This window comes from Mustela nivalis (assembly GCF_964662115.1).
Source record: "Mustela nivalis genome assembly, chromosome: 6".
NCBI lineage: Eukaryota > Metazoa > Chordata > Mammalia > Carnivora > Mustelidae > Mustela > Mustela nivalis.
In genome coordinates this window covers 95,488,195-95,553,736 of record NC_139025.1, presented here as the reverse complement: position 1 = coordinate 95,553,736, position 65,542 = coordinate 95,488,195, and the positions used below count along the sequence as shown (strand labels likewise).

The 65,542-nt window shown below is 37.7% G+C and overlaps 2 protein-coding genes and 2 pseudogenes across 4 annotated transcripts; 1 reads left to right on the top strand and 3 right to left on the bottom strand.

Moving 5' to 3' along the window:
• Window positions 1-28,768: 28,768 nt before the first annotated feature.
• Window positions 28,769-29,738, top strand: LOC309866640 (olfactory receptor 11H6-like; annotated as a pseudogene). The gene has a single exon. The product of its transcript is annotated as an olfactory receptor 11H6-like (transcript).
• A 3,535-nt stretch (window positions 29,739-33,273) lies between these two features.
• On the bottom strand, window positions 33,274-33,827 carry LOC309867778 (large ribosomal subunit protein uL22 pseudogene; annotated as a pseudogene). Its single transcript has one exon. The product of its transcript is annotated as a large ribosomal subunit protein uL22 pseudogene (transcript).
• A 16,037-nt stretch (window positions 33,828-49,864) lies between these two features.
• Window positions 49,865-50,809, bottom strand: LOC309866639 (olfactory receptor 11H7; the record flags this gene model as incomplete). The annotated part of the gene is made up of 1 exon (XM_082734440.1): window positions 49,865-50,809. One exon carries the CDS (start codon window positions 50,807-50,809, stop codon window positions 49,865-49,867), a length of 945 nt encoding a protein of 314 aa, XP_082590566.1.
• A 4,383-nt stretch (window positions 50,810-55,192) lies between these two features.
• LOC309867705 (olfactory receptor 11H6-like) lies at window positions 55,193-56,180 on the bottom strand (the record flags this gene model as incomplete). Its single annotated transcript, XM_082736773.1, is given in 2 exon segments — window positions 55,193-56,159; window positions 56,161-56,180. Coding segments are annotated over 2 exon segments (987 nt in total).
• Window positions 56,181-65,542: the final 9,362 nt, after the last annotated feature.

Below are 65,542 nucleotides of genomic sequence, written 5' to 3'. Positions count from 1 at the left end.
TAAGATCATGACCTGAGCTGATGGCAGATGCTTAACCAATAGAGCCATGCAGGTGCCCCTCTTACCTTATTTTGAATTGATTGTGGTTCTAAATCTTAGTGTTCTTTTGCTGGGATCCAATGCAGCCAAGAATTTCCTACATCAGTGGTACAACTGGACAAGTTTCTTTCTTTTTAGATTTCTTTGATCCTTAAGAAGACATTTTATGATTCTGGTTTGTTTTCCTAATGTTGATTATGGGTCTTCAATGCACAAAGTCATCCACTTTCTCTTACTCAGCTTACCTTGTTTAAAAGAATAAAGACTGAGTGAAATAAGTCAAGCAGAGAGAGTCAATTATCATATGGTTTCACTTATTTGTGGAGCATAACAAATATCATGGAGGACAAGGGGTGTTAGAGAGGAGAAGGGAGTTGGGGTAAATTGGAAGGGGAGGTGAATCATGAGAGACTATGGATTCTGAAAAACAATCTGAGGTGTTTGAAGTGGCGGGTGGGGTGGGAGGTCGGGGTACCAGGTGGTGGGTATTGTAGAGGGCACAGGTTGCATGGAGCACTGGGTGTGGTGAAACAATAATGATACTGTTATGCTGAAAATAAATAAATGAAAAAAAAAAAAGAAAGCTTTCTAAGATACCAGATGTGAATTAAACTCTCCAAGGGGGAAAAAAAAGTTCCAATTTATGTGTTTAAACAACAGAGTAATCTTTAATGAATAATGGAAAGCACTAAGAGTCTTAGAAATGGTAGTTTCAATATTGAGTTTTCTTTCTTTCTTTCTTTTTTTTCCAATATTGAGTTTTCTTATTAAATTCAGACCTCTTGCCTTATCTATTAAAAGTCACCAGTTATAATCATCAGGAATGGAAGATAAAGAAATTTGAAAGGCAAATAAGGACGAGATTTGGACTTCAAAGTTACTAGTCCCTTGTTGGTGGTTTTGAAGAAAGCATAAAAAGGAGGTTTGAGCATCCATATTCTAAATTTGCCCAGTTTTCCAATCAATGTTGAACTTTCCACTTTCACTGAATTAGGTGCTTACTTGGTAATTTCCAGACTGTTATTTATGAAGTATAAATGAACTTGTTTCTCTGCTGGTCAGGAATGGAGTCCAGGTTCACAGAGTCAAACTAGAAACCAGGGTCCTGAAATCTATGCTTCCTGTCCTTCTTTATGAAAAATGGACCATGACTGCTTAGGGCAAATAGCTGTTATTTGCCCTAAGCAGTCATGGTCCATTAAACACCAACAACTTCACACTTACCTTCATTTTTTCTAACACCATACGTTGTAAAACCGATTAGCAGAAACATTATTTTTCCTGTAATCTTTGGTCAAAGTGTTGGTAAGTAATGGGATAATCAAAGGGTGGGGAGCTTAATGGAAAAGCCAGAGTAATCAATTTTTATTTTAACCACTGATGGGCTAAATTGACTCCATAAAATTTTGCATAACTCCACCCTTGAAAGCCTCCAAAGCACTTGAGCAGAATAGGTGGGATATTAGAATGGAAAATCCACCATTTTATACCATAAAAAATGCTATTTTCATGTTTTTGTCATTAATAAATCACTGTATGAGCTACAATCCAAGGGACTAGCTTTTTCATACCCTCCTTCTTAGTACAAGAAATCAACCAACAAACCAACCAACCAACCAGCCAACCAATCAACTCACCATTCTTGGGTGGCCACCCCAAGAATAGTAGTTTGATTAAATCGTCTCCTTCCACATGTTCCTCACTTGATATACTGTCTTCTCAGGTAGTCTGAGAGAAGAATATAACACCTGATTATTCCTGGAAAGAGATTATTTTCAGAAAGATGGTCCTTAGTAATTAAAATGAATGATAGAATTGGGGAAAAATGATTCAGATAACTTACTCTGTTCATTTTACAGATAAGCTTCCCAGAGGGTACATGACTTTTTTACCCAATGAATGCAAATGTCCTGTATTCACATATGGAATGTTCACACTATACTACTACAGAGGAACAATGTCTAATTAGTAAAAGGCAGTCTGTAGTATATCACAGCAGTGGTTACAATATGGACAATTAGTCCCTTTCTCTTACATACAATGATGGGGTTCCTGGCTCAGCTAGGAAAGAGAAATGGACACATAAAGTTGAACATAAAGGCATCATCTCCTCATTGGCATCATCTCCTCACCTGACTGAAAACTCCAGGTGAGGGCATTATATGTGGTTCACTGGAATTCCTTAATTTCTGGAGGCTTCAGAAGCTTGTTTTCTAGGAGTTTACTGAGACATTTTAACATGCAAAGCAGTGTTTAATTGCAAGGATTAATCCCTCTCAGGGATTCCTCTGAAACTCAATGTCTCGCCCCAAGTGGTTTCAGTAGCTTCCTCACGTTTCCCTTGGAGTGCATCCTCTTTCAGTCTTTGGGGTTCATCCAGGTTTTAGAAGATTAGCTCCTAGTAGATTAGTTCTGTTTCATAGCTAAACAGAGAATTCAGGGCAAATACTGAATAAATTTCAGGAGGTTTCCTTTTTTAAAAAAATTATTTAATTAAAAATTTTTGGCATTTTTTTATTATGTTCAGGTAGCCAGCATATAGTACATCATAAGTTTTTGATGTAGTGTTCAGTGATTCATTAGTTAGTATAACGCCCAGTGTCATCACAGCATGTGCCCTCCTCAGTACCCACCACTCTGTTACACCCTCCCCACACCCTCCTCCCCTCTGAAACACTCAGATTGTTTCCTGGTGTCCATAGTCTCTCATGGTTCATCTCCCTCTCTGATTTCTCGCTCTTCGGATTTCCCTCCCTTCCCCTATGGTCCTCTGTGCTATTGTTTATGTTCCAAATATAAGTGAAACCATATAATAATTGTCTTTCTCTGCTTGACTTACTTCACTTAGCATAATACCTCAGGAGACTTTCTATTGCAGAGATTACATTCCATAAAAGAATCATCCTCTGTGGAGAGTAGTGCAGTAAATGGAAGTTTTGCCCATGACTCAAATTCTGAAACTGAGTATGTTTGTGAATAAATTCTTAAGTGATGTTGCATCAGAGAAATCTGAAACTATATTCTGTTGGTCACTTTAAAGTTAAATCTACTGCATTTTTCTGGAGTCTTCCATTGTAATGACAAGATGGTTGGTAACAGGTAAGGAACTGTCTTGCGAGACTGAAATCCAAGATGGCAGGAGCCATTTAATAGACTGAATTAATCAAATTGTCAGTTTCTATTATGATTTCCCTTTCTAAGAGTGGGGAATTTGAAATCAGTGCAAACAGAAGAGATTTTTAAAATCATTGGTCTTATGATTTTCTTCTTTTTTTTTTTCAAAGCTTTTTTTTCTTTTATTTATTTTCAGCATAACAGTATTCATTATTTTTGCACCACACCCAGTGCTCCATGCAATTCGTGCCCTCTATAATACCCACCACCTGGTTCCCCAACCTCCCACCCCCTGCCTCTTCAAACACCTCAGATTGATTTTCAGAGTCCATAGTCTCTCATGGTTCACCTTCCCTTCCAATTTCCCCCAACTCCCTTCTCCTCTCTAACTCCCCATGTCCTCCATGATATATGTTATGCTCCACAAATAAGTGAAACCATATGATAATTGACTCTCTCTGCTTGACTTATTTCACTCAGCATAATCTCTTCCAGTCCCGTCCATTTTGCTACAAAGGTTGGGTATTCATCCTTTCTGATGGAGGCATAATACTCCATAGTGAATATGGACCACATCTTCCTTATCCATTCATCCATTGAAGGGCATCTTGGTTCTTTCCACAGTTTGACTACCGTGGCCATTGCTGCTATAAACATTGGGGTACAGATGGCCCTTCTTTTCACTACATCTGTATCATTGGGATAAATCCCCAGTAGTGCAATTGCAGGGTCATAGGGAAGTTCTATTTTTAATTTCTTGAGGAATCTCCACACTGTTCTCCAAAGGGGCTGCACCAACTTGCATTCCCACTAACAGTGTAAGAGGGTTCCCCTTTCTCCACATCCCCTCCAACACATGTTGTTTCCTGTCTTGCTAATTTTGGCCATTCTAACTGGTGTAAGGTGATATCTCAATGTAGTTTTAATTTGAATCTCCCTGACGGGTAGTGATGATGAACATTTTTTCATGTGTCTGATAGCCATTTGTATGTCTTCATTGGAGAAGTGTCTGTTCATATCTTCTGCCCATTTTTTGATATGATTATCTGTTTTGTGTGTGTTGCAATAATAATCCAAAAATTTGTATGGAATCAGAAGAGACCCCGAATAGCTAAGGAAATTTCGAAAAACAAAAATAAAACTGGCAGCATTACGTTACCTGATTTCAAGCTTTACTCCAAAGCTGTGATCACAAAGACAGCATGGGACTGGCATAAAAACAGACACATAGACCATTGGAACAGAGTACAGAGCCCAGATATGGACCCTCAACTCTATGGGCAAATAATCTTCGACAAAACAGGAAAAAATATACAGTGGAAAAAAGACAGTCTCTTCAATAAATGGTGCTGGGAAAACTGGACAGCTATATGTAGAAGAATGAAACTCAACCATTCTCTTACACCGTACACAAAGATAAACTCAAAATGGATGAAAGATCTCAACACGAGACAGGAATCCATCAGGATCCTAGGAGAACATAGGCAGTAATCTCTTCGACATCAGCCACAGCAACTTCTTTCAAGATATGTCTTCAAAGGCAAAGGAAACAAAAGCGAAAATAAACTTTTGGGACTTCATCAAAATCAAAAACTTCTGCACAGCAAAGGAAATAGTCACGAAAACAAAGAGGCATCCCATGGAATGGGAGAAGATATTTTGTTTTTCTTAAAAAATTGAGGTTTCTTCTGAGGATCTTCAAAATGTGACTCTTAGGCAAAGGTGACAGTGATGATCAATGAGAAAATCTGCATTGCTGGTTACTGAGGTAGCTTGGAGGCAAACTTGATATTCAAGGACATTCTACACTATTTCTCCATTGAGTATTTTTGGTCTTTGTTAAATATTAGTTGACCATATTTGTAAGGGTTTATTTCTTGGCTCTTGATTCTGTTCTGTTGGTTTATGTGTCTGTCTTTGTGCAAATACTGTACTGTTTTGATTACTATAGCTTTGTAGTGTAGCTTGTAATCAGGAAATGTGATGCTTCCAGTTTTGTTCTTCCTTAGAATTGCTTTGCATATTCAGGATCTTTGGGGTTCCATTCAGATTTTAGGCTTCCCCCCACTCCTATTTCTGTAAAAAGACACCATTGGAATTTTGATAGGAATTGCATTGAATCTTTTGATGACTTTGGACAGTCATTCGAACATTTTTACAATGGTAGCTCTTTCTGTCTGTGATTAGGGAATACCTTTCAATTTATCAGTAGCCTTTTTTCAGTTCCTTTCATCAAAGTCTTATAGTTTCCAGTGTACAGATTTTTCACCTCCTTGGTTAAATTTATTCTTAAGTATTTTATTGTTTTCGATGTTATTGTAAATGGGAGTATTTTCTTTATTTATTTTTCAGATATTTCATAGTGTATATAAATACAATTGATCTCTGTATCTTGATTTTGTATCCTACAACTTCACTCAACTTGTTGAGAGTTCTAATAGCTTTTTGGTGCGGTCTTTAGGACTTCCTCTATATAAGATCATGTCATCTGCAAAAGCAATTTACCTTTTTTTCTGATTTGGTGCCTTTTATTTCTTTTTCTTGTCTGATTGCTCTGGCTAAGACTTCCAGTACTATATTGAATAGAAATGGCAAGCGTGGATACCTGACATTGTTTTTGACCTTAGCAGAAAAGTTTTGACCTTTTACCATTGAGTACGATGTTTTTTGTGGGCTTATCATATATGACTTTTATTAAGTTGAGGTGTGTTTTTTCTCCACTTACATTTTTAAGAGTTTTTTAAAAAATTTTTTTTGAGTTCTTTTTTTAATCATGAAAGGATGCCATATTTTGTCAAATGCTTTTTCTACATCTATTGAAATGATCATGTGGTTTTTTATCCCCCATTTAGTTAATGTAGTATATCACATATATTGATTTACTTATGTTAAACTATTTTTGTATCCCAGGGGTGATTCCCACTTGATCATGGTGTATGATCCTTTTATTTTTATTTTTTTAAAGATTTTATTTATTTTTTTGTCAGAGTGAGCACAGGCAGACAGAGTGGCAGGCAGAGGCAGATGGAGAAGCAGGCTCCTGCTGAGCAAGGAGCCTGATGTGGGACTCGATCTCAGGATGCTGGGATCATGACCTGAGCCAAAGGCAGTGGCTTAGCCAACTGAGCCACCCAGGTTTCCCTGTATGATTTTTTAAAAGTGTTGTTGAATTTGGTTTTCTAATATTTTGGTGAAAATGTTTGCCTGTATATTCATCAGGGATATTGGCAGTAGTCTTCTTTTTGAATCGTCTCTCCTTTTAAAAGGTTTTATTTATTTTAGAGGGTGGGGAGGAGCAGAGAGGGAGGAACAGAGGGGGAAGGAAAGGGACAAGCAGATTCCACACTGAACACAGAGCCTGACATAAAGCTCGATTCCATGACCCTGAGATGATGCCTGAGCAAAAACCAAGAGTTGCAGACTCAACTGCCTGAGCCACCCAGGCTCCCCTTGTAGTGTGGTTTTCTTTGCTTTTGGTAAAGCTGGCCTCGTATTCCCCCTCAGAACCAATAATTTGGCAGCCATCCATGGACAAAAGTGCCTTTGTGGGAGCTTTGGGATCTAGAAAAGAGATTGTGAAACCCCAGTGTATCTCATGATCAACTAGGGCCACTTTGTATAGGCAGACCCATGCCCAGGTGGCAAACTCACTGATCTAATCTCTGGGTACAGATTTCGAAACAGCCCCATCTCCCTGTGGACTTTGCTAAACCATATTTGGTCTTGGTCTCCCCACCAACACCAGCCATCCACCAAAGGACCTGGTAGAAGCCACATTCGCCTGTGCAACAGGTAGCAGTCCTGCCAAACTCAGTCTGGCTATGGACCTTGAAGTTGCCTGTGACCCAGTTCTAGTCCCTTTTAGCCACTAGTTGTATATGCCAAGTCCATGTCCCTGAGGTAGGCCCTTTGATCTTGGTCCAACTGTAGATCCTGAAATGGCCTTTTAATTGAGTCATGGGCCAGGAGCACTCCTGCTGTCAACCATCAAAAAGTAAAAATACTTAGGAATAAATTTAATCAAGGAGGAGAAAAGATCTGTACACTGAAAAGTTTAAGACATTGATGAAAGAAATTGAAGAAGACATAAATAAATGGAAAGATATCCTGGATTAGAAGAATTAATATTATTATAATGTCCATACTACCAAAAGTCATCTATAGACCTAAAGCAATCCTTATCAAAATTTCAATGGCATTTTTTCACAGAAGTAGAAAAAACAACCTTAAACTTTGTATGAAAAGTCTGAAACCACAAAAGACCCAAAGGGCCAAAACTATGGAATATTGTTCAGCCATAAAAAAGAATGAAATTCTGCTATTTGTGACAACATGAGTGAAACGGGAGGATGTAATGCTAAGTGAAATAAGCCAAACAAAGAAAGATAAATATTGGGTGATTTCACTTATACGGGGAATCTAAAAAAGTTGAACTCATGAAACCAGAGAGCAGAATGGTGACTGTCAGGGGCTGGTGGCCAAGGATGGAGGTGGTAGTGGAATGGGGAGATGTTGGTCAAAGGGTACAAACTTTCAGTTATAAGGTGATTAAGTTCTGGGACATTAATATACACTGTGGTGACTATAATGAATAGTATTGCATTGCATACTGGAAATATACCAAGAGAATAGATCCTAAGTGTTCTCATCACACAAAAGTGTAATTGTGAAAGGCAATAAATGTGTTAATCAACTTGAGGTGGTACTCATTTCCTCACAATGCATACATATATTAAATCATCATCTTGTATACCTTCAAAAAATTCTCTGTACAACTTAAATATATATACTTTTTATTTGACAATCACACCAAGAAGAAAAATGAAGGAGAAATATAATACTTTCTTATAAAAACAAGACTGAGGGAATTCACTGCCAAGTAGACTTGCACTATGAATAATGTTTAATTTTTTCAGGCAGAAGTAATGTGACACCAGACAGACACAGTCCACCAAAGATATGAAAAGCATTGGGAATTGAATAAAAAAAATATATGGCAGCAATATTTTTTGTTTATAGCATAAGTAAAAGCAGAATTTATGACAAAAAAAATATCGCCGAAAGGATGAGAATGAAGAATTGGGGATATACTTGTGTAAATCTCACTCACAACACTTTAAGTAGTGGTATTATTTGAAGTTAGACTTTGATTCATTATTTTTAATCCTAGAACAAAAATGTAAAATATTTTAAAAAGATATAAATAATAAAGAAATGATGGAGTTAAAGTGGATTCATAAAAAATAACACAATAGGAGGCAGAAAAAGAACTGAATAGATAGAATAAATGGAATGCAATTAGCAAGAAGGTAACTTTAATCCAACCATATCCAAAATTAGATTAGACATAAATGATCTAAAGAAATGAAGAGTCTGGGATTATAAATTAGAAAAAAAAAAGAAGACCCAACAATATGCTATCTACAAGAAATCTACTTTCAAATAAAAATGATAAATAAAATAAAATAAAATCTAATAATAGTAAGGAATATACTAGAAAAGCACACTATACAAACATTAAGCAAAAGAAAGTTGGAGTAGCTACATTAATATTAGACAAAGTAGACCTCATAATGAGGAACATTACCAGAGAAAAGGACATTATATGATTCAAAAGGGGTCATTTCTTGCAGAAGATAGAACATTTCCAAAGGTAGGAGGTACCCAACAACAGAGCTTCAAAATACATAAGCAAAATCTGATCAAGGAGAAGTTAATTCAACAGTGAATTAGGCTGTATATAAAGTAAAAAGAAATACATTTTACGATTTTTATTTATTTATTTGATAGAGATCACAAGTAGGCAGAGAGGTAGGCAGAGAGAGAGATTGGAGGAAGCAGGCTCCCTGCTGAGCAGACAGCCCGATGTGGGACTCCATCCAAGGACCCTGAGATCATGACCTGAGCCAAAGGCAGAGGCTTTAACACACTGAGCCACCCAAGTGCCCCAAGAAATACATTTTAAAAATAGAATATATTAAGTATTCCACTTATATAAAGTTTTAACCAGGTAAATCTATTTTTTAGTGGATGGAAAAAAAAAGGATAAAGCAAAGAAGTTTACAAGAGAAGTTGGGGGAGAATTAGGTGTGATAAAAAACAACTTCCAGAGTTCTTGAGAAGTCCTACCTGTCTTTGGTAGTGGCTATTGGATGTTTACTTTATATTTATTATACTTTACACATATGTTTTGTGCATTTTATGCTGCATATTGTATTTTATAGGAAAGTTGTAAAAATAAATTTTTTTTTAAATTTTTTTATTTTTTATAAACATATATTTTTATCCCCAGGGGTACAGGTCCGTGAATCACCAGGTTTACACACTTCACAGCACTCACCAAAGCACATACCCTCCCCAATGTCCCATAACCCCACCCCCCTTCTCCCAAACCCCCTCCCCCAGCAACCCTCAGTTTGTTTTGTGAGATTAAGAGTCACTTATGGTTTGTCTACCTCCAAATCCCATCTTGTTTCATTGATTCTTCTCCTACCCACTTAAGCCCCCATGTTGCATCACCACTTCCTCATATCAGGGAGATCATATGATAGTTGTCTTTCTCTGCTTGACTTATTTCTCTAAGCACGATACGCTCTAGTTCCATCCATGTTGTCGCAAATGGCAAGATTTCATTTCTTTTGATGGCTGCATAGTATTCCATTGTGTATATATACCACATCTTCTTGATCCATTCATCTGTTGATGGACATCTAGGTTTTTTCCATAGTTTGGCTATTGTGGACATTGCTGCTATAAACATTCGGGTGCACGTGCCCCTTTGGATCACTACGTTTGTATCTTTAGGGTAAATACCCAGTAGTGCAATTGCTGGGTCATAGGGCAGTTCTATTTTCAACATTTTGAGGAACCTCCATGCTGTTTTCCAGAGTGGTTGCACCAGCTTGCATTCCCACCAACAGTGTAGGAGGGTTCCCCTTTCTCCGCATCCTCGCCAGCATCTGTCATTTCCTGACTTGTTGATTTTAGCCATTCTGACTGGTGTGAGGTGATATCTCATTGTGGTTTTGATTTGTATTTCCCTGATGCCAAGTGATATGGAGCACTTTTTCATGTGTCTGTTGGCCATCTGGATGTCTTCTTTGCAGAAATGTCTGTTCATGTCCTCTGCCCATTTCTTGATTGGATTATTTGTTCTTTGGGTGTTCAGTTTGCTAAGTTCTTTATAGATTCTGGACACTAGTCCTTTATCTGATATGTCGTTTGCAAATATCTTCTCCCATTCTGTCAGTTGTCTTTTGATTTTGTTAACTGTTTCCTTTGCTGTGCAAAAGCTTTTGATCTTGATGAAATCCCAATAGTTCATTTTTGCCCTTGCTTCCCTTGCCTTTGGCAATGTTCCTATGAAGATGTTGCTGCGGCAGAGGTCGAAGAGGTTGCCGCCTGTGTTCTCCTCAAGGATTTTGATGGATTCCTTTCGCACATTGAGGTCCTTCATCCATTTTGAGTTTATTTTTGTGTGTGGTGTAAGGAAGTGGTCCAATTTCATTTTTCTGCATGTGGCTGTCCAATTTTCCCAGCACCATTTATTGAAGAGGCTGTCTTTTTTCCATTGGACATTCTTTCCTGCTTTGTCAAAGATTAGTTGACCATAGAGTTGAGGGTCTATTTCTGGGCTCTCTATTCTGTTCCATTGATCTATGTGTCTGTTTTTGTGCCAGTACCATGCTGTCTTGATGATGACAGCTTTGTAATAGAGCTTGAAGTCCGGAATTGTGATGCCACCAACGTTGGCTTTCTTTTTCAATATTCCTTTGGCTATTCGAGGTCTTTTCTGCTTCCATATAAATTTTAGAATTATTTGTTCCATTTCTTTGAAAAAATGGATGGTACTTTGATAGGAATTGCATTAAATGTGTAGATTGCTTTAGGTAGCATAGACATTTTCACAATATTTATTCTTCCAATCCAGGAGCATGGAACATTTTTCCATTTCTTTGTGTCTTCCTCAATTTCTTTCATGAGTACTTTATAGTTTTCTGAGTAGAGATTCTGTGTCTCTTTGGTTAGGTTTATTCCTAGGTATCTTATAGTTTTGGATGCAATTGTAAATGGGATTGACTCCTTAATTTCTCTTTCTTCTGTCTTGATGTTGGTGTAGACAAATGCAACTGATTTCTGTGCATTGATTTTATATCCTGACACTTTAATGAATTCCTGTATAAGTTATGGCAGTTTTGGAGTGGAGTCTTTTGGGTTTTCCACATATAGTATCATATCATCTGCGAAGAGTGATAATTTGACTTCTTCTTTGCCGATTTGGATGCCTTTAATTTCCTTTTGTTGTCTGATTGCTGAGGCTAGGACCTCTAGTACTCTGTTGAATAGCAGTGGTGATAATGGACATCTCTGCCGTGTTCCTGACCTTAGCGGAAAAGCTTTCAGTTTTTCTCCATTGAGAATGATATTTGCGGTGGGTTTTTCATAGATGGCTTTGATGATATTGAGGTATGTGCCCTCTATCCTTACACTTTGAAGAGTTTTGATCAGGAAGGGATGCTGTACTTTGTCAAATGCTTTTTCAGCATCTATTGAGAGTATCATATGGTTCTTGTTCTTTCTTTTATTGATGTGTTGTATCACATTGACTGATTTGCGGATGTTGAACCAACCTTGCAGCCCTGGAATAAATCCCACTTGGTCGTGGTGAATAATCCTTTTAATGTACCGTTGAATCCTATTGGCTAGTATTTTGTTGAGTATTTTCGCATCTGTGTTCATTAAGGATATTGGTCTATAGCTCTCTTTTTTGGTGGGATCCTTGTCTGGTTTTGGGATCAAGGTGATGCTGGACTCATAAAATGAGCTTGGAAGTTTCCCTTCCATTTCTATTTTTTGGAACAGTTTCAGGAGAATAGGAATTAGTTCTTCTTTAAATGTTTGGTAGAATTCCCCCGGGAAGCCGTCTGGCCCTGGGCTTTTTTTAGTTTGGAGATTTTTTATGACTGTTTCAATCTCCTTACTAGTTATAGGTCTGTTCAGGCTTTCTACTTCTTCCTGGTTTAGTTGTGGTAGTTTATATGTTTCTAGGATTGCATTCATTTCTTCCAGATTGTCAAATTTATTGGCGTAGAGTTGCTCATAGTATGTTCTTATAATAGTTTGTATTTCTTTGGTGTTAGTTGTGATCTCTCCTCTTTCATTCATGATTTTATTTATTTGGGTCCTATCTCTTTTCTTTTTGATAAGTCTGGCCAGGGGTTTATCAATTTTATTAATTCTTTCAAAGAACCAGCTCCTAGTTTCGTTGATTTGTTCTATTGTTTTTTTTGGTTTCTATTTCATTGATTTCTGCTCTGATCTTTATGATTTCTCTTCTCCTGCTGGACTTAGGGTTTCTTTCTTGTTCTTTCTCCAGCTCCTTTAGGTGTAGGGTTAGGTTGTGTACCTGAGACCTTTCTTGTTTCTTGAAAAAGGCTTGTACTGCTATATATTTTCCTCTCAGGACTGCCTTTGTTGTGTCCCACAGATTTTGAACCATTGTATTTTCATTATCATTTGTTTCCATGATTTTTTTCAATTCTTCTTTAATTTCCCGGTTGACCCATTCATTCTTTAGAAGGATGCTGTTTAGTCTCCTTGTATTTGGGTTCTTTCCAAACTTCCTTTTGTGGTTGAGTTCTAGCTTTAGAGCATTGTGGTCTGAAAATATGCAGGGAATGATCCCAATCTTTTGATACCGGTTGAGTCCTGATTTAGGACCGAGGATGTGATCTATTCTGGAGAATGTTCCATGTGCACTAGAGAAGAATGTGTATTCTGTTGCTTTGGGATGGAATGTTCTGAATATATCTGTGATGTCCATCTGGTCCAGTGTGTCATTTAAGGCCTTTATTTCCTTGCTGATCTTTTGCTTGGATGATCTGTCCATTTCAGTGAGGGGAGTGTTAAAGTCCCCTACTATTATTGTATTATTGTTGATGTGTTTCTTTGATTTTGTTATTAATTGGTTTATTTAGTTGGCTGCTCCCACGTTGGGGGCATAGATATTTAAAATTGTTAGATCTTCTTGTTGGACAGACCCTTTGAGTATGATATAGTGTCCTTCCTCAGCTCTTATTATAGTCTTTGGCTTAAAATCTAATTGATCTGATATAAGGATTGCCACTCCTGCTTTCTTTTGATGTTCGTTAACATGGTAAATTCTTTTCCACCCACTCACTTTAAATCTGGAGTTGTCTTTGGGCTTAAAATGAGTTTCTTGGAGGCAACATATTGATTGGTTTTGTTTTTTTATCCATTCTGATACCCTGTGTCTTTTGATTGGGGCATTTAGCCCATTAACATTCAGGGTAACTATTGAGAGATATGAATTTAGTGCCATTGTGTTGCCTATAAGGTGACTGTTACTGTATATGGTCTCTTCCTTTCTGATCTACCACTTGTAGGCTCTCTCTTTGCTTAGAGGACCCCTTTCAATATTTCCTGTAGAGCTGGTTTGGTGTTTGCAAATTCTTTCAGTTTTTGTTTGTCCTGGAAGCTTTTAATCTCTCCTTCTATTTTCAATGAGAGCCTAGCTGGATATAGTATTCTTGGCTGCATGTTTTTCTCATTTAGTGCTCTGAAAATATCATGCCAGCTCTTTCTGGCCTGCCAGGTCTCTGTGGATAAGTCAGCTGCCAATCTAATGTTTTTACCATTGTATGTTACAGACTTCTTTTCCCGGGCTGCTTTCAGGATTTTCTCTTTGTCACTGAGACTTGTAAATTTTACTATTAGGTGATGGGGTGTGGGCCTATTCTTATTGATTTTGAGGGGCATTCTCTGAACCTCCTGAATTTTGATGCTCGTTCCCTTTGCCATATTGGGGAAATTCTTCTCAATAATTCTCTCCAGTATACCTTCTGCTCCCCTCTCTCTTTCTTCTTCTTCTGGAATCCCAATTATTCTAATGTTGTTTCGTCTTATGGTGTCACTTTTCTCTTGAATTCTCCCCTTGTGGTCCAGTAGCTGTTTGTCCCTCTTTTGCTCAGCTTCTTTATTCTCTGTCATTTGGTCTTCTATATCACTAATTCTTTCTTTTGCCTCATTTATCCTAGCAGTGAGAGCCTCCATATTTGATTGCACCTCATTAATAGTTTTTTTGATTTCAACTTGGTTAGATTTTAGTTCTTTTATTTCTCCAGAAAGGGCTTTTATATCTCCCAAGAGGGTTTCTCTAATATCTTCCATGCCTTTTCCGAGCCCGGCTAGAACCTTGAGAATTGTCATTCTGAACTCTAGATCTGACATATTACCAATGTCTGTATTGATTAGGTCCCTATCCTTCGGTACTGCCTCTTGTTCTTTTTTTTGTGTTGAATTTTTCCGTCTTGTCATTTTGTCCAGATAAGAGTATATGAAGGCACAAGTAAAATACTAAAAGGGTGGCAACAACCCCAGGACAATATGCTTTAACCAAATTAGAAGAGATCCCAAATCATGAGGGGGGAGAAAGGGGATATAGGAGGTTCAAAAAGGAAGAAAGAAAAAAAAAGAAAAAAGAAAAAAAAAGAAAAGAAAAGAATAAAAAAAAGAAAACAAATATGAAAAATATAAAAAAGAAAATATATATATATTAGAGAAACTAGTTATAAAACGTTAAAAAAGAAAAAGGTAAAAGTTAAAAAAAAATTTTACCAGAAGGCGAGAAAAAAAACAAAAAATGAAAAAGAAAAAAATTAAATTAACTGCAAGACTAAAAAAAAAAAATCACAGGGAAAAAGCCATGAGTTACGTTCTTTGCTTTCTCCTCCTCTGGAATTCTGCTGCTCTCCTTGGTATTGAAACTGCACTCCTTGGTAGGTGAACTTGGTCTGGGCTGGATTTCTTGTTGATCTTCTGGGGGAGGGGCCTGGTGTAGTGATTCTCAAGTGTCTTTGCCCAGGCGGAATTGCACCGCCCTTACCAGGGGGCGGGATGAGTAATCCGCTAGGGTTTGCTTTCAGGAGCTTTTGTTTCCTGAGCGCTTTCCGTAGAGTTCCGGGCCAGGAATACTAATGGCGGCCTCCTGGTCTCCCGCCCAGAGGAGCCAAGAGCCCAGGGCACCACTCCTCAGTGTGCCCTCAGAGAACAGAGCCAGTTACTTCCGTCTGCCTGACCTCCGGCCACGCTCCGAGCTCACCGAGCTTGCGACCGGTTCAAGGTAACACCGAGCTGTGAGCTTACTGTCGGCTCTGTCTCTGTAGCTGGCTTTCCCGTTCCAGTACCCGCAAGCTCTGCGACACTCAGACACCCCCGATCCTTCTGTGACCCTGCGGGCCCTGAGGCCACGCTGATCCCGCGTGGGCTTCACCCCAGTTTAGCCTCTGGAGCGATGTCCCTCAGCAGAACAGACTTTTAAAAGTCCTGATTTTGTGCGCCGTTGCTCTGCCGCTTGCCAGGAGCCGGCCCCTCTCCCGGGGGTCTATCTTCCCTTCGCTTTGGATTCACTTCTCTGTCAGTCCTACCTTTCAGAAAGTGGTTGTTTTTCTGTTTCCAGAATTGCTGTTCTTCTTCTCTTCGATCTGCGGATGGATTTTCAGGTGTTTGCAATCTTTAGATAAGCTATCTAGCTGATCTCCGGCTAGCTGAAGTAGTCTCAGCCTAGTACTTCTCCGCCATCTTGACTCCTCCCCCGTAAAAATAATTTTTTAAATAAAACTACGGGGAGCCCAATTGAATAAATTCTTTTTGAAGTATCATGCTACGTAAAATTTTTCTTCTCTGATTCATATTGTCTCATATAAGTAGAACAATATAATTTATCTAGCCTTCTATTTCACTTTAGATTTGAGGGTGCTCAAAGGTATTTATTCTGAAATTGAAATTTTATTTACTATCTGTTGTCTCTCATAATATTATGTTTCTTTTTTTATTGTATTTTTTTATTTTCATGTATTTTTTTCCCATTTTAAAATTTATTTTAAGCATAACAGTATTCATTATTTTTGCACCACACCCAGTGCTCCATGCAATCCGTGCCCTCTATAATACCCACCACCTGTTACCCCAACCTATGTTTCTTATGTGTCATGGTATTGTTAGGTCCATTATTAAACGAAATGAGACTGAGACAAAGTGAAAGTTATTTAAAGTTTTATTTTAGGATAAGTATTAGAAGTTGGATTGATAGGCCAGGGGAACGAGACTGAGACAAGGTGAAAGTTATGCAAAGCTCTATTCTATGCTAAGCATTAGAAGTCAGACTGACCTGTCAGGGCCACCTCTGAAGAGAGTGACCACCCTCAGTGTACAGGCTTAAGAATTGACTGAGCGGTCAGGGCCGCCTCTGAACAGGGTGACCCCTCCCCATCTTACAGACTACCTTTTATAGATCAAAAGCCTGGCCACACATAGGTGGCCAATGAGATTGGAACACAGAGAGAAAGTTGCATAGTCATGTTAGGTCACACGTAGGGCCAACTGAATTACAGTTTACCCTTTAGTAGCTGTTTGAACTAACCTATTACTCTGGTCAGAATTGGCACTCAAGTTTGGCACCCAAAAGGTGGGGTTTACATTCTTTGATGGTTAGGGAGACAGTATATGTGTTTTACTGATTGGATGTCTCCACCTGGCCTGACTCATCCTTGTAATCTGGGCTCTGTTATCAGGAACTGGCCAACCTGGCCTTGTATTCTGGGCTCTGTTATTAGGAACCAGCTGACTGTATTTAGTGGTTTCCCAGGCTTGCTTCTAAGTAAGTTTCTCTGGGGTGGGGGCAGGGTCAATTTAAGTTTTACTGCACAAACAACAAAATGGCTATTTACCCAAGATGGAGTTCTTCTGGCTAAATAGGTCCTTACGGTAAGTCACATGTTTTATTAAGCTTTTGTGTTTTTTATTTGGGTGTTTGTTTATACCTACTATATCTTCTGACAGAAGTCTGACAGCATTTTTTTTTTTAAGACATCCATTTTTTTTTTTAGAGCAGTTTTAGGTTTACAACAAAATTGAGAGGAAGGCACAGACATTTCCCATATATCCCCTGCATGGATGGACAGACACACACACACACACACACACACACCTGCCCCTCCTCCCCCCTTCCATTGCCTCTCCCATTATTGACATCGCTCACCATAATGGTACATTTTAGCAAGGATGAATGGACATTGACATCATAAACACCTCAAATCCATAGTTTACCCTAGAGTTCAGTCTTGGTATTATACATTTTGTGGTTTTGGACTAACATATAATGACCTATTCATCCTTATGATAGCATACAGGGTATTCTCACTGCTCTAAAATTCCTCTGTCTTCTGTTTTTCTTTCCTCTGCCTCCACCCTTGGCAAGTATTAATTTTTTTCCCCCCTGGGTCTCCATAATACAATTTATTTCTGCAGGGGAAAAAAGGAGGGGGAAAAAGTATACTCTTCAGGGTTGTAAATCACAGTGACTTATAACAAACGAGGAAGCAGCGCAACAGCCTGTGGGCCTCCATAGTGCCAAGAGCAGGTGTGCCCACAGCAGAAGCTAACTGGCTGCAGATGGGGACCAGTGCTTCCAAAACGTGCTCCAGGCAGGCGCCAAGAGGGCCCACGCTCAGGCACAGACATCACGGCTCTCCGCCAGGCTCCGGAGTTGGCTTTGAGGCAGGGAATTGCCTGTGGTGCAGGAGGACTGAGCTGGCTTTGCAGCCCAAGGTAGGAGGCATGGGCAGCTACATCGACTCACTGTTTGAATTTTTACCCGTGTTGTCTGAATGCTTTTAAGGTTTCCTTCTCTGTCCCTGACATTCTCCTGCTGAATGTACGTAGCAAACCTAAGTAGTAGAGTTTGAATCTTGGGAAGTGCAGTGGAAATGCCTCTGTGTGGGTGATTTTTCACCTCTTACCCTGTATAAATCTTTTTATTGTTCTGTAGTTTTGCTCTTTCCAGAATGTCATAGTTGGAGTCACAATTTGTAGCCCTTTCAGACTGGTTTATTTCATTTACTAATATGCATTTAAGGTTTCCCCCATGTTTTTTGTTGATACCTGATTTCTTTCTTTTCTTAAGTTTTTTTTCTTTTTTTTTTTAAGATTTTATTTATTTATTTAGTTGACAGAGAACACAAGTAGACAGAGGCGGGCAGATAGAGAGGAAGGGAAGCAGGCCCCCCCCCCCCCCCCCCCGCTAAGCAGAGAGCCCGATGTGGGACTCGATCCCAGGACCCTGAGATCATGACCTGAGCTGAAGGCAGCAGCTTAACCCACTGAGCCACCCAGGCACCCCTTTTCTTAAGTTTTTATTCAAATTTCAGTTAGTTAACATATAGTGTAATATTAGTTTCAGGTGTAGAATTTAGTGATTCAACACCTATTCAACACCTGGCCCCAACACATATTCAACACCCAACATCACAAGGGCCCTCCCTAGTCCCCATCACCTGTTTAACACATCCCTCTACCCACCTCCCTTCCACTTTCACTTACTATAGTTAAGAGTCTGTTTCTTAGTTTGCCTGTTTTTTTCTTCCCTATGTTTATTTCTGTTGTTTCTTAAATTCCACCTATGAGTGAAATCATACGGTATTTGTTTTTCTCTGACTTATTTTGTTTAGTATAATACTCTCTAGCTCCATCCATGTTGTTGCAAATGGTAAGATTTCATTCTTTTTTATGGCTGAGTAATAGTCCATGGTATATATGTATACACCACTTTTTCTTTATCCATTCATCAGTCAATGGACATTTGGGCTGTTTCCATAATTTGGCTATTGTTGATAATGCTGCTATAAATATTGGGGTACATGTATCTTTTCAAATTAGTATTTTTGTGTCCTTTGGATAAATACCTAGTAGAACAATTGATGTATTGTAAGGTAGTTCTATTTTTAACTGTCTGTTCTATTTTTAACTGTCCATACTGTTTTCCAGAGTGGCTGTAACAGCTTACCTTCCCACCAACAGTAAAAGGGGGTTCCTCTTTCTTGACAACACCTGTTTCTTGTGTTAATTTTAGCCATGCTGATAAGTGTGAGGTGGTATCTCATTGAAGTTTTGATTTGTATTTCCCTGATGTCAAGTGATGTGGAGCATCTTTTCATGTGTCTATTGGCCATCTGTTTGTCTTCTTTGGAAAAATGTTTGTTCATGTCTTCTGCCCATTTTAAATTGGATTATTTAGTTTTTTTGGGTGTTAAGTTTTATAAATTCTTTGGTTTTTGGATGCTAACCCTCTATTGGATATGTCATTTGCAAATATCTTCTCCCATTCCACAGGTTACCTTTCAGTTTTTTTTTATTATTTCTCTCACTGTGCAGAAGCTTTTATTTTGAAGAAGTCCCAATAGCCTTTGTTTCCCTTTCCTTAGGAGGCATATCTAGCAAGAAGTTCCTATAGTTATTGTCAAAGCAGTTTCTGCTCATGTTCTCCTCTAGGATTTTGATGGATTCTTGTCTTACATTTAATTCTTTAATCCATTTTGAGTTTATTTTTGCATATGGTGTAAGAAAGCAGTCCAATTTCACTCTTTTGAATGTTCCTGTCCATTTTTCCCAACACCATTTGTTGAAGAGACTGTCTTTTTTCCATTGGATAGTCTGTATAATGCTTAGTTTTATAAGAAATCACTGATTGTTTTCTGAAGTGGCTGTATCATTTTTGTTTCCCACCAACAGTGTGTGAGAATTCCTATTGCCCCATATCCTCGTCAGCATTTGGTCTTACCAGTGATCTGGATTTTGGCCATTCTAATAGGTGTGTAGTAATATCTTGATTTTTCTTTTCAATTTTTTTTTTATTGAAATTCTAGTTAACATATAGTGCAATATTGGTTTCAGGAGTAGAATTCAGTGATTCATCACTTACATACCATGACCAGTGCTCATTGTAACAAGTGTCTTCTTTAATACCCATTCCCCATTTAGCCCATGCCCCACCTACCTCCCTCCATCAACCCTGTTTGTTCCCTATTGTTAAGAGTCTCTTATGGTTTGTTTCCCTTTCTCCTTTTTCTTTTTCAGTTTCCATATGTTCATCTGTTTTGATTTTTAAATTCCACATATGAGTGAAATCATATAGTATTTATCCTTCTCTAACTTGCTTAGCATAATATATTCTAGTCCACATCCATGTTATTGCAAGTGGCAAGATTTCATTCTTTTTTTATGGCTGAGTAATATTCCACTGTATTTGTGTGTGTGTGTGTATGTGCATGAGTGAGTGTGTGTATTCCATTGTATGGAATGAAATATATACATACACACATTCATATATACATACCACATCTTCTTTATCCATTCATCAGTTGGTGGACATTTGGGCTCTGTCCATAGTTTAGCTCTTGATGATAATGCTTCCATAAACATCAGGGTGCATGTTCCCTTCAAATCTGTATTTTTGAGTTTAGGCAAATACCTAGTAGTACAATTGCTGGGTTGTAAGATAGTACAGAGTTTCCTCAAAAGTTAAAAATAGAACTATTTTTCAGAGTGGTTACACCAGTTTACATTCTACCAATAGTGCAAGAGTGTTCCCCTTTCTCTGCATCCTTGCCTAACCTCTTGTTTCTTGTTTTGTTAATTTTAGCCATTCTGACAGGTGTGAGGTGGTAGATTCTTGTAGTTTTGATTTGTATTTCCCTGATGTCAAACATCTTTTCTTGTGTCTGTTAGGCACCTGGACGTCTTAGGTGTGTAGTGACATCTAATTATTGTTTTTTTAAAAAATTTTTATTTATTTATTTGACAGAGAGAGAAAGAGCACAAGTAGGCAGAGAGGCAGGCAGAGAGAGGGGGGAAGCAGGCTCCCTGCGGAGCTAAGAGCCCGATGAGGGGCTTGATCCCAGGACCCTGAGATCATGACCTGAGTCGAAGGCAGAGGCTTAACCCACTGAGCCACCCACGTGCCCCTAATTATTGTTTTAATATGCATTTCCCTGATTACATGTGATGTGAAACATCTTTTCACATACTTACTTCCCATCTTGATGTCTTCTTTGAAGTGTCTGTTAAAATCTTTGGCCCAATTTTTATTTGGATTGTTTTCTTATTATTGCAACTTTTAAAAAGATTTTGTTTATTTATTTATTTATTTATTTAACAGACAGAGATTACAAGTAGGCATAGAGAGACAGGCATAGAGAGGCATAGAGAGAAAGGGGGAAGCAGGCTTTCCCCCACTGAGCAGAGAGCCAGATATGGGGCTCAATCCCAGGACCCTGAGATCATGACCTAAGCTGAAAGCAGAGGCTTAACCCACCGAGCCACCCAGGTGCCCCCTTATTGTTGCATTTTTACGAGTTCTTTGTATATTTTGGATAACAGTTCTTTGTCAGATATATCTTTTGCAAATATTTTCTCCTATTCTTTGGGTTGTCTTCTAATTCTCTTGACATTGTCTTTCACAGAGCAAAAGTTAAAGATCTTTTTTTAAATTTATTTTTTATTTTCAGCATAACAGTATTCATTATTTTTGCACCACACCCAGTGCTCCATGCAATCCATGCCCTCTATAATACCCACCACCTGGTACCCCGACCTCCCACCCTCTGCCCCTTCAAAACCCTCAGATTGTTTTTCAGAGTCCATAGTCTCTCATGGTTCACCTCCCCTTCCAATTTCCCCCAACTCCCTTCTCCTCTCTATCTCCCCATGTCCTCCATGCTATTTGTTATGCTCCACAAAGTTTAAGTTTTAATGAAGCCCAGCTTATACAGATTATGTCTTAGGTATTATATTTAAAAAGTATGACCATATCCAGGGTCATCTAGGTTTTTCCTATTTATCTTCTAAGAGATTGATAGTTTTGTATTTTACACTTAGGTCTGTGATCCATTCTGAGTTCGTTTTGGTGAAAGTTTAAAAGTTCAAATATAGCTGAATTTTTCTCTTTTTTGCATGTGAATGTCTAGTTGTTCCAGTACTATTTGCTGAAGAGACTGTCTTTGCTCCATTATACTGCCTTTGCTCCTTTGTCAAAGATCAGTTCACTGTATTTCTGGGAATCTATTTCTGGGATCTCTATTTTGTTACACTGAACAATTGGTCTATTCTTTTGCCTGTATCACATTATCTTAGTTACTGTAGCTTTATAATAAGTCTTAAAGTCAGTTTGGGTTAGTCTTCCCACTTTGTTCTTCTCCTTCAATATTGTGTCAACTTTTCTGAGTCTTTTTCCTCTAATATAAACTTTAGAATCAGTTTGATGTTCATAAAATACTGGAATTTTAATTGGGATTGCATTGAATCTGTAAATCAAGTTGGGCCATCTAGACAATATTGGATCTTCCTGTTAATGAATATTGAGTATCTTGCCATTCATTTAGTACTTTGATTTTTGTTCATCAGAGTTTTGTACTTCTCTTTATAGTTCTAACACATATTTTGTTAGATATGTAAATATTTACATTTTTGAGGTATTAATGTAAATGTTATCATGTTTTTAATTTTAAATTCCCCTTTTTCATTGATCAAGCAATTGATTTTGCATATTGAACTTGTATGCTGCACCCTAATACCACTTATTAGTTCCAGAATTTTTTTTTTTTATTGATTCTGTTGCTGGGTGAAATGGGGAGACCATGGGCTCTGGGGCATTGACCCAGCCCATCCCCAGAGATGTCACCAAAGGTTCTTGGTCTTGTCTTGAGAAAGAATTCAAGGACATGCACACAAAACAGTGGATAAGCAACACAAGAGGCAAGGTTTATTAGAGCAAAAAAGTACTCTCTTGAGATATGAGAATGGGCAAATGAGGGGTGGAATATGTATACTCGGGAGGTTTGGTTTCTATTTTTTATTGACAGTTGTTAAGTAGCGGGTGGAATAGTCATTACCTGGGGCAGGGATGCAGGGTTTTGTGGTTTTTCTCCTTAATTTGGTCAGGGGTTTCCTTTTATGGCACTTGGCATCTTGGCCCTGCCTGGTTTGATCTGGCTTTTTGTGGGGTGCTGCCAGGACAGGTCCCTGACTCTCCTGAGAGCTAGCCATAACTTCCTTGTGGCTGGCCTCTAGGTATCCTGCTAGAACCTAGCTTTTTTCTACATAGATAATTTTCTACCTAGATAATCATGTCATTTGTGAAAAACAATAGTTTTATGTCTTCCTTCCCAATCTGTATACACTTTCTTTTCTTGTCTTATTGCATTGACAAGGACTTCCAGTACAACGCTGAAAAGAAGTGGTGAGAGGGGATGTCTTTGGGGCATTGAATATTAATGAATTTAGCATTCTCTTTCAATAGTAATTAGGACCATTTAGTCCCCAATAAATAAGATTTCATTTACTATTTACCTTTCTTATTACTATTATATCACTATTCATTAAAATAAAATGGGGGAATATTTTTTAATGAGTGTGTATTTAACAAGTCTATTTCTCATGAAGAAAATGATCTTAGTAGAAAACTAAGTTTCTAATGATTAAGTATGATGTTAGCTATTATAGCTTTCTTTCTTGTGTAAGCGTTCTTTCTTTCTTTTTTTTTTTTTTTGAAGATTTTATTTATTTATTTGACAGAGAGAGATATCACAAATGGGCAGAGAGGCAGGTAGAGAGAGGGGGGGAAGCAGGCTCCCTGCTAAGCAGAGAGCCCGATGTGGGGGTCAATCCCAGGACCCTGAGATCATGACCTGAGCTGAAGGCAGAGGCTTTAACCCACTGAGCCACCCAGGCGCCCTTGTGTAAGCTTTCTTAAACATAGGTTTTCTGATACAATTATATCTAAATCTAAATATTCATTTAGATTTAAAGCTTTTGTTTGCATATTTTGTTTGTTTAGCGGAAAAGGCAGAGTATAAATATACATATATATATGCATGAATTTTTTCTTTCATATATGTAAGAAATTACAAAACAGAATAACAAATATTTCTTCCAGAGAAAATTTTGCATGAAGTTTAATGTAAAAGAAAGGAAAAGGGGAAAACTATCATCTGTTGAATATTTACACATAGTAAGTATTTTACATACATTTTAAAAAAGAGTTTATTTTTTTAATTGGCAGAGGGAGACACAGTGAGAGAGGGAATGCAAGCAGGGGGAGTGGGAGAGGGAGAAGCAGGCTTTCCGCCGAGCAGGGAGCCTGATGCAGGGCTCCATCCCAGGACTCTGGGATCAGGACCCCAGCCAAAGGCAGATGCTTAACAACTGAGCCACCCAGGCACCCCTTTATATACATTATTATTTTTAGTTTTCACAACTGTATCAGGATAGAACTAGTATATTTATAGTTAAATATCTGGGGCTTAATGAGGTTAAATAATATACAAAGGATCATATAGTTGAGTATATGACAGAGCTATAATACAAAGAGAGGTCAATCTGAGATATGATCCAATGCTCTTTATATACGGTACTCATATTAATGAATTTAGCATTCTCTTTCAATAGTAATTAGGACCATTTAGTCCCCAATAAATAAGATTTCATTTACTATTTACCTTTCTTATTACTATTATATCACTATTCATTAAAATAAAATGGGGGAATATTTTTTAATGAGTGTGTATTTAACAAGTCTATTTCTCATGAAGAAAATGCAAATCAAAACCACAGAGATGAATAGTCTCATACTTGTTAGAATGGCTAGCAAAAAGACAAGAAATAACAAATGCTGGTGAGAATGTGAAGAAAGAGAAACTTTGTACACTGTTGTGGGAATGTAAATTAGTACAGCCACCATGGACAACAGTATGGAGTTTCCTCAAACAAAAAAATTAATAAGAGAACTACCATATAATCCAGCAATTCCACTTCTGGGTACATATCTAATGGAAATGAAATCAGTATCTATAAGAGATATCTGCACCCCCATGTAAGTGCATCATAATTTACAAGGGCCAGGAAGTGGAAACAACCTAAATGTCCATCAGTGTCTGACAGGATAAAGAAAACACTGTGTGTATGTAGTAGTGGAATATTATTCAGCCATAACAAGATGGAAATCTTGTCATTTGCAACAACATGGATGAACCTTGAGGGCATTATTCTAAGCAAAACAAATCAGACTGAAAGATAAATATCCTATAACCTCACTTCTATGTGGGACCCCAAATAAAATCAAAACAAAAAAAAATCCTGAAACCAAGCTCATAGATACAGAAAAAATACTGATGGTTGCCAGAGGCAAGGGATAGGGGTTGGTGAAATAGGTGAAGGGGACCAAAAGGTTCAAATGTTGAGTTATATAATAAATAAGTCCTGGGATATAATATACAGCATGGTGACTATTGTTAATAATACTGTATTGCATATTTGGAAACTGCTAGGTAAGAGAGTAGATCTTAAAAGTTCTTACCACAAGGGGTACCTGGGTGGCTCAGTTGTTAAGCATCTGCCTTTTGTTCAGGTCATGATCCCAGGGTCCTCGGGTTGAGCCCTACATCGAGCCCCACATCAGGCTCCCTGCTCTGTGGGAAGCCTGCTTCTCCCTTCTCCCACTCTCCCTGTTTGTGTTCCCTTTCTTGCTGTGTCTCTCTCTGTCAACTAAATAAAATATTAAAAAAAAAGTTCTTACCACAAGGAAAATATTTTGTAATTATGTATGGTGATAGATGTTAATTAGACTTATTGTAGTGATCATTTTGCAATATATATAAGTATCAAATCATTGTATTCTACACCTGAAGCTAAAATAATGTAGTATGTCAACAACACCCAAAGAAATAAAGAAAGAGAAAAAAGGGGACCCAAAGTTTCAGACACTTCTTTTAATGTCTTGCTTAAAAGAAGCCAGAATATTTCAGCGTTCATATCTGCTTCTTCAGACATCTGCTAAAAATAGTTTGAAATACTTTCAAGGACTAGAATGGGAGGTATCTCTAGAACTTTGGCATTTCATCACATACCCTGTTGTCTCTGCTCCTGAGACCTGTCCAACATGAAATGGAATTTACTTATCAGTGTCCTGCTAGAAATACAGACCTGGTTTGGAGAGCCTGTTACCAGAAAAAGGGAATAACACTCTTCAAGCCATGGAGTGAGACAACAGGAATGAAAATGAGAACTTTTTTTTTTTTAAAGATTTTATTTGTTTATTTGACAGACAGAGATCACAAGCAGTCAGAGAGGCAGGCAGAGAGAGAGGAGGAAGCAGGCTCCCCGTGGAGCAGAAAGCCCGACTCAGGACTCGATCCCAGGACACTGGGATCATGACTGGAGCCGAAGGCAGAGGCTTTAACCCACTGAGCTACCCAGGTACCCCGAGAATGAGAACTTTGATGTCATAACTGATATTGACAGATAAGACTAAAACTCAAAAAATACTCAAATATTCAAATAAAACTGAATAAAAAAGAATAAGAAGATAAAAATCTTGCATTTCAGCTAAGCTGGTGATGCTATAGAGATTGCACCATCATAGAAGTAATCTGTTTATACAACAAAGTAAGTAACTGTGTGCTCTAAGAATAGCATGAGAATATCTGATCACCATGGGGAAACTGGAGTCACAAAGACCAATCAAGGGGCTCTTGAGGGAATATATCTTAGGGATATAACTAACAGTCCTTTCTTATAAATTCTCACTTTTGGAATTCACAGGAGACTATATCCCCTAGGAGGAATCAGATACAGATTTCACAGAAACATAGATAATTCTCTTGTTGTGCAACAAATATGCCAATTTTGCTCTAAATTAGTATTGTGTGTCCAGCAAAGCAAGCACCCTCTCTGGGCTGCTCTCTACCAAGGATGCCATGCCCTCCATCATGCCTCCTTCTGCTGTAGATAAAAAAGAAGATTAAAGTCACACCTGCCAAATCTGTAAGGAGGTAGGTTCAGAAGACCTACAAGTATAGGACAGTTCTTAGATGTGCCTTTTAGCTCTGCCTTCTTTTATGTGATTGTGGAAACAGCAGCACCTCCCACTACATGAAGGATGTAAGGAGGTTCATCTTTATAACTGAGAGGGCTGGAAGTCAGGGAAGTGAGAGAGGTGAGGATGAGGAAGTATGAAAGTCTGTCCTTATTAACCCAAAGTGCATCCAGTCAGAACCAGGTATGTGGGAGAAATAGCATGTGAGTGAAGTGACATCTGGAAAGGACTGACAAAGTGGCTGTGCAGAGCAGGGCAGAAAAAACTTCAGCTCTCTCTGACTTTAGCCGTGTTCGGCTCTGCCACAGAGCAGATGATCAGGTTATCTCGAGGAGGGAGAACATGACTGAATACTCCAGGGTGGTGGGTTCACTCCCACATGGCTTACAAAACCTTGTAAGTCTCATACACAATGACTAACAAATACTTCCTCCTTTTACATCTCTTTCCCCATGGTTTCTTTGGCTTCTGCCTTTCTCTGAATTCCTGCTACAGAAGAATTAACTCACAGTTTGGTTTTGCCAAACATGATCTAGTCATAAAGAGGAGACTTACAGTGAAGTGTGATGTGAAAAATTCTGAATGACTCCAATGCTTTATGTCACTAATTGCAATAATCAAAATCATCCTCAAAGCTATAGGCATTACACAACCTGGAAAGTAATGCATTTTATAACTCATACATAAACATTCTCAGCCAGAATATTTTTATTAAAGGCAACTGGATCTCTATTCTGCATTATATTTTATGAATAAATATCATCACTCAGTCATGTCACTTGGGTCATTCAGGCCCAAATGATGACTGCCCCTCATTAATGGAAGGGATCCTAAAATAAATTAATAAGACCAAACTACTAACAACAGAATTGTAGGCAATTTCATAGGCTTTGTTTTGTTTTTCTCACCATGCAACTCACACAACATCTAAGTCTCATACAAGTAGGTTTTCACAAAGATTCTCCTTCAACTTCCCACAACAACACTAACCTTCCACAGCTAGAGTAGGATGGGTGTGACAAAGGGGGTGAAGAAGTGGAAGGGGACTCTTTGTCCAGAGGGACAGTTTATGGCTCTCAGCACTGTTCTTGGTTCCCAGAGACCTCTGCTTAGGAGTATCTGATGTTTGTGAGCCTCTGCATCTATCCATAACCAGAAGGACAGAGGCCTTCTAGGACACTTAGTGACACTTCAGGCAAAACCCTCAAAATCCTTAAATAATAGACCAGATACATTGCTCAGGTTTTCTACCTATAAGTAGAGATTTAACCTAGACCAAGGTTTTACAGAAGTATTTTAATTCAGCAGGTAGAAGATGGAACTGATATGAAAGCCATTTTATGTAGGTGTCTGGGAGTTCTGAAGAATAGATGGTACGTGTGATGCCTTTTGTCCAGCTGTTCAGATGACCTTAAGACACCAACACTGATCCAGAATAACAGTGAAATGCATAAAGATTTGTGTGTTGTTACCTTTCTCCCTTTTCTGATGCCTAACATTTGTGTCTCTAATTCCAAAGATTTAGAGACCCCACCTATACAGAAATTCTGTATCCACTAACAAGGGTCTATATCTCTTAATCTATAGATAGAAATACTTGAATTTTATACCTAGCTACATTTGTGAGTACTGTCATTTACCTTCTCCAAGCTGCTTCTCACAGAACATGAGGAAATTCTGAAAGAGAAATGAGAGAATATAAAGATTCAGTCTGATCATACCAAGAACTCTCCAAAGTTCATAGTCTTCAGCAGTATAGTTATCTTATTATCTAATGGAATAACAGAATCTAATGGAGCTAGGGATCTCCACAAAGGAAATAATCTTGACGATGAAAGAATAAGAACATCTTTGTCATTGTCACTTTTCTTCTCCACCCCTTAGGAAGCCATGAATAGGTCAGGAGTCAGCACAGTGACTGAATTCATACTCCTGAGTTTTCCATGCTCCAGGGAGGTTCAGGTCATCCTCTTCATGCTGTTCTTGGTGTCCTACATCCTGACCTGATGGGGAATGGGGCCATTGTTTGTGCAGTGAAGCTGGATTGCAGGCTTCACACTCCATGTACATTCTGGGGGCCAACTTTTCATTCCTGGAGATCTGTTACATCAACACAACTATTCCCAATATATTAAAGAACTTTCTATCTGAGACCAAAACCATCTCTTTCACAGCTTGTTTTTTCCAGTTCTACTTCTTCTTCTCCATGGGCACCACTGAGACCTTCTTACTGCCCCTTATCGCTTTTGATCATTACCTGGCCATCTGCCAGCCTCTCCATTATCCTGTCATTATGAACAACCACCTCTGCATGAACCTGGTGGCCCTGTGCTGGGTCACAGCTTTCCTCTGCTATCTGATCCCTATCTATTTTATCACACAACTCCCTTTTTGTGGCCCCAACACCATTGACCACTTTGTACGTGACCCTGGGCCTCTTCTCGCCCTGTCCTGCATCCCTGTGCCTGGAATTGAGATTTTCTGTTCTATATTGAGCTCTCTTATTATATTCATCACCTTCTTCTTCATCCTTGGGTCCTATACCCTCGTTCTCAGAGCAGTTTTGTGTGGCCCTTCAGCAGCTGGCCGACGTAAGGCCTTCTCTACCTGTGGTTCCCACCTGGCTGTGGTGTCTCTATTCTATGGATCCATCATGGTGATGTACATTAGCCCAACCTCTGGAGATCCAGGTGGGATACAGAAGATTGTAACCTTGTTGTACTCATCGGTGACCCCACCTATAAACTCACTGATCCTCAGTCTCCAGAATAAGGACATGAAAGCTGCCTTGAGAAAAACTCATATGTGCACAGGAATTAGTCAAGGCAAATGCAAACTCATGAGTGGACAAAGATCATAAAATTTTTCCTCATTTCTTTCTACGTAAGTGGTCTTCATTTGTACCTAAAGATGCAGACTCAGAGTAGGTCTCTATTCATTTGTGTCTAGAGATGCAGACTGAAATTCATCTATTTATGCCTAGTTAAATATAGGAGAATAGTATGCCCAATTAAACAAGATCTTGCCTTCAAATCAGGGCTTGTTTTTTTTTTTTTTTTAAGATTTTTTTTTTTTTTTAATTTATTTAGTCAGAGAGAGAGCGAGAGCGAGCACAGGCAGACAGAGTGGCAGGCAGAGTCAGAGGGAGAAGCAGGCTCCCCGTGGAGCAAGGAGCCCGATTTGGGACTCGATCCCAGGACACCGGGATCATGACCTGAGCCGAAGGCAGCTGCTTAACCAACTGAGCCACCCAGGCGTCCCTCAAATCAGGGCTTGATAGATGGTTACTTAAGTGACCTGGGTGTCTTAACTTTGGACTATCCTACCCTCACCTCCAATAACTACTTGCTTGTTATCTGTGGTCATTTATATAGTCCTTAATCTCATAATTTTTTTTTTGACTTTTAATACCTGAATCCATTCTTAACACTTAATTTTTCTAGTCAAATGATCTCTACTTCTAGTAGAAGAGCACTCACCTTTTTGCTCATGTTAAAGGAAACTAGTGCCAATCTATAAGTTATAACTGAACCAAATTTTTAAATTTAATTGACTTCTAAAAGACTAAGCATGTGATTATTGATTTCTGCTTAGGTCATGATCTCAGTCTCCTGGGATCAGGCCCCCTGCTAGGCTCTGTGTTTAGTGTGGAGTCTATTTGAGGATCCTCCCTACCCCACCGTCCTTTCTCTCTCTCAAATAAATAAATCTTAAGAAAAAGCAAAGGTTAGGTCTTAGGAGCATTGCAATTTGCGTTAGTTTCATTTGAAGGAAGGTTGAGTTGAAGGTCAGCCCAGAAGAGGTGAAAGGAGACAGAACAAAAGCCAGCAATTCTAAGAGACTGAGGTGAAGATAACAGATGAATCTCATGACAGTTCCAGGTGATTTGGCCCAACTCTTTGATCAAATAATCAGTTGGCATCTGGGGCTGGTACATTTAATCCATCCATTTATTTACCTCTAGGATATCTTTCCTTTGTGAAACTTATGTATTTATGAGAGAGATAGTCAATAAACAGATAAACACAAAGATCTATAATATCAAAGATACTAAGTTATATAAAAGGAAAAATGGAGTATACAAAAATTGCAGTGGTAGGATAAGGCATAATTTAGATCAGATGGTCAGAGAGAGTTTTTGTGAGGTGATATTTTAAACTAAGGGAATACACTATGCAGAAACCTACGGGACTTAAATCCCACATAAGTACCGGTATATTATGGAGTTTTCAAAGACAATAAAGGTTACTTTTGGCCATGCAGAAGAAAATGGTACATGAGGTTGGAGACATAGTCAGTATTAGATATATAGAAGGTTGAGGTCAATGAAGAGCATTTTATCTGAATTCTGGGGAGGCCTGCTCAATAGTATACACTAAGGATAAGGCTTAATAAAATTTCTAATTAAGTAAAGATCCCATCTCAATAAAAAAATCATACTCTAAGCAATTCTTAACTTAGGACTACTTATTTACCAAAATGTTTAATTAAAAATGCATTTATTGGGGTGCCTCATGGCTCATGTGATGGAGCATGTGACTCTTGATCTTGGGGTTGTAATATGCAGTCCCATTTGAGTTTAGAAATTACTTAAATATAAAATCTTTTGGGGCACTTGGGTGGCAGTGGGTTAAGTCTCTGCCTTCGGCTCAGGTCATGATCTCAGGGTCCTGAGATTGAGCCCCGCATCAGGCTTTCTGCTCAGCAGGGAGCCTGCTTCCCCCTCTCTCTCTGCCTCCCTCTCTGCCTGCCTCTCTGCCTACTTGTGATCTCTCTGTCAAATAAATAGATTAAAAAAAAAGTTAAAAAATCTTTTAAAAAATTTATTTATTTAATATATTCCTCTTTGTTCCACCAAGGATTTGATGTATCAACAAAATTGTACAAAAGGAAGGAAGAGAAATATTAAGTTAAAAAGAAAAGAATGAAGAGCCTGGGTGATGCAGTTGGTTGAGCATCTGACTCTTGGTTTTTGGGTCAAGTCGAGATCTCAGTGTCGTGGGATTGGGCCCTGTGTTGGGTTATTTGCCCAGTCCTGAGTTTATTTAGGACCCTCCCTGCCCTTTCACACTGGTTTCTCTCTAGCTCTCAAATAAATCTTTAAAAAACTAAAAACAAAAGAATAAAATGAAGATTTGTGACTCATAAGACCTTGTATTGGTAAAAAGTCAAGTCTCCAGTTATGAATTTCCTTTAAAACAAATTTTACACCTCTCTCTTTAAACTGTATTAGATAATGTAGTTAAATACCCCAGTTGGTACATAAAAATCAAAGTAATACATAATATACCTGTAAATATGAAACTATATTCCAACTAACACCCATCCTGAGAAAAGTTCTTAGCAAACTGGGGATAGACAGAAACAACTTCTTTGATCTGTAGACATTTTCAAAGATCTGTATCTAAAATCATACTTGTGGAAATGAATGATTTTCCTCTAAAATCAGGAATAAGACAAGATATCTGCTCTCACCACTTCTATTCAAGTGCTAGTGTAGTCAGGTTAAAGGAAAAAATGGCATCTAGATTGACAGAAATAAGATTGTCTTTCATCAGATATGAAATGATTATGTAGAAAATTTGGTGAAATCTGCAAAAAAAGGCTACTCGAAGTATTACATAAGTTTTTTCAAGATTTCAAGATACAAGGTTCATAAAGGAAAATTCATTACTTCTATATGCAATTACAAGTAACAATCAGAAGTTGATTAAAAATGCCATTTACAAATCACAGAAACATTAAATAGAGATAAGTCTGATAAAAAAATGTGAAAGACATATGATGAAAACTACAAAACTTTGCCAAGGAAAAATGAAGATGTTAATAAATGTAAATATATAACTTGTTCATGGGTTGAAAACTCTATATTTTAAATTTTAGTTGATACACAATGTTACATTAGTTTTAGGTGTAGAACATAGTGATTCAGCAGCTCTATACATTGTGCTATTCTCACCACAAGTGTAGCTAACTGTCTGTCTGTCATGATATGACACTATTACAATACCATTGACTATCTTCCCTAAAGTGTATTTTTTATTCCTGTGATTTATTAATTCCATAACTGGAAGCCTGTATTTTGCATTCCTTTTCACTCTTCATTTTGCCCAATCTCCCTCCCTTCTGGCAAACATCAGTTTGTTCTCTGTATAGGTGTGATTCTGCTTTTTGTTTGTTTATTCATTTGTTTTTTAGATTCCACATATAAATGAAATCATATGGTGTTTGTCTTTTTCTGTCTGACTTGTTTCACTTAGCATTATACTTTCTAGGTCCATCCATGTTCTCCCAAATGACAAGATCTCTCCTTTTTATGTCTACATAATACTCTGTTTTATGTATATACTAATTCTTCTGTTTTTATTTTTATTTGCATTTATACTGTGCAGAATTTACTCCTGGGCCATAAGTTTTTGTTTCTTCAGTTTCTTCTGGGATATATTTCTCTTTTGTGCAACCTCCTTTTTTGTTTTAGGAATAATCTGCTCTTTTGCAGTAAGGATCATCTCAGTGTGGCAGGGAGAGCTTATGTATGGATTAATCTGACCATGAGCCCTCCATGAGCCTTGTAAGTTCTATGCTTCAACTTGGGGGCTTTGTTCACCTGGATATGCTCAATGAACAGAGAATCGACATCTAAACCCTTAAGTTCAGCATTACTCTCTCCATTTTTAAGCATGTGCAGTAAAAATTCAACACTCTTCTTGGGCCACTGACCCTTTGTCCAGCCCCACTGTCTGGCCTGGGCATTCCTACCAACTCCAGTTGGTAGTGACAGAATGGCACACACTGCTTCTGCAAAATGACATCTTTCAGATACTTGGTGGATTTTTGTATGTGTATACCCTTGATGGCTTGGGAGTTTGTTAAAGTGAACACATATATTTGAACCTCTTGATTTGCATGATTTTGTAGGGTTTTCTGGATCAAGCAAATAGGGAACCATTTTCAGAGGTCACCTCAGGCCACTTAGGAGAAGAGGAAGAACAGTGGCTCCTGGGAGTATGCTGATTCTTCTTTATTCAATGGACATTTGAATTGCTTCCATATCTTGGCTAGTATAAATACTGCAAAAAATATAGAGGCACATACACATTTTAGTAGTATTTTCATTCACTGGGTAAATGTCCAGCAATGGAATTATTGAATCACGTGGTCTTTCTTTTTTTTTTTCTTTTTTCTTTTTTGAGGAAACTCCATACTCTTTTTCACAGTGGCTGCACCAGTTTGCATTGCCACCACTTGTGCTCTGCAAAGGTTTTTTATTATGACGTAGTTGCAATAGTTTAATTTAGCTTTTGCTTCCCTTGCCAGAGGAGACATATTTAGAAAAATATTGCTAAGGTCGATGTCAAAGAAATTACTGGCTGTTTTCTTCTAGGAATTTTATATTTTCCCATCTCACACTTAGGTCTTTAATCCATTTTGAGTTTATTTTTGTGTGTAGTGTAAGAAAATTGTCCATTTTGTTCTTTTGCTCTTGGTTGTTTAGATTTCCAAACATCCTTTGTTGAAGATACTGTCTTTTCCCCATCATATATTCTTGCCTCTTTTGTTGTAGATTAATTGACCATAAAATTGTGGCTTTATTTCTGGACTCCATTCTGTTCTGTTATGTGTCTATTTTTCTGCCAGTACCATACTGTTTTGATTACTAGCTTTGTAGGATATACTGAAATCTGGAATTGTGGTACCTCCAGCTTTGTTCTTTTCAAGATTGTTTTGGCTAGTTGAGGTATTTTGTGGTTTTATACAAACTTTAGTATTGTGTGTTCTAATTCTGTGAAAAATGTTTTTTTGTATTTTGATGGGAATTGCTTTGAATCTGTAGATTGTTTTGGATAGGGTGGACATTTTGACAATATTGGTTCTTCCAGTACATAAGCATGGAATATCTTCCCATTTGTTTGTATCATCATTAATTTCTTTAATCATTTTGTAGTTTTAGGAGTGCAGGTCTTTTACCTCCTTGATTAAGTTTATTCTTGGGTATTTTATTCTTTTTGGTACACTTTTATTTATTTATTTATTTATTTTGATTTGGTACACTTTTAAATAGGATTGTTTTAACTGCTCTTTCTGCTACCCCATTATTTGTGTATGGAAATGCCGCAGATCTGTGTATTAATTTTGTATCTTGTGAATTTACTGAGTCCATTTATCATGATCTAATGTTTTTTTCTTTCTGTTATTAATATGATGTATCACAATGATTGATTTGTAAATATTGAACCATCCTTGCATCCCTAGAAAAAAATTCTACTTGATTATGGTGAGTGATTTTTAAAATTTAACTTGATTTAATTTAATTTTTATTTATTATTATTTTGGGGAGGGCAGAGGGAGAGAGAGAGTCTTATGCAGGCTCCACATCAAATGCAAGCTCCACATGGGGCTTGATCTCACGGCCCTGAGATCATGACCTGAGCTGAAATCAAGAATTAGACACAACTTAGACATCCAGCGCTCCCCCGACCAAAGCAGTTATTAAATTGCTTATTTTCTCTTCTTCTTGAATGTGGATCTTAACAAAAAGAAAGGGAAAGCTGGTAGTTGCCCCAAGACCAGCAGGTCCACATGGGATTCCACTGTCTTGCTGGTGAGGCCTTCAGAAGCATTTGTTGTAACCACCAGATTTCCATGACCCCTCACTCCCTGATGGAGGACCTCTTCTGAATTGCCTCTGATGCTTACATTGATTCATTTGACCAGGTCTTCTCCCACATTTTCAAAATGGCAGTCTTATTTGTAGTCCTGCTGAGTCCAGATTAAGCAACCATGGTTTTAGCAGTGTATTGCTCTCTTTCTCTCTGATGTGCTCTGGGAGAGACTTGAGTGCACATTTTACTCTAGGCAAGACACTTTCGACAGACCAAATGACATTTCTTTGAAATGCCAGGGAGAAAGTGAGTGGTGCTGGTGTTGTGACTTGGAACTTCCACAGAGTACATTGCTATAATCTCACACAAAAGTGGGTCTTAGGAGCTACTTACTTTCTAAATACTTTCAGGGATTTTCTGGTTCTCAGAGGGTTTTTTGGAAGGAAAAAATTTCAAAATTTCAGTGTTATTGAGGAACAATTGACAAATAAAAGTGTAAGATATTTAAAGTATACATCATGGTGATCTGATCTGTGTGTGGTGAAAGGATTCGTTCCACCTAGTTAAACATAAGTACCACCTCACTTTATAGCTTTCTTATTTTTTGTGAGTACATTTAAGTCCTACTACAGTAAATTTCAAGTGCACAATACAGTATTAGCAATTATATACTGCACTATACCTTAGATTCTCAAACCTTATTCATTTTATAGCTGAAGTTTGTACCCTTTTTAAAAATTTTTAAAAATTTAATCTCAGTGTAACAGAATTCATTGTTTATGCACCACACCCAGTGCTCCATGCAATATGTACCCTCCATAATACCCACCACCTGGCTCCCCCAACCTCCCACCCCTTCATAACCATCAGATTGTTTTTTAGAGTCCATAGTCTCTCATGGTTCATCTCCCCTTCCCCCTCCTCTCCTTACTCTCTCCTTACTCTTACTCCTCTCCTTACCCCTCCCCCTCCTCCAATTTCCCTCAATTCCCTTCTCCTCTTCATCTCCCCATGTCCTCCATGTTATTTCTTCAAAAGGTGGGTATTCATCCTTACTGATGGAGGCATAATACTCCATAGTGTATATGGACCACATCTTCCTTATCCATTCATCCATTGAAGGGTATATTGGTTCTTTCCACAGTTTGGCGAATGTGGCCTTTGCTGCCATGAACAGTGGGGTACAGATGGCCCTTCTTTTCACTATATCTGTATCTTTGGGGTAAATGCCCAGTAGTGTAATTGAAGGGTCATAGGGAAGCTCTATATTTAATTTCTTAAGGAATCTCCACACTGTTGTCCAAATTGGCTACACCAACTTGCATTCCCACCAACATGTGTTGAAGTTTGTACCCTTTTATCAAACTCCCTATTTTCCCTACTGTCCCCAGCCCCAGACAACCGCCATTCTACTCTGTTTTTGCAAGCTTGAAACTTTTTTTTTTATAGATTCCATGTATAAGTGACACCAGACAGTATTTGTCTTTCTCTGTCTGACTTATTTCATAATGCTGTCAAAGGTCCATCTTTGCTGTTGCAAATGGCAGAATTTTCTTCTTTCTCATGGCTGAGTAATATTCTATTATAAATGTGTACTACACCTTCTTTATATATTCATTCACTGAGGGATACTATACTTCTGTGTCCTGACTATTGTGAATAATCCTGCAATGAACATGGGGGTGCAGACATCTCTTTGAGATACTGTTTCATTTCCTATGGGTATATTCCCAGGAATAGAATTACTGGATCATATGGTAGTTATATTTTTAGTTTTTTTTCTAAGATTTTATTCATTTATTTGACAGAGATCACAAGTAGGGAGAGAGAGAGGGAAGCAGGCTCCTTGCTGAGCAGAGAGCCCAATGTGGGGCTCAATCCCAGGACCCTGGGATCATGACCCGAGCTGAAGGCAGAGGCTTTACCCCACTGAGCCACCCAGGTGCCCTATATTTTTAGTTTTTTGAGGAACCTCCATATTGTTTTCCACAGTGGATGCACCACTTTGCAATCCGACCAACAGTGCATGAGGGTTTTCTCCACATCCTTGCCAACACTTATTTCTTGTCTTTTTTTAAAAAAAAATTAACATAGAATGTATTACTTGTTTTGGGGGACAGGTCAGTGATTCTTCAGTCTTAATATAATTCTCAGCACATACCCTCCTTGATGTCTATCACCCAGCCACCCCATCCATCCCACCGCCCTCCACTTCAGCAACCCTCAGTTTGTTTCCCAATATTAAAAGTCTGTTATGATTTGTCTCCTTTTCTTGTTTCATCTTATTTCATTTTTCCCTCCCTTCCACTATGACCCTCTGTCTTTCTTCTTAAATTCCACATATCAATGAGAGAAGATGATAATTGTATTTCTCTGACTTATTTTGCCCAGCATATTACCCTCTCATTCCAGTCATGCCATTGCAAATGGCAATATTTCATTTTTTTATGGCTGCATAATATTCCATTGTATATATATACCACATCTTCTTTATCCATTCATCTGTTGTTGGACATCTAGGTTCCTTCCATAGTTTGGCTGTTGTGGACATTGCTGCTGTATACATTCGGGTGCACATGCCCCTTTGGATCACTACGTTTGTATCTTTAGGGTAAATACCCAGTAGTGCAATTTCTGGGTCATAGGGTAGCTTTATTTTCAACTTTTTGAGGAACCTCCATGCTGTTTTCCAGAGTTGTTGCACCAGCTTGTATTCCCACCAACAGTGTAGGAGAGTTCCCCTTTCTCTGCATCCTTGCCAGCATCTGTCATTTTTGGACTTGTTAATTTTAGCCATTCTAACTGGTGTGAGGTGGTATCTCATTGTGGTTTTGATTTGTATTTCCCTGGTGCTGAGTGATGTGGATCTGTGCATTGATTTTATATCCTGACACTTTCCTGAATTCTTGTATCAGTTCTAGCAGTTTTGGGGTGGAGTGTTTTGGGTTTTTCTCAAAAACAATCATATCATTTGCAAAGAGTGAGAGTTTGACTTCTTACTTGTCATTTTGGATGCCTTTTTGTTTCTTTTTGTTGTCTGGTTGCTGAATCTAGGTCTTCTAGTGTTATGCCTAGTAGCAGTGGTGATAGTGGACAGCTGTGCTGTGTTCCTTACCTTAGCAGAAAAACTCTCAGTTTTCCCCATTGAGAATGATATTTGCTGTGGGTTTTTCATAGATGGCTTTGATGATATTGAGGTATGTATCCTCTATGCCTACACTGATGAATTTTGATCATGGATGCTATACTTTGTCAAATGATTTTTCTGCATCTATTGAGAGTATCATATAGTTCTTGTTCTTTCTTTTATTAACGTATTATATCGCACTGATGTTGATCCAAACTTGCAGCTCAGAAATAAATCCCACTTGGTCATGGTAAATAATCCTTTTAATGTACTGTTGGATCCTATTGGCTGGTATTTTGGTGAGAATTTTTGTATCCATGTCCATCAGGGATATTGGTCTATAATTCTCCTTTTTGATGGGGTCTTTGTCTGATTTTGGGATCAAGGTAATGCTGGCCTCATAGAAAGAGTTTGGAAGTTTTCCTTCCATTTCTATTTTTTGGAACAGTTTTAGGAGAATATTCAGGAGTTATTATTCAGAAGAATACAAACATTCTCTGAATGTTTGTTAGAATTCCCCTTGGAAGCTGTCCTGCCCTGGGCTCTTGTTGGAAGATTTTGATGACTGCTTCAATTTCTTTACTGGAAATGGGTCTGTTCAGGTTTTCTATTTCTTCCTGGTTTGGTTTTGGTAGTTTATATGTTTCTACGGATTCATCCATTTCTTCCAGATTGGCTAATTTGTTGGCATATAGTTGCTCATTATATGTTCTTAGAATTGTTTCTATTTCTTTAGTGTTGGTTGTGATAGCTCCTCTTTCATTCATGATTTTATTAATTTGGGCCCTTTCTCTTTTTGATAAGTCTGGCCAGGGGTTTATCAATCTTATTAATTCTTTCAAAGGACCAGCTCCCAGTTTCATTGATGTGTTCTACTGTTCTTTGGTTTCTATTTCATTGTTTTCTCTTCTCCTGCTGGGTTTAGGCCTTCTTTGCTCTTCTTTCTCTAGGTCCTTTAGGTGTAGGGTTAGGTTGTGTACTTGAGACCTTGCTTCTTAAGAATGTATTGCTTGTATTGCTATATACTTTCCTCTCAGATTTGCCTTTGCTGTGTCCCAAAGATTTTGGACAGTGGTGTTTTCATTATCGTTTGTTTCCATGAATATTTAAAATTCTTCTTTAATTTCCTGGTTGACCCATTCATTCTTTAGTAGGATGCTCTTTAGCCTCCATGTATTTGAGTTTTTCCAACTTTTCTCTTTGAGTTCTAGCTTTAGAGCACTGTGGTGTGAGAATATGCAGGGAATAATCCCAGTCTTTTGGTACCACTTGAGACCTGATTTGTGACCTAGGGTGTGATCTGTTCTGGAGAATGTTCCATGTGCACTAGAGAAGAATGCGTATTCTGTTGCTTTGGGATGGAATGTTCTGAACATATCTGTGTTGTCCATCTGGTCCAGTGTGTCATTTAAAGCCTTTATTTCCTTGTTAATCTTTCGCTTAGATGATCTGTCCATTTCAGTGAGGGTGGGGGTGGTAAAGTCTGCTACTATTACTGTATTATTATTATTATTATTTAAAATTTTTTATTTCTTTTCTTTTTTAATTTAAATTAATTTATTTATTTTCAGAAAAACAGTATTCATTATTATTATTTTAAATTATTTATTTCTTTTCAACGTAACAGTATTCATTGTTTTTGCACCACATCCAGTGCTCCATGCAATCTGTGCCCTCCCTAATACCCACCACCTGGTTCCCCCAACCTCCCACACCACTCCCCCCCCGCCCCTTAAAAACCCTCAGGTTGTTTTTCAGAGTCCATAGTCTCTCATGGTTCACCTCCCCTTCCAGTTTCCCTCAACTCCCTTCTCCTCTCCATCTCGCCTTGTCCTCCATGTTATTTGTTATGCTTCACCAATAAGTGAAGCCATATGATAATTGACTCTTATTATTTTTTATGTGTTTCTTTGATTTTGTTATTAATTGGTTTATATAATTGGGTGCTCCTATGTTAGAGGCATAGATACTTAAAATTGTTAGATCTTCTTGTTGGACAGAACCTTTGAGTATGATATAGTGTCCTTCCTCATCTCTTATTATAGTCTTTGGCTTAAAATCTAATTGATCTGATATAAGGATTGCCACCCAAGCTTTCTTTTGATGTTCATTAGTATGGTAAATTGTTTTTCACCCCCTCACTTTAAATCTGGAGGTGTCTTTGGGTCTAAACTGAGTTTCTTGTAGACAGAATATTTATGGTTTTTTAAAAATTTATTCTGATACTCTGTGTCTTTTGATTGGGGCATTTAGCCCATTTACATTCAAGGTAACTATTGAGAGATATGAATTTAGAGCCATTGTGGTGCCTGTAAAGTGACTCTTACTATATATTGTCTCTGTTCCTTTCTGATGTACTACTTTTAGGCTCTCTCTTTGCTTAGAGGACCCTTTTCAGTATTTCCTGTAGGACTGGTTTGGTGTTTGCAAAATCTTTTAATATTTGTTTGTCCTGGAAGCTTTTTCTCTCTCCTTCTATTTTCAATGAAAACTTAGCTGGATATAGTAATCTTGCTGCACATTTTTCTCATTTAGTGCTCTGAATATATCTTTCCAGTCCTTTCTGGTCTACCAGGTCTCTGTGGATAGGTCTACTGCCAATCTATTATTTCTACCATTGTAGGTTACAGATCTCTTGTCCTGAGATGCTTTCAGGATTTTCTCTTTGTCTCAGATTTCTAAGTTTTATTATTAGATGACAGGGTGCTGACCTATTTTTATTGATTTTGATTGGGGTTCTCTGTGCCTCCTGGATAATGATGCCTGTTTCCTTTCCCAAAATTAGGTTATTTCTCCATGATAATTTGCTCCAATAGAACTTCTTCCCCCTCTCTCTTTCTTCTTCTGGGATCCCAGTTATTCTAATATTATTTTGTTTTATGGAGTCACTTAGCTCTTGAGTTCTCTCTTCATGATCCAGTAGTTCTTTATCTCTTTTTTTCTCAGCTTCTTTTTTCTCAATCATTTAGTCTTCTATATCACTAATTCTCTCTTCTGCCTCATTTATCCTCGTAAAAACCTCCATTTAAAAAAAAAATTAAATTTCTTTTCAGCATAACAGTATTCATTGTTTAGCAACATGGACAGGTCTAGAAGAGATTATGCTGAATGAAAACCTCCATTTAAAAAAATGTTTATTTTTTTTTAAATTTCTTTTATGCATAACACAATTCATTGTTTATGCACCACAGCCAGTGCTCCATGCAATACGTGCCCTCCATAATACCCATCACCTAGCTCCCCAACCTCCCACCCCCCTCCCCCCGCCCCTTCAAAACCCTCAGATTGTTTTTCAGAGTCCATAGTCTCTCATGGTTCATCTCTCCTTCCAATTACCCTCAACTCCCTTCTCCTCTTCATCTCCCTATGTCCTCCATGTTATTTGTTATGCTCCACAAGTAAGTGAAACCATATGATAATTGACTTTCTCTGCTTGACTTATTTCACTCAGCATAATCTCTTCCAGTCCTGTCCATGTTGGTACAAAAGGTGGGTATTCATCCTTACTGATGGAGGCATAATACTCCATAGTGTATATGGACCACATCTTCCTTATCCATGCATCTGTTGAAGGGCATCTTGGTTCTTTCCACAGTTTGGCGACCGTGGCCATTGCTGCTATAAACATTGAAGTACAGGTGGCCCTTCTTTTCACTACATCTGTATCTTTGGGGTAAATCCCCAGTAGTGCAATTGCAGGGTCATAGGGAAGCTCTATATTTAATTTCTTAAAGAATCTCCACACACTTTTCCAAAGTAGAGCCTCCATTTTTTTAAAATTGCAACTCATTAATAGCCTTTTTGATTTTGACTTGGTTAGATTTCAGTTCTTTTGTTTCTCCAGAAAGGGATTCTCTAGGATATTCTATTTTTTTGAGTCCAGCTAGTATCTTTATAATCATCATTCTGAACTCTAGTTCTGACATTCTACTAATGTCTGTAGTGATTAGGTCCCTGGCAGTTGGTATTGCCTTGGGTTCTTTCTTTTGAGGTGAGTTTTTCCATTTTGTTATTTGTCCAGAGAAGAATAGATGAATAAGAGAACAAAATGCTAAAAGGGAACAACGACCGCAGAAAAATACACACTAAACAAAACAGAAGAGTCCCAAAACTGGGGGGAAAGAAAGGGGAAAAAAATATGAATATGATCAAGCCAATGAATGCCACACAGTGCCACACTCTAGATTTTGGTTATATTTTGGCCTTTTAGAAGAAAGTGCCTCCCAAAATTTTAAAGAAAGAAACACACACACACACAACATACAACATAAGGTTAAATACAACGAATGGATAGAATATAATGGTAAAAATGAAAATGAAATAGATTTTAAAAGAAATTGATAAGATGGTAGTTGAAAAAGGATAGAAGAAAAATTAAAAAATAGGAGAAAAAGAAAGAAATGAAGAAAATTGAAAATTAACTCTGAGGGCCGCCTGTGTGGCTCAGTGGTTAAGCCTCTACCTTCAGCTCAGGTCATGATCCCTGGGTCTTGGGATTGAGTCCCGCATTGGGCTCTCTGCTCAGCAGGAAGCCTACTCCCCGACCCCACCTGCCTCTCTGCTTATTTGTGATCCCTCTTTCTGTCAAATAAATAAATAAAATCTTAAAAAAAATTAACTCTGAAAGACTAAAGAATCATGGGAAAAAATGTCCATGAATTCTAAGTGCTATATTACCCTAGCACTGGTGTTTTGCAGTTCTGTTTCATCAGTAAACTTGGTCTTAGCTGAAGGTTCTTGTTGACCTTCTCAGGGAGGGGCCTGTTGCAGTGATTCTCAAATGTGTTTGCTCAAGGTGGAGTTGTACCACCCTTGTCAGGGGCCAGGCTAAGCAATCTGCTCGGGTTTGCTAGGGGTAGCTTTTGTTCCCTGAATGCCTTCTGTACAGCTTTGGAAGATGGGAATGAAAATGGCGGCCTCTCAGTCTCCCACCTGGAGGATCCAAGAACTCGGTACCCTACTCCTCAGTGCACCCTCAGAGGAAAGCAGTCTGTCCTCCTGTTTCCCTGGTCTCTGGCAGTACTCTGTACTCACCCAGACTGTGACCGAGCATTTCTATCTCTGGCACACAGCCCCATTGGGAGTCTCCAAACCCAGCAGATTCCTGCAGCACACTCCCACGCCACTCCTCCTAGAGGAAGATTGAGGGATTCTCTTAGATCTGTCACTTGTGGGATCCCTGCTTGAAGAGTAATGGCCCAACTTTGCCTCGGATCAAGGTTTATAGCAACCCCAAGCTGTGAACCCACTCCTTGGCTCCATCTTTGCAACTGGCTTCCCCTTCTGATACCTGGGAGCTCTGCCACACTCCGGCACCCCCGATATTTCTGTGCCACCAAGGGTCCTGAGACCACACTGTCCCAGCAAGGGCTCCAACCCCTGCTTAGCCTCTGGAGTGACATCCCTCAGTGGAGCAGACTTCTAAAATTTCTGAGTTTGTGCTCCATTGTTCTACAGCTTTCTATGGTCTGGCCTCTCTCCCTATGGTCTTTCTTTCCATATATCACCTCAGATTCATATCTCCACACATCCTAGCTTTCAGAAAGTGGTCACTTTTCTGCTCATAGAATTGCTGCTCTTCTGTACTTCAATCTCCTGTTGAGTTCATAGGTGTTCAGAATGATAATTCTAATATATAATGATAATTTGATAATTATTTAACTGAATTCCTGGGATAACAACATTTAGGTCTCCTACTCCACCATCTTGTGCTTCCTGTTGGTGAGTGATTTTTTTTAAAAAATGTGTTGTTGGATTAAGTTTGCTAATACTTTATTGAGGATATTTACATCTATGTTTATCAGAGATATTCAACCAGTTTTGTTTTTTGTGTGTGTCTTTATCTGGTTTTGGTATAACAGTTATGGGGCCTCATAGAATGTATTTAGAAGCTCTACTTATTCTTCTATATTTCACAGCAGTTTGAGAACAATAGGTATTAACTCTTTAAATGTTTAGTAGAATTCACTTGTGAAGCTGTCTAATCCTGGACTTTTGTTTGTTGGGAGGTTTGTTTTTTTTTAATTATTCATTGGTAGTAATTGGTCTGTTCTAATTTTCAATTTCTTCCCGAGTCAGTTTTGGAAAGTCATATGGTTCTAGGAATTTATCCATTTCTTCTAGGTTGTCCAATTTGTTGGCATATAATTTTTTGTAATAATCTCTTATCATCTTTTGTATTTCTGTGGTGTCAATCATTATTTCTTCTTGTTCCTTTATAATTTTATTTATTTGAGTCCTCTCTTTTTGATGGGATCTGGCTAAAGGTCTCTAAATTTTATTGGCCTTTTTAAAGAACTTGCTTCAGTTTTTATCAATCTGTTCTATTGTTTTTTTAGTCTCTATATCAATTATTTCTGCTCCAATATTTATTATTTCCTTCCTTCTGCTGGCCTTGGGCTTTGTTCTTCTTTTTCCAACTCCTTTAGGTGTAAGGTTAGGTTGCTTATTTGGTACCCTTCTTGTTGTATTGCCTGCATTGCTAAATCTCTTTCCTTAGATAAGTTTTTGCCTGCATCCCAAAGATTTTGGACCATTGTTTTCATTTCCATTTGTCTCCATGAATTTTCTTATTTCCTTTTTGATTTCTTGGTTTACCCATTCATTGTTTAGGAGCATGATATTCAGCCTCCATGTATTTGTGTTCTTTCCTTATATTTTCCTGTGATTGAATTCTAGTTTCATACCATTGTGGTTGGAAAAGATGCATGAAATGATTTAAGTCTTTTTGAATTTATTGAGAATTTTTGTGGCCCACCACCTGAGTTATTTTGGAGAATGCCCCATGTGCACTTGAAAAAAATGTATTCTATTGTTTTGGGATAGTATGTTCTGTATATATCTGTTATGTCCATCTTGTCTAATGTGTCATTCAAAGGCATTGTTTCCTTATTGATTTTCTTTTTTTGTAGCTCAGTAAATTTTTAATCACCATCTAGTTCAAAGTATAGAACATGTCCAGCATCCCAGAATGTTCCCTTCTGCATTCTTCCCCACCCCGCAAAAGACAACCATTATTTTCTATCATCACGGATGACATTTGCCTGAGTTTGAACTTTTATATGAAGGGAATCATGTGTCCTTATTGATTTTCTGCCTAGATGATCTATCCATTGATGTAAGTGGAGTATTAAAATCTTCTATTATTAGAGTATTATTATCATTAGTTTCTCCTTTTATTTTTCTTCATATTTGCTTTATGTATTTAAATGTTTTAATGTTGGGTATATATATATATATATATATATATATATTTACAGTTGTTATATCCTGTTGTTGGATTAATCCTTCTATGTAATCCCCTTCTTAGTCTCTTGTTAAGTCTTTGTTTTAAAGTCTGTTTTGTGTGATATAATTATTGCTATTTTTTTTCTTTCTTCCATTTCCAAGGTAAATGTTTTTCCATTCCTTCATTTTCTGTCTGTATGTGTCTTTGGACTCTTATAAACAGCACATAGATTGGGCCTTTTTTTTTTAATCCTTTCTGCCACCTTGTGTCTTTTGATTGGAGCATTTAGACCATTTACATATGAAGTAATTATTGCTATTATTACTAATTATATTATTAGTACTAATATACTATATAATTATATAATATAGTACTAATATATATAACATAGTATATTATAATATAGTACTATATAATATAGTACTAATATACTAATTATATTATAATAATACTAATTATTATAATATACTAATATATTAGTATATTAGCATACTAATATACTATATAACTATATAATATAGTACTAATATATATAATATAGTATATATTATAATATAATATAGTACTAATATACTAATTTTAATATACTAATTATATTATTACTAATTATTGCTAATTATATAAAGTATTTATTACCATTTTATACTACAAGAAGACAATATTAAAATGAGGGGCGCCTGGGTGCCTCAGTAGGTTAAAGCCTCTGCCTTTGGCTCAGGTCATGATCCCAGGGTCCTGGGATCGAGCCCCGCATTGGGCTCTCTGCTCCGTGGAGAGCCTGCTTCCTCCTGTCTCTCTGCCTGTCTCTCTCCTGCCTCTGTGCCTACTTGTCATCTCTGTTTATCAAATAAATAAATAAAATCTTAAAAAAAATAAGGCATATTTATTTATATTGTATCTGCATAGAAAATTAAAAATTTTAGGAGAATAGCAACTATGACATAGTCTGTATAATGTAATCATTTTAAAGACAAATAGCAACTATGACATAGTCTGTATAATGTAATCATTTTAAAGACATCAAAACCATTATATGTATATGCATTTGCTTTTTTAAAATAGATAAGTTCCTTAAATGTTAAAAAATGTAAATCTTGCCATTTGCAACAACATGGATGGAACTAGAGCGTATCATGCTTAGCGAAATAAGTCAAGCAGAGAAAGACAACTATCATATGATCTCCCTGATATGAGGAAGTGGTGATGCAACATGGAGGCTTAAGTGGGTAGAAGAAGAATAAATGAAACAAGATGGGATTGGGAGGGAGACTAACCATAAGTGACTCTTAATCTCACAAAAGAAACTGAGGGTTGCTGGGGGGAGGGGGTTTGGGAGAAGGGGGTGGGATTATGGACATTGGGGAGGGTATGTGCTTTGGTGAGTGCTGTGAAGTGTGTAAACCTGGTGATTCACAGACCTGTACCCCTGGGGATAAAAATATATGTTTATAAAAAATAAAAAGTTAAAAAAAAATGTAAATAACCAGTTAATGGTTTTGTGACTAAAATATATTTAATACTAGTGAGGACTGATTTAAGAACTAACTCACTCATCCAATTCTAAAAACTCTTCTTTTCTGGGGTGCCTGTCTTGGGTGCATCCAAGTCTTGGTTTGGGCTCAGGTAATGATCTTAGTGTTGTGAGATGGAGCCCTACTGAGCATAGAGTCTACTTGCTACTTTTTCTCCTTTTGTCCCTCTCACCATGCTTTCTTTCTCTCTAAAAAACAAAAAAACAAAACGAAAAACAACAACAACAACAACAACAAAAACAAACCCCAAAACTCTTCCTTTCTTTACACACTTACTGAAGTCTGTCAATTCTCCTGTAACATGCTGGGAATGAAAAGATAAGATCCTCTCCTCATCCTCAAAGGGCTTCCACTCTGGGGGAAGAGACAGACACATAATAGACTCACCTCAAAAAATGTAAGTACAATGATGAAATTTATTTTATTTTTTATTTTATTTTAAAATACATTTATTTTAAATGAAACAAGATGGGATTGGGAGGGAGACAAACCATAAGTGACTCTTAATCTCACAAAACAAACTGAGGGTTGCTGGGGGGAGGGGGTTTGGGAGAAGAGGGTGGGATTATGGACATTGGGGAGGGTATGTGCTTTGGTGAGTGCTGTGAAGTCTGTAAACCTGGTGATTCACAGACCTGTACCCCTGGGGATAAAAATATATGTTTATAAAAAAAAAATACATTTATTTTAAATGTATTTTAGATGCATTATGAAGGACACATAGCACAGCCTGAAGATGTTTGGAAGGCTTTCTAGTGGAAGTGTTGTCTGAATCAAATCTTAACAAAAGAATAGGGGTTTGACAAGTATAGCTACATATTCAACCTCTAATACATTGCAGTAGTAAGATACGTGTGAGCTATTTTATACAAAATACTTTTTGTTCCTTCTTTAGGTAATGAGTTCAGTTGAATCACTAAAATATTAGTGCTGAATTAAGACAAAATTGTAGTAGATAGTTCAAACTTGTCCTTAGTAGCCTCCCAAGTAAATTTTATGATTCTTTTCCCACCTTTTTTTGATCCCTCTACTTACCTTGAAGTATAGTCCTATCCAATTGCACAATAACACTTTCAGAGAGATATCTTTTGGTCTTCAGGTGAGGGTTTTCTTCTTTTTAGGCTATAGCATTTTAAAAAATATTTTTTACTTTAATTATTTAATTGCTAGTTTTAGACTTGGTAGGGTATTTTAATTTTTCTCACGACTTCTACTTCAAATATTTTCTGATGTTCAATTTTCTCCATCTGTGGATAATACCTTGGGCCAATGTGGTAGTTTTCTGATTATCTTTAGCATTAATACAGGGTCTTATTTATCCAGATCTGGAAGGTCTAAAGCCAAAATTTTAATTTTTTTTTTTATCCAAATTAAAACTTATTCCTCAAGACTGGGTCTGACTCAGGCTTGATGTACTTCTTTTCCTGTGCCTTTTTAATCCTCTTCTCCCACATGACTATACTGCCTTTGTTTACTCTAGGTTCCAGGTAGGAGAAAAGTAAAGGTGAAAAGCTTTTCCTTGACTGATATTGTTGCCCTATTATTTGACAGAAATTTGTATGTTGATTTTTCTCTCATGGAGTGCTTTTTTTGGTGGTGGTGTGGGCTGCTCTCTAAACTGTAGTTCTATGGTATAGGTAATGCTTCATTGATTGACTACTTAGGACTTCTTTCATCCCTGGATTCTGGTGATGCACACCATATAGACTCACTTTTGGGGTTGTTTTATTCTCCAAGTAGTGCTTTTGGGTGAAATCCCTTTCAAGATGGTCTAAGTTTGTTACTTTCCTTAAGCCCTAACTAGGGTAAAGGTGAGTATTCTATATTTGCTCTGTTACAGGTGGGAATTCAGTTTGCTTCTGTTATGGCTCATTTTCTTTGTGGTAATTACATACTAACAACTCACCAAATATATTTTTCCTCATGGCTTATACCAAACTTCCAGTCTCCCCTTGTATATAGTTGATGAGGGTAATGAGTAAGAACTGTGAAACCGAAGTTACCAATAATGTACCAATATTGTACCAATATTGATGTGTGGGGTGTCTGCCAAAATCCAATAAAAGGTGAAAGATTTGTATGATCTGGAGGGAAACCAGAATATTCTGCCAAAAATCCAGGACAAAAGGCATTTTATGTGTTATGTGTCTTTTTGGCAAAACATTAGACAGCCATATAAGCAAATAACCAACATAATATCTTTTAACAAAGTTGTATGGACAGAAATTGCATACTGAAAAAGTCTAAACTTTCCTGGAAATAAATATTAAGATTTTTAAGAGTTATTTTTTTCTTTGTAAGGGGGGGAAATCTCTTTCCATGGAAACACATTTGTGAAACTATAAGTGCATCAAAATACAGTAAAAAACATGATGAATTTTGCCTTGCAACACAGGACCATCATGGTTATGAGTAAAGCCAAGTCCATTTGGGTTGAAAGAGGAGGATTACTGTTTGACTTTCAGAAAATGAATCACTGTTTTTGACAAAACCTTTTCACAAAGGTTGGATTATTTTCATTCCACAAATGACCTGACGGAGGGCAAATTTCATGTCCTTGTTGCGTAGGCTATAGATGATGGGGTTTAAGACTGGTGTCACTACAGAGTATATCAGTGTGATGATCTTATGCATAGCAACTGAGTCGCCAGATGTGGGACTCACATACATCACCATTATGGTTCCATAGAACAAAGACACTACAACTAAATGGGATCCACAGGTAGAGAAGGCTTTTTGCCGCCCAGCTGAAGAAGGAACCTTAAGGACAGCTCTGAGCACCAGGGCATAGGACCCAAGAATGTACCAAATGGTGGTAATGATGATAAGAGAGCTCACAGAATGGAATACATGCTCTATGATGGGTGCAGGGGCACAGGACAATGCCATCAGTGGGTCCACATCACACAGAAAGTGATCAATAATGTTGGGACCACAAAAGGGTAGTTGAGAAATGAAGAAAATAGTAATTGCATGTCCAAGGAAACCAATGAGCCAACAAAGAGACACCAGAGTGACACAGAGCTGCCTAGTCATAATGGAGGGATAGTGCAGTGGATGGCAGATGGCCAGGTACCGATCATAGGCCATGACACAGAGGAAGAAGCACTCAGTTGTGCCCAGTGAAAAGAAGAAGTAGAATTGAGTGAAGCAACCAGAGAATGATATGGTCTTGGTTTTGGAAAGAAAATTGACCAACATGTTGGGGACTGTGCAAGTCACATACCAGATTTCTAGGAAGGAGAAGTTGGCCAGGAGCACATACATGGGGGTATGGAGCCGATGGTCCCATCTCACTGCACAAATGATGGCTGTATTCCCAGTTAGAGTCAAGATATAGATCAACAAAATCATTGAGAAAAGGGTGATCTGTATTTTCCAGGGACCAGGAAAGCCCAACAAGATAAACTGTGTCACAGTAGATATCCCTGACTTATTCATGGTCTCAGACTGTGGAGAGAAAACAGATAGATAGTGGTAAGTCACTTTGCTACTGAAACCTTTGAAACTTTTCTTAGGACAGGCAATTTGAGTGATCAGACAAATGTATTAAAAATCCTAAAACAAGTCTTGAATAAATCCTGCTCTGTTCTGAGTGAGCCATTTCGTCCTGATTCTTTGTAAATGTACAATTCTAGGCTGCTTGAACTATTTGTGCCCACTGACAATCAGTTCAATTTCACCTTTCTTTTGGTAGAAAGAAATACTTGAGTTAGAGGCAAAAGGGTTTGTTTTATATTTAATTTTTTCAGTGAAAGTTGTTCATATATAACAGTGCAGTTCACTTCAAAATGTGAGTACACATATGCTATCATTTAAAAATAGGTGTGTATTTGACACATTCTATAGATTTGAATGGTTTAAACTTTCACATTATTACAGTTTCTCTCCCTGTCAATCTCCCCCACGATTTTCTTGAGCTGTTTCCATTACATTTATTTTCTCTCACCTTTTCATGATGCTGGAAGAAAATCAACAAAGATATCCAGATAGTAAACTCTTACTACTATTTCTTAAAGACGTTTACATTGCACTAAAGCTCATTTACAATTTTGTATTTAATCCTTTGTTTTTAGCCATGTAAAGTCACTATAATTCACCTAATGATTAATTTCACACCATAATTTATCATGTTTCATGTCCATTTAAAATATCTCATTAAAAATCAATATAACATTGGCAGCATATTGGGGAAGAAAATGAAAATCACCAGGAGATTGTCTTCTAAAGCTCTTCTCATTGCTGTCACAAATCTTTCTTCAAGTTCACTGTTTGGAAGATTTTACTTTAGTTTACAATACTCCCAATTCTGATAGAAAACAAGACTTGCCCTTATTCCCTTTACAACATCGTCACCAAAGATGTCTTTTTTTTTTTTTCAAAGATGTCTTTTTAAGAATCAAATACAACTCAGAGAAAAGAGTACAATGGTAGATTTCAGAAAAATTTTAACAAGATATTTCCTTAAAATTTTCCTTAAAAACAGTTTTGATAGAAGTGGTATGTATAGAATATTTATAGTGCTCACTGAACATAATCAAATGGAAAAAATCCTTCTATTTAGTGAGGTTATATTAAGTAATATAAATGTACTTATAATGAAGCAGTTGTTTCAATTTCACTAAATGAATAATGCATAAAGTGAACTATTAACCTATTCATCTAGAAGCAAACATAATCTTCCTACTGGACTGGTTAAGTCAAAGAACATTATAGTCTTGAGGACAAGAAACCAAGAGAATGACGTTGAAAGATGGGGATAAATTCTTTGTAATTTTTTGAACTAGGATGATTATGAAGAAGTAAACTAAACTGCATTGATCATTGTTTTGGTTCAGGGCTCCATAGAACACATCATTGTGCAAGAAAGAAATGGTTCCCCACTATGGGAACTCTGAATTTCCAAGCAAGAGAACTCTCTTCTCAACAAGACAAGAAAGCAATGATGCAGCGAGCATCACTTACTACCTGGAGCAATAACAACAATAACTTGAATCAGATTCACAGATTTTGACTAAAAATCAAAATATGTAAGACTTAGGTCTATGTATTTGAGCTATAGACTACTCTTAAAAAAAAAAAAAAAAGACCTCACAGAATAACTATTAGCTATAGGAAAAGCATGGTAAATAAATTTCACAAATAATTTTCAACATGATTATAAGAGGCAATTCCTAATATATTCACCATTAAATTCTCAGTGAATCTTACTCATTATATACACTGATTTGATTTTGTCCTTAAAAAAATTTTTTTTTAATGCCACCTCTTCTGAAGATGGAGATGAGTAATGGAATGGACAAAGAGGGGAGAGCGGAGAGAAGACCAAAACAAAACAAATCCCTGTTTTTTCTTGATTTTGGTCCCAGTGGGTGGAACTAGTTCCATACTGTTTTATTCAAAATATCTATGTAAATAACATCACTTGTGGTGTTCCAGCCACTTCCTGAGAAGGGAAAGATCTTTGGATGACTTGGGCACCATTTAGTGCACTAATCTGGGGGAAGTTCCAGGATGATCTAAATACTCTGAAAATTTCATCTCTTTGAATTGTGAGTAACCAATATTCCTTGATACTCAGTCTCTTGAGCATATTCAATGAACAAATGTGAAAGAGGTGAATAGGCCTACCTGTGGTGCATAATAGTCCATCAGAGATGATGTTTCCTATATACTGGGAAGCTTTCCCAGGTCCTGGGGAGAGTTCGTAGGGAGGTCACAAAGATTCTCTCATTCACTGCCCTTGATGTGGAAGCCCTGTGTGAGAGTTTTTTGCATGACTTATTTCTCTTCCCTTGCACTGTAAGATTCTAGTGGCCTATTTACAACAGAGTGTGCTAAAGCTATGTACTAGTTTTAATTTATGTGTCAGTTTAGCCATTGTTGAGAATTCTGAGGTATGTCTTCATATGATCCTAAACTTTCCATTCCTTTCCCTAGGGACCTTCTTTTCTTCTTGCCCGGGGATTTCATTAGTATTTCTGATAAGTTGGCCTAAAGTGACTAGTAGGTAATGTGCTACATTGCCTCTCTGGAGACCTCATAATCTCAAGTTTGTGCTTCTCAAACAGAGTATGTGATTCTGTGCCATGGGATACACACAGCCCCTAATTAGATGTCTTCCTGAAGGGACAGTTTCACTTAGAGAAAATTATTTTGTATTACACCAAATATGTACATGGAACAGAAAGTATAATTAGTGATTATTTTTAAGATAAAACTTTGACTTTAAAAGGAATATTGCCCCCAAGTGCCCCATGTTCTCTGCCAAAAACTCTTTGGTGGTAAAAAGGTTTGAGAAATGCTTTATTGAGAATATTTAATCACCTAGAACCAGCAAGCCTATCTTCCTGGAACACCTAATTTCATTTCCAGCATGGCCATAACTAAAAGGATATACTTTGATTTTAAGAAGATTGGCCTTTCAGCTAATGGCTTTCCTGTTTCAACATGGTGTTTGGGCACAAAGATAGAATTTGTTCTTGGTATAATTTTCTCTTAGTAATTTTCTGACTGAGACTTTGTCCTATAGCTTCCTAAGAGGCATAAAAATATGTTTAAGACATTATTATTGCATATTACAAGTGGTATTGTCACAGTTGATTTGGGAAAGCTATGAATAAAGATGTCCAGTTGGGAGAACATATAGATTGATTATTATTATTTTTTAATTTTTACACTTTATTTATTTATTTATTTTTTAGTGTAACAGTATTCATTGTTTTTGCACCACACCTAGTGCTCCATGCAATCCGTGCGCTCTCTAATACCCACCACCTGGTTCCCCCATGTGTCTGATAGCCATTTGTATGTCTTCATTGGAGAAGTGTCTGTTCATATCTTCTGCCCATTTTTTGATATGATTGTCTGTTTTGTGTGTGTTGAGTTTAAGGAGTTCTTTATAGATCCTGGATTATTGTGAAGTGCAAGGGTTAGGGACTGAATGGGCAGTGTTGTGAATTAGGGATTTGAATGGAGGAAGAGTTTGTACTTTACGTAATGGAAGTATAAAGCCTACTCTGTTTTTTGTGTGAAAGACAGCTTTACACAATGGCAAATGTCTTTTACTGGGTGGATTTATTAATTTTTTTTGCAGCCCTTTGGTCCATTGTTTTTAAAGAATATTTTCTGAACTTAGAAGATCACGCACCTATTGAAAGGCTCCAGGTATGCATGCATTTCATTCTTTACACCAGCTAAGATTAAACAAGTGAAGAGACATCAAAGACAAATAACATACATATAATAACAGAATGTAATTACTTAGAAAAGTATGCATGTTTACAATATTTTATTTAGCCTTTTTCATTGGTGAGCTGAACTTGAACTGCTAAGGAACTGTGGAAAAAAAGTATCTTCTACTTAAGTATGATCCAGAACATGAATTACTGAAGCCATTTTTTATTGCTTTTATAAATGATTAAGGTCAGAAGTGACAAATTCTGCTTTTCTTTATTTTTTTCTCCATTTTTAATTTAAATTCAATTTAGTAAACATAAAGTATATTATTAGTTTCAAGAATAGATATTAGTGATTCATCAGTTGCGTATAACATCCAGTGCTCATTATATCACATGCCCTCCTTAATGCCCATCACACAGTTACCCCATCTCCCCACCCACCACCCCTTCAGCAGCCCTCAGTTTGTTTTCTAGAGTTAAGTCTCTTATGGTTTACCTCTCTCTGTTTTTATTTTATTTTTTCCTTCCCTTCCCCTGTGTTCATCTGTTTTGTTTCTTAAATTCTACATATGAGTGAAATCATAGGATATTTGTCTTTCTCTGACTGACGTACTTTGCTTAGCATAATACCCTCTAAAACATCTCAGTTTTGGTTAGTTCTTAATCCTAGGACTCTCTTTAGGGCATCTTTCATGTCTTTGTTTCGGAGACTATAGATAAGGGGATTTAAGAGTGGAGTCACTGCTGAGTATACCAAAGTGATGATCTTCTGCATTCCTGTTGGGTTCCCTGATGTTGGGCTCACATACATTACCATAAGTGTTCCGTAGAATAGAGACACCACCATTAGGTGGGACCCACATGTGGAGAAAGCTTTAGTTCGACCAGCACCAGAAGGAACACGAAGCACAGCTCTGAGTACCAGAGTATAAGATCCCAGGATGGAAAGGAAGGGCCCAAAGATAATCAGTGAGTTGAAGGTGTAACAGATGAGCTCAGTGGAAGGAGCAGGGATGCAGGCCAGTGCGAACAGTGGGCCTGGGTCACACACAAAGTGGTCAATGATGTTGGGTCCACAGAAGGGAAGTTGGGAGATGAGGACAATGGGGACTGGATAGCAGAGAAATCCACTCACCCAGCAAACACAGACCAGGATCACACAGAGCTTCCCAGTCATGATGGAGGGGTAATGTAGTGGGCGACAGATGGCAAGGTATCTATCATAGGCCATGACTGATAAGAAAAAACATTCTGTGGTACCCAGTGAAAAAAAGAAATAGAATTGGAGGAAGCAGCCAGTGAAGGAGATGGTCTTGGTCTCAGAGAGGATGTTGACTAGCATGTTTGGGATAGTGGAGGAAATGTACCAGATCTCTAGGAAGGCAAAGTTTCCCAAGAAGATGTACATGGGTGTGTGAAGACGCTTGTCCCATTTCACTATGCAGACAATAATCCCGTTCCCCAGTAGGGTGAGGAGATAGACCACCAGGATGAATGAGAAGAAAAAGTTCTGCATCTCCCTCTGACCAGGGAAACCCAGAAGGACAAATTCAGTCACAAAATGCATTGTTGTATTCTGGGATTCCAAAACTGCTAGAGAAACAGAAGTAGGAGTGAATAATAATAAACATTTTTAGGTTTTGCTAACAATACACTTGTTAATGTACAAAGTGTTTTTATTTTACATTATTTCATTTGGTTTTCCAAATGACTCTTTGAGCTGTAGGGAGGTGTGCTTCATCCTTCTCTTTAACAAATAAAAAAAAACCTGAGGTTCAGGGCACCTGGGTGGCTTGGTGATTTGGGCCAATGCCTTTGGCTTAGGTTCTGATCTTGGGGTCCTGGGATTGAGCCCCACGTTGGGCTTTCTACTGGGTGGGGAGCCTGCTTCCTCCTCTCTCTCTGCCTGCCTCTCTGCCTACTTGTGATCTCTCTCTCTGTCAAATAAATAAAATCTTAAAAAAAAAAAAGAAGAAAAAAGAAAAAAAAGAAAACTGAGGCTCAGAGAAATTTAAGGGGTTTACTTAAACGTGCAAAAATAGGCAGTAGCTCCCAGATACACTCCTCATTTAGAGATTGGTTTAGAGCAGACCTCACTTCGTTTCAAATATTCCTGTAAGCCTGAGTTAGTAACGTATCATCTTACATGTTAAAATCATTGCCTCTTGGATATCCTACATGTAAGTATACACTTTGGATATATTCTACTTTGAAACAAAATTGAATAGAAATCTGAAGCAAAAATTTGTTTTCTTACTCAGAATTTCACATACTAAAGTCCAATAAAAAGCAGATAAATGGAACTATGTGGTGGGAGTCTTGAGCTCCCTTGCTTTTCTGTTTCTGAGGGAGGTGCTCTAGAAACCTCAGGATTCTGTAAAATGGTGTGAAAATTATTTATGTAGCCCTCTCTAAGTTACATTCTTTTAGGTGGCATCTGGATTTGTAGAACAATTTAGCTCATTCCCTCCTGAGGAAATCTGGTTCTTTCAAAGTACTTAATGTTGCGCAAAATCTGTCTCCTTTATTACTTCTATGCATTGATCCTAGTACTCTCCTTTGCTGAAGCTATACAAAATAAGTCTCATTCCTCTTCTATTATGGTGATGATGAGGGGGCTTAAATAACAGATGGAAGCTATTATGTCCCATATACATTACTTTTTTTTTTCCTGGATACCACCATTTTTCCTGGCTTGTTTCCCCCTAAGCTGCACTATTCTACATCATGGCTAGAGTTTTGAGGTAACTGGTAGCTGGATATGCCAATTTTGTCTAGTATACAAAACAGTGTACTTCCTTCTCTCTCTCTCTCTCTTTTTTGTCTGGGAATTAAGCCTTAAACACCATAACTTTCCATTCATCATCTTGCTTTTACCTCAATTAAATAACGAATTAGAAAGGCCGAGACCAGAAACATTGTCCTCGTACTGGCTGAGTTAGGAATTGAGACACGAGTATAAATTTGGATGTTGCTAACAACTTCTCTAGAATTATTGATCCAGGCTTATTTCTTTCTCTATCTATCTATCTATCATCTATATATATCATCTATCTATCTAATCTATCTAGCAAGGGATGGGGGGCAAAAAGAGGGAGAGAATTCCTGAGATCATGAACTGAACCAAAATCAAGAGTCAGCCACCTAATTGACTGAGCCACTCAGGTGCCCCATATCCACTCTTATTTCTTTGTCTTAAAGTTTCCTGGTTAAAATTCAAGATATTTGGCTGGGTGAAACCACCATTTTATTTTAAATATTTTAAATTTAGTGATATCTTGACTACATATGTAAGATAATTTGCCATATTATTTATTAATGTTACTGCTAAGATACTCACAAAATTGCATCTTTATGCCATTTAAATAATCTTCAGAGCACATGAGGTCTACTTCTCCGTATTTGATCAAACCTGGAGCAAACTGAGAAGGTAAAGGTTTTATTGCCATGGCAACTTTGTATATCTGTTTTGATTAACGGTATTTTTAAAATGATGAAAATGATGAAAAAAGACTCTGACTAAATATGACTTTCATGAAAATCTAAATTTTGTCCAGGTAAGTTAGTTCAATAGACTATAGCTATGACTGTATGTATCAAAATTTCTAGGAGAGCTATAATTTCAAATATACCCCCCATAACTATACTTGTATTTGTCAGACCATGTGCTGTCACTTTTGGTCAGAAAATATAGTTACTTGGCTTATAATAAAAAAAAGTTGAATGTTGAATTAAAATTATAGCACATTATTCACTTACTTATTCACTGGCATTAAACACATGTTTATTCACTGTTATATTCCCAGCAGTGTGCTAAGGCCTGGAGCACAATGGTAAGCATGAAAAATAAAATTCTTCCCCTTTTGAAACTTACGACATAAAAGCAATCAAGACTGCCACTTACATCTGTAGTGTCTTGAACAGTGTTTCATGGCACATACCCAATTACATACTGTGAGCCTCAAAAAGATATTTATTACAACTCATAATAATTTATATAAATCAGTGTAATTAGAGGAGTCACATGATTGCCAACTTTGACATAAATGAGATATTTTTGGCTTTTCAAGACAGTAGACAGAGACATGAGACATGAATTGATTTACTTTAATCACAAGCCAGGAAGTTTTTGTCACCAAGAAAAGAAATATAAATCCAGTTCATGATTTTGGACTTGGAAGCAGACCTCATAAGTCTTACCTCCTTCCTGGTCCTCTGATTTCATGATATCCAGGATCTTTTGACATTTGTGCTGCCATGAAATTTTAGTTACCTGTGGAATATGGGATTAGAAAAAGGGATAAACGGACTTCTCAGATTATTTGAAATTTTACTGCATCTATTTCTTCTTCCTCCGCATTAAAGTGCACCTATTAGTAGCTCAAAGGGTGAACTTAAATCCACTTCTTTCTACTCATCTCAAGTGATACAACAAAAGAACAGTTGGAGAGGTGAGGAGAAATAAGGAGCATGGAGAGTCCATTCTATTTGAATGGATAAGGAAGCCAGATCCTCCTTCATAAACCCAGCCACTCATTTGAGAGATTTAAGCCTCTTGCCCAGAGAAGTGCAGGGATTCTTTTCCCTTTAAATATTTATATTTTTAAGGTTAATTTGTAAATTTGGTAATTTGATAAATTTGGTAAATGAAAAAGGACAAGATAGTCTGCTTATGACTCTCTTGGTTTCCATTTCCCACTTGTTACTTATTAAGTATTCTGAAAAATAAGAACATCCTGCTTTAGTTGCCCTTGACGAAGGATATTTGTCAACCAAAACTTTGCTGATCAATATTAGAAACAAAGTGGTACAAGACTCAGGCTCCATTCTGACTGAAGGTTTAGTGGCACCCCAAAACATCCAAGGGATTTGAATCCTATGTTCCCTAAGTGAGTTGTATAGTGGGAACTTTGTGATACTAGAGTGAGTCCTTAATGTGAATATATTACCCCAAACAGAAGTGTGTTAGGAAAAGAGAACTGCAGGACCTAACATGTTCTTAGTAAAGAACAAAGGAACAAAGAGAGGATAGATTTACAAGAGAACCAGCATGCTCTTAGAGTCTGACAGCAGTGGGTATATAGGAGTAGTGACACACTGATGTGGGCAGACTTTCCTTACATACCTGATGGTGTTTCTGGCTCCAAGAGAAAGATGTGAGAGAAATTTCAGCCATAAGCGTACCTCATTTAATAACCTAAAGGCTCATTCATGAGTGGAGAGCAGTATTTGTGGCCCCATAGACTTCCTTCCTTTAGTATTCTGAACTAAATGAAATGTATCTTTCATGCCAGTCATTATTAAAAATTTACATGTCCTTCCTGAATCGGATTAATCATTCAGCATGTTCACTGGAAAGCATGTATTCATGTATCTCTGGGCATGCATCCAATTCTGCCTATATTTGTGCATATTTCCCCTAGTGGTTTGATTAGAAAGGCACAGAGGTCAGAGTAAACACCCAAGAGAGGCAGAGCAAATTGTCCTCTTGGTGGAATTATCCTTCCTTTAAGGACCCCATCTACCTGAGGGATGAAGGAGGAGAGGAGTGAATGGGACAGGTTAAGAGAGAGAGAGAGAGAGAATGACATGGGGGAGGAGGGGGTAGTGGGTTTGGGGCTGGGAGGGTGAGCTCTCTTTCCAAGATAAATCTGTTTTATCTTGGTGCCAAACCTCTAAGCACTTAAATTCTAAAAATTTTCTGTTTATATGTAATTTATTTAATTTTTGTTATATCCAACAAAAGGTAAAGAATTTCCGTTGTCAATTTTAAGTGTAGCTTGAACACATTTGTTTGAAAAACTTAGTCTTCTATAAAAATAGATTTGTAATTTGTTGACTTAACTGATGCAATATTAGTAAAAATGAAGGTTTAGCACTATAAATGGCTCAAGGCAGGAAATAAGAATTCTTTTTTTTAAAAAAAGATTTTATTTATTTATTTGCCAGAGAGAGTGAGCACAGGCAGACAGAGTGGCAGGCAGAGGCAGAGGGAGAAGGAGGCTCCCTGCTCAGCAGAGAGTCCAATATGGGACTCGATCCCAAAATGCTGGGATCATGACCTGAGCCGAAGGCAGCCGCTTAACCAACTGAGCCACCCAGGCGTCCCAGAAGTAAGAATTCTTACATTGGTATCTGGAGAAGGAGAAAAACAAGATGAGGCAGAGAATCTGAGGGAACAAGAACTCCAGGAGAGAACACTACTGGGTTTAGGAGTGTGGTTGTATAAGGACAGAGCAGGTTCTCAAGAATGTAGTCCCTGTACCAACAGGGACTTAAAAAGTTGTTAAAATGCAACTTCTGGGGCTCCTCTCTGACTTAGAAACTTGGTGTGGGCCAAGCAATCTGTTTTAACAAACTTGCCATGTGTTTCTGTTGCATGCTGATGTTTGAGAACCACTGTGTAGAGGATCAAGTCTGGGTTAAGGAGTGGGTGTATGAAATAGCATCTAAGTTTGGGAGGGATTTCAGTAGGATCAGGAATTAATCGATCATGGTTTGGAGAGAGAGTTAGGAATATTTGTAGAGATAACTGGCACTAGAAGCTGAATTACAGGTGATTGTATCTCACAAGCAGGACTGCATTTAAGCATCAGGCTTTTGAAAGAGGCCTGGGAGAGGCAGGGAAGTGGTGAAGAAGGTTATTCAGGCATCATATGAAATGGGGCGACCTGGGATAAAAGCAGGGTACTTTTTATGGGTGGGAGCAGAGTTGAGCCTAAAGACAAGGTGGTAAAAGAAAACTAAGACACAGAAAATCTTGGTCCTAGCCTGAGTGTTTTCACTTATAGCTGTGAGAGTTTGGTGGGCTCATTTCAAATTTTAAATATTAGGCACATAATTTTTCCTTGTGTACTCCATAGGGCTGATGTGAAAATGAGATGAGATACTAGATATGAGAATATTTTGTAAATATCTGTATATTCATAATATGATTGATATGGTTCAAGAGCCTCAGGAGTGTATTTGTAATTTTCCACTCTTTTTAAAAATTATTTTTTAAATTTTTAATTTTTTACTCTAATTCTAGCTAGTTAACACACAGTATAATACTAGTTTCAGGTGTACAACATGATTCAATAACTTTATATGTGAAACTATGCTCACAAGTATAGCTGCCATCTGTCACCATACAATGCTATTACAATACCACTGACTACATTCCCTATGCTGTAACTTTTATTCCCATGACTTATTCATTTCATACTGTATCATCCACCCATTTGTTCCATCCCTTCCCTTTCGTAACCACCAGTTACTGCATTTATAGGTCTGATTCTGCTTTTCATTTTTTATGCATTTGTTTTGTTTTTTTAGATTCTGCCAAGAAGATCATATGCTATTTGTCTTTCTCTGTCAAGTTAAAACTCTATTACATATAAGATAAATTCCTTTTTTTAGCTTTGTTTTCTTTTAAAAATTTTTATTTGAATTTTAGTTAACAGGTAGTGTAATACTGGTTTTATGAATAATTTAGTGATTCATAAATCAAAATTTAATTTAGTGATTCATCACTTACATATAACACCCAGTGCTTATCACAACTGCCCTCCTTAATGTCCATCCTCCATTTATTTATTTATTTTTTTAAAAGATTTTATTTATTTATTTGACAGAAATTACAAGTAGGCAGAGAGGCAGGCAGAGAGAGAGGAGGAAGCAGGCTCCCTGCCGAGCAGAGAGCCCGATGCGGTCCCAGGACCCTGAGATCATGACCTGAGCCGAAGGCAGCGGCTTAACTCACTGAGCCACTCAGGTGCCCCCATCCTCCATTTAGAACTTCAGCCTGCCCACCTCCCTCCATCAACCCTTAGTTTGTTCTCTGTCATTATGAGTCTTTAATGGTTTGATTCTCTCTCTTTTCCCCTTCCCTGATGTTTATCTGTATTTTTTTTCATTCTTAAATTCCACATGTGGATGAAATCATATGGTAATTGTCTTTCTCTGACTTATCTTTTTTTTAACATAATACATGCTAGTTCCATCCACATTTAAAAAATTAACATATAATGTATTATTTGCCCCAGGGGCACAGGTCTATGAATCATCAGACTTACACATTTCATAGAACTCACCATAGCACATATGCTCCCCAATGGCCATAACCCAGCCACCCTAACCCTACCTGCTAACCCCCTAGAAACCCTAAGTTTGTTTCATGAGATTAAGAGCCTCTTATGGTTTGTCACCCTCCCAATCCCATCTTGTTTCATTTTTTCCCTCCATACTCCCAGCGAACCCCTGCCCTTTCTCTGAAATTTCTCATATCAGAGAGATCATATGATAATTGTCTTTCTCTGATTGACTTATTTCATTAAGCATGATACCCTCTAGTTCTATCCACATCATTGAAAATGGCAAGATTTTGTTACATTTGATGGCTGCATAGTATTCCATTGCATATATATACCACATCTTATTTATCCATTCATCTGGTGGTAGACATCTAGGTTCTTTTCATAGTTTGGCTATTGTGGACATTGCTGCTATAAACATTCGGGTGCACATGCCCCTTTGGATCACTACATTTGTACCTTTAGTGTAAATACCCAGTATTGCGATTGCTGGGTCCTAGGGTAGCTCTATTTTCCACTTTTTGAGGAACTCCATGCTGTTTTCCAGAGTGGCTGCACCAGCTTGCACTCCCACCAATAGTGTAGGAGGGTTCCCCTTTCTCCGCATCCTTGCCAGCATCTGTCATTTCCTGACTTGTTAATTTTAGCCATTCTGACTGGTGTGAGGTGGTATCTCATTGTGGTTTTGATTTGTATTTTCCTGATGCCAAGTGATATTGAACAGTTTTCATGTGTCTGTTGACCATTTGGGTGTGTTCTATGCAGAAATGTCTGTTCATGTTCATGTCTTCTGCCCATTTCTTTTTTTTTTTTCTTTCTGCCCATTTCTTGATTGGATTATTTTTTCTCTGGATGTTGAGTCTGTTAAGTTTTTTTTTTTTCCTTTTTAAAGTTTGTATTTTTTTGACAGAGAGAGACACAGTGAGAGAGAGAACAGAAGCAGGGGGAATGGGAGAGAGAGAAGCAGGCTTCCCACTGAGCAGAAAGCCTGATGCAGGGCTAGATCCCAGGATGGTGGGATCATGACCCAAGCTGAAGGCAGATGCTTAACGACTGAAAAACCCAGTTGCCCCTGATAAGTTCTTTATAAATTTTTGATACTAGCCCTTTATCTGATATGTCATTTGTGAATATCTTCTCTCAGTGTTCCAGTTGTCTTTTGGTTTTGATGACTGTTTCGTTTGCTGTGCAAAAGCTTTTTATCTTTTTTTTTTTAAATTTCTTTCCAGTGTAACAGGATTCATTGTTTTTGCACCACACCCAGTGCTCCATGCAATCCGTGCCCTTTCTAATACCCACCACCTGGTTTCCCCAACCTCCCACCCCCTGCCCCTTCAAAACCCTCAGATTTTTTTTCAGTGTCCATAGTCTCTCATGGTTCAAAAGCTTTTTATCTTGATGAAATCCCAATAGTTCATTTTTGCCCTTGCTTCCCTTGCCTTTGGTGATGTTTCTAGGAAGAAGTTGCTGTGGCTGAGTTTGAAGAGGTTGCTGCCTCTGTTCTCCTCCAGGATTTTGCTGGATTCCTGTTTCACATTGAGGTCTTTCATCCATTTTGAGTCTATTATTGTGTGTGGTGTAAGGAAATGGTCCAGTTTCATTTTTCTGCATGTGGCTGTCCAATTTTCCCAACAGCATTTGTTGAAGAGACTTTTTTCCATTGGACATTCTTTCCTGCTCTGTTGAAGGTTAGTTGACTACACAGTTGAGGATCTATTTCTGGGCTCCCTATTCTATTCCATTGATCTATGTGTCTGTTATTGTGCCAGTACCATACTGTCTCGATGATTATAGCATTTTCATAGACCTTGAAGTCTGGAATTGTGATGCCACCAATTTTGGCTTTTTTCCCCCTCAAGTTTCCTCTGGCTATTGGGGATCTTTTATGGTTCCATATAAATTTTAGGATTATTTGTCCCATTTCTTTGGAAAAAAATTTATGGTATATTGATAGGGATTGCATTAAATGTGTAGATTGCTTTAGGTAGCGTAGACATTTTCACAGTACTTGTTCTTCCAATCCATGAGCATGGAACATTTTTTCCATTTCTTTGTGTCTTCCTCAATTTCTTTCATGAGTATTCTATAGTTTTCTGACCAGATTCTTTCCATCTTTGGTTAGGTTTATTTTAGGTGTCTTATGGTTTTGGGTGCAATTGTAAATGGGATTGACTCCTTAATTTTTCTTTCTTCTGTCTTGCTGTTGGTGTATAGGAATGAAACTGATTTCTGTGCATTGATTTTATATCTTGATACTTTCCTGAATTCCTGTATGAGTTCTAGAAGTTTGGGGGTGGAGTCATTTGGGTTTTCCACTTAAAGTATCATATCATCTGCAAAGAGTGAAAGTTAGATTTCTTTGCTGATTTGGATGCCTTTAATTTCTTTTTGTTGTCTGATTACTTAGGCCAGGACTTCTAGTACTATGTTGAATAGCAGTGGTGATAATGGACATCCATGCCGTGTTCCTGACCTTAGCAGAAAAGCTCTCAGTTTTTCTCCAATGAGAATGATATTTGCTGTGGGTTTTTCATAGGTGGCTTTGATGATATTGAGATATGTTCCCTCTATCCCTACACTTTGAAGAGTTTTGATCATGAAAGGATCAAAACTGTACTTTGTCAAATGCTTTTTCAGCATCTATTGAGAGTAACATGTGGTTCTTGTTCTTTCTTTTATTAATGCATTGTATCACATCAAATGATTAGCAGATGTTGAACCAACCTTGCAACCCAGGAATAAATCCCACTTAGTCGTGGTGAATGATCTTTTTAATGAACTATTGAAGCCTATTGGTTAGTATTTTGGTGAGAATTTTTGCATCTGTGTTCATCAAGGATATTGTCTGTAATTCTCTTTTTTGATGGGGTCTTTGTCTGGTTTTGGGATGAAGGTAATGCTGGCCTCATAAAAGGAGT